Source organism: Eretmochelys imbricata, chromosome 5 (assembly GCF_965152235.1).
Source record: "Eretmochelys imbricata isolate rEreImb1 chromosome 5, rEreImb1.hap1, whole genome shotgun sequence".
Classification (NCBI taxonomy): Eukaryota; Metazoa; Chordata; order Testudines; family Cheloniidae; genus Eretmochelys; species Eretmochelys imbricata.
The window spans coordinates 35,687,408-35,759,496 of record NC_135576.1 but is presented as its reverse complement, the minus strand read 5'-3'; the positions used below and the strand labels follow the sequence as shown (position 1 = coordinate 35,759,496).

The following is a 72,089-nucleotide window of genomic DNA, read 5'->3' as shown; positions in this document are numbered from 1 at the left end:
CAGGAACAAAACAGCGATTTAGAGGGTGAGGTGACTAATCGTAAAAATGGAACTTTATCCCGAAAGCTCCTATATGCCAACCAGTCTCGCCATGCACAATGCCCACAGAGCAAGGACCATCCCAGGGCTTCAGGGGATGAGCAGGAGTTTCCTTGCAATTGCTCGTCTCAGCTGCTGGGACAGCTGTGGTACCAGAATTGAAAGGAGGCAGGTCAGTCTCTCCTGCACTCTCTGTGCCTCCCAGCATTGTGCCTAGGAAGCATAGAAGAGAAAGAGGAAGCAGCTTTACTGGAATGCAGAGGGGACAAGGGCCAGGTTAAGGTCACAGGAGACAGGGTCCCCAGGCTAGGGTTAAGGCTACAAAGATTAGATCTCCCAGGGATAGGAACGCACAGGGTAGAGCTGCTGGGGCTAGGGTTCGGTTTCTAGAGGGTAGGGCTCCCCAGACTAGGTTGAGGGATACAGAGGGATAGGGCTTCCTGGCCTAGGGTTAGGGTTACAGAGGGTTACAGAGGATCAGACTCTTCTGGTTTGGGTTACAGAGAGTAGGGCTCTCCGAGTTATTCTTAGGGTTACAGAGGGTGAAGCTCCCCAGGCTACAGTTATGGTTAGAAAAGATGGGGCCCACCGGGTTAGTGATAGGATAGTAGAAGTTAAGGCTCTCAAAGTTAGGGTTCTAGAGGACAGGGCTCCCTGGATAATGTTTGGGTTACAGAGGGTAGCGCTTGCTCATATAGGGTTAGGGTTACAGAAGGTAGGGCTCTCCAGTTTAGGGTTAGGGTTACAGTGGGTAAGGCTCCCTGGCCTAGAGTTAAGGATACAGAGGGTAAGCCTCTCCAGATTAGAGTTATGTTTAAAAAAAGTTGGGGTCTCCGAGCTATGGCTGGGGAGACAGAATGTCGGGGTTCCTGGTCTAGGATTAGTGTTACAGAGACGGTAGGGCTGCCCAGCCCAGGGTTAGGGTTACAGAAAGCAGGGCTCCCCAGTGGAATGTTAGGGTTACAGAGGGTAGGGATCCTGGTTAAAGAGGATATGGTTCCCTGGAGTATAGTTAAGGTTACGGAGGATAGGGCTCACCCAAGTAGGATTAAGGTTACAGAGGGTAGGACTAGCCAGGCTATGGTTAGGGTTACAGAGTGTAGGCTCCCTGTGCAGGGCTATCTGGCCTTGGGTTAGAAATACAGAGGATAGGGCTCCCCAGCCTATTATACAGAGGGTGGGGCTCCCTGGGCTAGGGTTCGGGTTACAGAGGGTAGGGTAACCTGGGCTATGATTATGGATACAAAGAGTAGGGCTGCCTGGGCTAGGGTTAGAGTTACGGCACATAGGGCTCCCTGGGCTAGGGTTAAAGTTACACAGGATAAGGCCTCCCAGCCTAAGGATAGTGTTATAGTGGTAGGCTAGCTGGGCTTGTGTTAGGGATACCGAGGCTAGGACTCCCCGACCTAGAGTTAGGGTTAAACAAGGGTCGAGCACTCCAGTTTAGAGTTAGGTTTACAGAGAGTTGGGCTCAGCATGCTTGGGTTAGGATTACGGACGATAGGCCTCCCTGGGCTAGGGTTAGAATTACAATGGTAGGACTGTCTAAGATAGTGTTAGGGTTACAGAGTGTAGTGATCCCAGGCCTAGGTTTAGAGTTAGTTAGAGCCCCAGAGGGTAGGGCTCCCTGGACTATAGTTAGTTATACAGGGGGCAGGGCTCCCCAGGCTGGGGTTAGGGTTATACAGACTGCAGCTCCCCGGGTTATGGATACAGAGAGTATGATTCCCTGGGCTAGGGTTAGGGTTAGAGAAGGTAGGGCTCTCTCTTCTACGGTTAGTTATACAGGGGGTAGGGCTCGTGGGCTACGGGTATAATTAAAGAGGGTAGGGCTGCCTGGGCTAGGGTTAGAGTTAAAAGAAGTAGAGTTCTGTGTGTTAGGGTTAAGATTACAGAGGCAGGGCGCCCCACATTAAGGTTAGGGTTCCAGTGACTAGGGCTCCCAGGGCTAGGGTTAGGGTTACAGAGGATAAGTTCTTGAGCTATGGTAGGGTTAGAAAGGGTAGGGCTTGCCCAGCTACGGTTAGACAGAGCTAAGGGGAGGGGGAATTGAGATCTGAAGAGGTGCCCAGGATGGGTTGGTGGAGATTGGGACTAGATGTGGAGAGCCCAGGACTGCCAAAGTGTGAAATCTAGTATGTCTTAACTTTTGAGTGCTTGAATTTGCAACTCTATCATTCTGTTAATTTTGTTTCTCATTATTGTTAAGGTTTAGTTTTGTTCACGACACTTGTATGTATTAATTGCCTCACTTATTCCAAGAAGTTCTTTAATTATTATTATTAAATCGAGGGAAGCAGTGCAAGGTAATCACCCAGTCATATTAAAGAAGGGGAGCTTGCAAGATATCAGCAGTTAAGTGGAAACTTTGTCTAAAGAGATACCTGAACTTACCTAACCAAATCTAACCCATATCTAAACCAAACACTGTATTTTTAATTGCATGATGATGCAAAGAGCAGCTGTACCGTAGCTATGTGCCAAATGCGTTTGTAAGGCACCAGGGTAAGGTTGTATGAATTACAGCACTTCCTTACACTTCCTTGGCACTTCCGTAGTGTTCCTTTCATTACTCCACCCACAGCCTCCCGAATTCTGACAACGACCCGGTCAGGAGGGAGGATTGCGATGATTACAGGCTGCCCGGTGAAATTAATGAATCAGAAAGAGAATTTGCTTTGCACAGTGAGAAACAGTGCTCGTTTCCGAAAGCCTGTGGAGAAGCTATTTACAACTGTGTCTTCTCAGTAAGCGTTAGTTGTATGGATCTGAAATTTGATAAGGGTGGATCCAAGTTCCGTGTCACCTTCTCTGGCAATTTGTATTACAAAAGGCTTCTATAATTCAGTGAAAAGCAGAGAATGGATAGTGATGGGCACTAAAACACTATTATATAGGAATGGGCACAACGACAAAATGTTCTCCGTGCCAAATTGCAGAAAGACTGTCTGGGACAGCAGGATAGGAGTTCATTTTTAGCCATTCAATGCTGCTCTAACATTCACAGATAATCTACACCATCTATTCTTTTTTCCAGCGCCCTCTTCACACTAAACTCTCTTACCTGGAGGGGTTGGAGAGAAGGATCACCTTAGATGTGATTAAATGCATGTATTCGTGGTCTTTTAGCTCTATCACTTACAAGGACAGAGAAGATAACCACCTTGTCATATTGTCAGTTGTATGTACATATGTCATATTGTATGTACAATGATGCAAGGCTAGAAACTACCAGATCCCCAGCAGGCATAAATTGATGTTGCTCCAATAAAGCCAATGGAGCTTCACCAATTTACAGCAGTTGAGTGTCTACCCCTAATTTATTTTTCTCTAGATCTTTCCAAACAATGAAGTTAAATCAAATATAAAACAGTTATGAGGATATTTGTGTTATCAGTCAAAATGGACAACATTTTTTTTTTGCAATCTTTTTAAACTGTAGCGTTATTGTGACATTTTAGTTTACCGCCAAGTTTGGAGTTATTCACAATATCAGCTAAGAAACTGAATCTATTTTTAAATGGTTTTGTTTCAAACTCTGTGCTGTTTTTAAATCAATGAGAGGATCTAGTCTATTTCTAGACATTTCTCTCATTAGTTTCTCAGCAACAACATCTAACTGTATTAATACAGCTGTCAGAAGGAGACTGCTCTGTAAAATGTAGCCTTTGTCAAGAGGGAAGAAAAGAAAATTTTATTAGTGTGCTGACCAGGACATTCCCACAAGTCGTGTGCTTCTCTGGTTTATGTCATTGCTCAGATCTGAGTCCTGTCGCTATTAATATGTATTTCTTTTTGTTTAGTAGTTTTTAATTTCTCTAATATAACAATCTGAAATAATTATGGAAACATATGAAACTAGAAGAGCATACTAAAGATCTTATTAAATTGTGTTCCTTCATTATCCAAAACAGATGTAGTATTGCGGGGGTCGGAGGAGCACTGATTAAGAATCCAAAGTTCCTTTCATCCATCTGCACAAATTGGCACGTTGTATGAAGAACTTTTTTGTTAGTTATAGATGGAGATGGGCTCAAAATAAAACTCCAAATCCAAGCATCCTCTAATTTTGGAAAGGTTAAAATCTGGATCCAGTTACAAATTTTGCAGCTAACGCCTATAACTGTTATCCCTGTTTTAATGTTTGCTTGCTCTGTTTTTATACTAGTCAGTCTGCAGCTAACCATGTCTCTGGTGTTCATCTAATCTGCATATAGCATTTACTACATGAGAAATGTGTAGCCAGCCCTATCCAGACAACAGGATACATATGCTTATATATCCTAGAAGACATCATTGTCAGCCAGTTGAACATTGGGCCAACCTCATCAGGGGAAGGTTGCTCCTTTGCACAAAGTGGGAAACAAAACTCACTCACTGTTCAGTGAGAATAGTAGAGATGTTCTGGGATGGACATACCCATAGGATACAGCTAACCATTGCCCTACAATCATCTGTCATGATAAGGGGGTTCACTGGATGGAAGGTGGGCTCAGATTCATTTGGCTAAGCTAGTGGTAAGCATACTTGGAAACTCTGGATGCTTATCTGAATTGACTGTATTAATAATATACTTCACATTTTATGGCAATAACTTTAAAAAGTGGGGGTGCGAAGTTAGATTCTTATGTTAATATTTAGGCCCCTCGTGCTGCCCCCGCGCACCTCACTGAGTGTCCCCGGCAGCTCCGCGCTGCGCTCCCTCACCGGCTACTGCCGCAGCTGGCTACAAGGGAGCGGCACCAGGGGCAGGCTGAGGCAGCTGCTGCACCTGTGGAGGGAGGAGGGGAGGAGGCACATGGCAGCCCTCCCTGGCAGGCAACTCCGTGGGGGAGCTTATCCTGGCTGGACCTCGGGGTGGGGGTGCTTGGGTGAGGTCATGCCAGGGGGGCTGGGGAGAGTCCTCCTCTCTCATCCCCTGCCCCAGCCCTGGGGAAGCCTGCCTGCTGCACCCCAAACTGCTCATCCCTGCACCCAACCCACCCCCCCCCCCGAGCCAGCATCCAAACCCCCTCCCACACCCAACACCCCAACCCCCCCCACCCCTCCTGCATCCGAATCTCCGTCCCAGTCCAGAGCCTGCACCCAGCACCCAAACTCCCTCCCAGAGCCCGCACCCCTCCTGCACCCAAACTCTTTCCCAGACCCTGCACCCCAAACCTCCTCCTGCACACAAACTCCGTCCCAGAGCCCACATTCCTCCTGCACCCAAACTTCCTCCCAGAGCCTGCACCCCAAACCTCCTCCCGCACCCGCACACCCTCCCGGAGCCTTAGGCAGGTGTGTGTGGGGGGGGGCAGGACTTGGACCCATTCTGGGCACCACCAAAAATTATACAAACCTGCCGCCCCTCATCTTCACATTAGCCTTATTGCAAATAAGAGTAAATATTAAATTTTCCCATTATACAAGGCCTGGTGAACACATAATTTTTGTACCAATATAATTGTGACAGTTAGGGGTATGGTTTTTTTTACCAACACAGTTATATTGGTACAACCCCAAGTGTGATCCCCCTAAAATGGTATAAAGTTGTCTTAAACTGCTATAGCTTGTTCCTCTTCCCCTACAGAAATAAGGTATGCTGAGGCTAGTCTACGCTACGGAGCATATGTCAGCATAGCTATGGCAGCATAGCACCCTAGTGTAGACACAGTGTACACTAAGAAAAGGAGTCTTTCTGTCTGTGTAGGAACACCACCTCCTCAAACAATGTAGACACACAACTACTAAACAGTGGCATGTAACCTATCACATAAATCAGCCTCGGTACCAGATGACTGCGTGATAGCTAATGTAATACCTATTTTAAAAAGGGTTCCAGAGACATCCTGGCAACTGCAGTCTGTTAAGCCTAACTTCAGTACCAGGCAAATTGGTTCCAAATATAGCAAAGAACAAAATTATCAGACACATAGATAAGCACAATATGTTGGGGAAGAGTCAACAAAACTTTTGGAAAAGAAAAATCATGCCTCACCAATCTATTAGAATTTTTTGAAGGAATCAACAAGCATTCACTCAGGGTGAGCCAATCAATTTAGTGTATTTGGACTTTCAGGAACCCTTTGACAAGGCCCCTCAGCAAAGGCTCTTAAACAAAGTAAGTCACCCTGGGATAAAAGGGAAGGTCCTCTCGTGGATTAGTAACTGGTTAAAAGATAGGAAACAAAGGAAAGGAATAAATGGTCAGTTTTAACAATGGAGACAGGTAAATAGTGGGGTCCCCCAAGGATCTGTACTTGGACCTGTGTTGTTCAACATACTCATAAATTAGCTGGAAATGGGAGTGAACCAAGTGGTGGCAAAATTAGCAGATGATAAAAAATTACTCAAGATAGTTAAGTGCAAAGTAGATTTTGAGGAGTTACAAAGGTATCTCACAAAACTGAGTGACTGGGCAACAAAATAGCAGATGAAATTCAATGCTGATAAGTGGAAAGCAATGCACATTGGAAAAACATAATCCCAACTAAATTTACAAAATGATGGGGATCTAAATTAGCTGTTACCGTTCAAGAAAGAGATTATGGAGTCATCGTGGACAGTTCTCTGAAATTATCCGCTCGGTGTGCAGCAACAGTAGTCAAAAAAATCTAACAGAATTTTAGGAACCATTAGGAAAGGGATAGATAATAAAACAGAAAATATCATAATGCCACTGTATAAATCCATGGTATGTCCACACCTTGAATACTGTGCGCAGGTCTGGTTGCCCCTTCTAAAAAAAAAAATAAAATTATAATATTAGAATTGGAAAACAGAGCAGAGAAGAGCAACAAACATGTTTAGAGATATGGAGAGATATGGAGAGGTTAAAAAGACTGGGACTATTCTGCTTAATAAAGAGACGCCTAAGGGGGGATATGATAGAGGTCTATAAAATCATGACTGGTGTGGAGAAAGTGAATAGGAAGTGTTATTTACTTCTTCACATAACACAAGAACTAGCGGTCACTCAATGAAATTAATAGTCAGCGAGTTTAAAACAAATGAAAGGAAGTACTTCTTCACACAGTGCACAGTTAACCTGTATAATTCATTGCCGTGGGATGCTGTGAAAGCCAAAAATATAATTGGGTTCAAAAAAGAATTAGAAAAGTTCATGGAAGATAGGTCCATCAATGGCTATTAGCGAAGGCGGTCAGGGACACAACCCCATGCTCTGGGTGTCCCTGAAGCTCCAACTCCCAGAAGCTGGGAATGGGTGATGGGATGGATCACTTGGTGATTACCTGTTCTGTTCATTTCCTCTGAAGCACCTGGCATTGGCCGCTGTCGGAAGACAGGATATTGGGCTAGATGGACCATTGATCTGACCCAGTTGGCCGTTCTTATGTTCTTATGATGTTAGCTATGTTGACAGAAGCACTCTTCCATCGGCATGGGAGTTGCATCTACACTGGGGTGAGGTGAGGGGAGGGGTTGTTGTCATAGCTGTGTCGGTCAGGGTTGTAGTTTTTCACACCCCTGACCAAAGGAGCTATGCTGATATAACTTTTAAGTGTACACCAGGAATTTTTATACTTTTATAACTGTGTCCACACTAGGGAGGTGTACAACTTTTTTGTGTAGAAGACCTAAGACTAAGTTGCAAAGAGGTTAAGCCACTTGGTCAAAGCCACACAGCAAGTCCAGAGCAGAGAGGGTTTAGAACTCAAATTCATGGTTCCTATCCCAGAGCTTAGGCTGTAAGGGTGAGATTTTCAGTAGTACTCAATGTTGGCTTAACTGCTCTCATTGAATTTAATGAGCATTTTACCATGGACTTCAGTGGGAACAGAGTTAGGGTAATGCTGAGCATTTTTGAAAATTTCACTGTAAATCTATAAAGGTGAAAAGGGTGTGATTTAGTTCATACAAAATGTCACAAAATTATTGCACAGTGATTTTTTGTTGTGTGTATTGTTTCATCAATAAATACTAGCAAAACACTTCCTACATTTTGGTTATAAATTTCTGTGTAAGTAGGGGAGTTACTAAGATTATATTTTTATTTGTGGTATTATAAGTAAATAAGGCTGTACAAAAACACAGACAGAAACAAAGTTCCAATGCTTATTATTCTCAAGACAATAGCCCAGATTCTCCATCAAGTTTGGTCCTTTAAAGATAGTAAATAGCCATGCTCTGATTCTGTCTTGGTTTAAGGCACTAGCGTGACTCTCAATGCTATCAACTGTGTTCATCGATATTTTAATTACTTGGGCATCTTTTAGTTATAGTGCAGTGGCTTCTGCATGTGGAGGTATTGTCACTATGTATTCAGCAACAGGAGCTAAGGAGATTTGTGGTTGTGATTACAATGACAACAACTGAATATGGCACTCAAGATGGATGAAACTGAGGCTCAATTTGATTTAGAATGACTCAATTTGATTTAGAACAGCGGTTCTCAAACTGTGGGTCGGGGAACCCCAAAGTGCATTGTGACCATATTTTAATGGGGTCACCAGGGCTGGCTTAGACTTGCTGGGGCCTGGCGCCGAAGCCCGAGGTCTTCAACCCTGGGCAGCAGGGCTGAGGTTACACCCTGCCTGCCTGGGACTGAGGCCCTTGGCCTCTGCTTTGGCCCCCTCACCCAGGGTGGTGGGACTTGGGCTTTGGGTCCCCCACCCAGGGCAATGGGGCTCAGATGGGTTTGGGCTGTGGTCCACCCTCCTGGGTTATGTAGTAATTTTTATTGTCAGAAGGGGGTCGCAGTGCAATGAAGTTTGAGAACCCCTGATTTAGAAAGTACACGAGTCCTTATGTGACAGACCAATAAGGAGAAGAGTAGTTAATGTTTTATGGAAGGGTTTTTTCATTAATGTTTGATTCACGTTATTTCTTTTTTGATGTGTGTGTGTTTACAAACATTAAGCACAGACTTTTCCTTTTTTCTTACTCTTTTGTAAAACATATTAGGAAATGAAATGCAAAAATCTATGCAAATGCACTATTAAGGCCACACAGTTAAAAATAGTGTGAAGAATTGTGAACATCAGGGTTCACATGGCAAGGTCTCTAGTGACCTCTTCCTAACCAAATGTCCCAGGTGTCTACTCCATCCCCCTCTTCCTTCACCTCTCTGCCATTTTTGCCACTGTCAATCATACTCTACAAAATCTCATCCTGTCTTGTCTTTCGGAAAGCTGTCCTCTCCATCTGTTCCTACAGCATCTACTCTCTGTGAGGAACCCATAGGGCTAGTCCTTGGTCCCCTCATCTTCTACTTCTACACCCTTTCTTTGAATGATTTTATCCACTCCTGGCTGCAACTGCTATCTAAGCTAACGATTCACAAACCTGCCTTTCTGCTTGTGATTTGTCTCTCTCCATCCACCACTGTATTTCATTTAACTGCTCTCGCTGACATCTCCTGTTGCATACCTCCCTGGTCACTTCCATTTAATATGCCCAAAATGGAGTTCCTTCTCTTTACTCCCAAACCATAGTCTCGTACCACATTTTTTCCTCCCGTTGACAGTGCTACCATCCTCCTGATCACTTAGGCCCAAGGCCTTTACTGAAGAATCGAGCCCTTCAGGATTACATGAGAGAGACTCTTACACCTTGTCTAGAAGAATTCAAAAAATAAAGGCGAATATGTTTGTAGAGCAGACCTTTCTCATGAACAGAGTTAGGTTTTCCCAAGGTTACCTCGAGGCTACCATTATGTTTGTAGCCCATAAAACTGATTAAAAATTCATTGTCCATTTTGATCCTCATTATTATAAGTGCAAAACAAAACAAACCCAACTGACCATGATTCCCCCACCCCCCACCCCCCTCCGCACCACACATTATTCATAAGTGAGACTGCCTAAGGGGAAGTATTAGTCACTGTCTGTTACAGATTCCTTTCCTATCTGACTAGTACTTCCGAACTCTGCTGCTGCTCCTAGAATGTTACCTTTCTTTTATTTTCATTTAAACAATTGTCAGTTCTAATGATTGTACTTGTAGACAAGGATTTAATTAACCTAATCAGCCTGCCACAGAGCTGACAGGTAGGCTTTTTTGTCACAGTTCATTCATAACATGTAATCTGCCATGAATAGGAGCTCTCAGCTGCTCTGGCAGCTACGCCTCTCCTCAGGCCACTGAATCAGGGTGACCTTGCAATTCAAAATGAAGAGTGATGATGCGAGAGTGAGTGTCAAAAAGTCAGTCTTCTCTGACCTAGTTTTCAGATACAATATGATGGATGAATGCCAAAGAAGAAGCAGCTTGTGTTTTCAAATATTCTTGGTTAACAGGGTCACTGCAGAGAGTAGCACTATTTTAGTACCTTTTAAGAGCTGGTTTTGTTAGTGCAAAATAATGTGCAGTGCCTTGCATCTAAATGCTTTCTAGCGTATCCACTCTGGGATTGGGAGAAAGCAGTGCAAAGTCTTCCCCAGAGCCATGGTTGTTGCCCACTCTCAGGAGCAAGTTTTCTACCATTTACCTGGTAGCCCCAGTTTCCATGCAATCATTATGATATCAATGAGGAAGAGAGGCCCTAAAGAAAACTGTGACCCTGAACTTTTGTCCCTTGCACTCCTCAGGCTTCTCAGCACTTGGGGTTGCTGCATTGTAGATTGGGAAGTGCTGAGCAATTCCTGGTAACTAACTGGCTCAGTCTGAACTCCATAGAATATAGACTAAAAACAATTTAGCTGATTATCAACTACGTGTTCTGATGAATCCTTATGAATAATACAACAGATCTAAAATTACCTATAAACCAAAATAATAAATGCAGATGCTATAAAAGAGTTCTTTTAATGCTTACTATTTTTGTATTTATTGGCTTTATTTGTAGAGCCCTGCGTGGATACAAAAATGTGGATCCACATCTGATCTGCATCCACTAGGATCAACCCACAATCCGACCCGCGATCTGCTAGCCATCTTTTACCAGTATCTGCACCCGCAGCAGCAAGCTGTCTCATAAGGGCTAGCGACAGTGTGTGTGTGTGTGTCTTGAAGGGAAGAGGCAGAGCGCAAGGGCAGGGACATGGGGGTAAGGGGCCGTGTGGGGACGGGGATGGGGGCTGGGGAGAAGGAGTGTCGCATTGCGTGCTGCTCCCAGGGGCTCACGAGCAATGGCACACGGCAGCAGCAGTGCGTGTTGCATCACAGTGGGGCGGAGGGATGGGGTGCCAGGGTCCCCCCTGCTCTAAGCCCCATGGCCAGGGGGCAGGCCTACTGCCCAGGAGCTGGAGGGCTGGGCCCAGGACTAGGAGCATGGCCAGTGCTGCTGGGCCAGGCCATGGTGGAGACACTGGCGCTGCCCAAAAGGCCCAAGCTGCTGGACAGGAAGCAGCGCTGCAAGTGGCTGCAGGACCTCCCCGACTCTGACCTGCCGCCCAGCCCCAACTACTGGCTGCTGCTGCCGGCCTCAACCGTGCTGCGTCTCCCGGGCTGCCTGAGCTGGACGCCATTGACCAGGCAACACCACCAGTGAGTAGAGTTCTGCGCAGTTGTATTCGCATCCAATCCACAAAAATGGTCCGTGGATATCTGCAGATATAAAGCAGATATCCGCAGATTTGCAGGACTCTATTTATTTGAGGTTATCTCTGCAGTAATTTTTTTTAAAAGAATATCAATGAAGTGAGCATGTTCAGTTGGCAGATTTTCCCCAGCACTTGCTCGTCTTTAACAAAAGTTGAATTTATTCCTGAAATGGTTATAAGCAACAAAATCCTTTGTCATCTAATTGATACTTTTCTCTAAAGATCAGTTGAAATGCTACAGATCTGTGTTACTGAGTTATATGTAAGAACTAGATTAGTATATATGCGCGGTGTTGTAATAGACTGGTCTTGTGTGCCCCACTTTGTTCTAATGGTTGCAATGTCAGATATTCACAGTGTATGTTAACATGCCACCCTCTAGTGGCTGCAATCCCCAGAGGATATAACCTACTAATGCTGCAGCTATTGGAGATGCTTCTTTACCTCATGTGAGAAGGGGCATGCATTTTACAGCTGAAGGCCCTAGATTCTGTTCCTGCAGAAGACCTTTTTGTCCAAACAACCACAGAGTCTATGTGGTCTAGGAAGTGATGCTGGGGGCTCACCCTCCAAGCTGTCTGCCTCTCCTTTTTTCAAGCATCAATTTTTATAGTTTGTTTAAATTTTGTAACCTTTGCAAACTGCAGTTCAGGTTACGGTATGGTAGGTTTTGTATGCTGTTAGTGAAAAGCACCAGAGACGAAGAACGAGGGTCAGCCTGGCTGTGTACTATAACTCTTTAAATCTGGAACTCTCCCTCTTCATCCCTGAGCAAACATGCCAAGTTGAGGCTATCAAAAGAGCTCAAAGTCCATATTCGTATAAAATTTGCATAAATGCAGATAAAAATTCCATACATTTATGAACAGCCTTCAGAAAATGAAGCCTTTTTAACTCTCACAAACCTTCAGTAGGTGGTGCTCTCAGTGAACAGACAGCAAGCTCATTCCCCACCACAGTGATCTCAAGGGCAGCACCTCTCTTCTCCCAGGGGGCTGGAGACCTTTTTTCCTCAGAAGTTCCCCACCCCACCTCTCTTCTCCCCATAGTGTTCTAACCTTCTTGCTCTATCTCCCTCACTAAGTCTCCCTATTCCCTCTTTACCAAGGTCACTCCTCCCCAGTTTTCCCTCAGTTTCTCTCGCCCATACAGGATTTTGCCCCTCCAGGTCTTGCTCCACTGCTTAAGGTTTTTCCCTCAGCCGTTCTTCTCATCCCTATCCCTCTCCCTATCCCTCCTCCCCAAGATCTTAACTCTGCAAGGGATGGAGAAGACTTGGCAGGAGTGCTGGAACTAGGGGTATTGGGGGTGTTGCAGCACCCCCTGGCTTGAAATGGTTTCCATCGTATACAAGGTTTATAGTTTTGTTCAATGGCTCTTGGCACCCCCACTATGAAAACTATTCCAACACCACTGAGACCTGGTGCTGCTGGTGGACTAGCAGGAATTCCCTCTCCTCCTTTCCTAGCTGATCCCTCAACATGCTCACTTCCCTCAACAATTCTCTGCCTCAGCACACTACTTTCCCACTGAGAAGTCAACAGGGCAGAGAAAAATAGCATCTCTCAACTGGTGGCTTCCAGCCTGCAAGCAGGGAAGGCAGCTGCTGCCAGGGATGGGTCAAAGGCAGGTTTACAACAAACGCCCTATGATGGCCAGCCAAGAAAAACCCCAGGCTCAGCAGAGAGGTGAAGGAGCTGAAGAATGGGACAGAAAGCAGAGTCTACCGCCAAAGAATGGAAGTTAGGCAGGTCTGTTCCTGGACCGCAGAGAGGAGAGCGTGAGTGGGACTGGGAGTGCGAGGAAGCAGGGCATGCAGTTACTGGAAATAGGGAATGATCTGTATCCTGCCACCCCTTCACTGTCCCATTGCAGGATTTACTCAGTCTGCTATTACACTCTTGCTGTCTGTCCCCAGAGCTCTGGGGGTGGATTGTCAGTCATCTACTTTTAAGTGTTGGGCTTTCCTATACCAGTTTCATGATAAAAATGAATGAAAGCAGATTGAGACAGAGGGCCAGGTCAGAAGATTATTATCCTTTCTTATTTTAAGGACTGTACCTCAGCATTTCAACTGTTTATGTCTTTTCCACTCTACTCATGTAGAACTTTCAAACTTAAACAGCTCAAAGGTGGAGGGAAATCCTGGATTTTATACCCGCCTGTGTGTTATCACTTAAGTGTTTCCAATTGCGTGGAGCACCAGGTCAAAGAAAAACACATTCTTGAAAACTGTCTGCTGAAGTTAAGCACCTGGGTCACATACAAAAAAGTACAAATGATTGACAATAACAGCATTTAAGGGTCAAAGAGAAAACATGCTGAATAGAGACAGCAATGCTTAACACAACTGGGGAAGTTCCCAGGGTACATACAAGACATTGATCTTCAGAATAATGAATCAGAAATCTTAATGTGGCTCCTCAGGAAAGGAAAAATACCCCGTGGGCTAAACCAGATTTAATATAAAGTCATAGCTACGAGAATAGCTTGCAAAGTTTTATAGGGGAACCAATAAAATGTGAAATACAGGAAGCCATCATGCTAGGATACACCTATGGTTCATTAAATGGTGCCTCGTTTATCTTGTGACTGAAAACACAACAAAGAAGACATCTGTCAGTGATGCTACCATTTATGATGATGATCTCTGAAGTCAGTACTTCAGTAAAGTTAGGCAGGTCCAGGAACAGACCTGCCTAACTTCTATTCTTTGGCTGTAGACTCCGCTTTCTGTCCCATTCTCCAGCTCCTTCACCTCTCTGCTGAGCCTGGGGTTTTTCTTGGCTGGCCATCAGAGGGGGTTTGTTGTAAACCTGTCTTTGACCCACCCCTGGCAACAGCTGCCTTCCCTACTTGCAGGCTGGAAGCCACCAGTTGAGAGATGCTGTTTTTCTCTGCCCTGTTGACTTCTAAGTGGGAAAGTCGTGTTTCCAAAATCTGTACTGCTGGAGAAAAAATGATTTACACATCTCCTCCTATTTACAAGAGAAGGTGGAAAGTTGACCAAAAGGAAACCAGCCATCACCTTCTGGATTCACCTAAACGCTCAGTGTGAGTACCTCTTCTTCCAAAGGCCAGCCATTGAATTGCAGAGGAACTTGAGAGATGATTTTTGAATCCATTCACATGTTCGCTATAATGTCAATCACAGTGATGTTAAAAGAAAAGGAGTACTTGTGGCACCTTAGAGACTAACAAAATAAATTTCCTTTTCTTTTTGCGGATACAGACTAACACAGCTGCTACTCTGAAACGAGTGATGTTAAAAAGTGACTTTCACATGGGCACCACTGAGTTGGCATTATGTGGCAACAGAAGACATGGCAGAAGAGAAACCAAAATATCAGAGCTATTAAACTTGGATTTTTACAGCAGCTATAAATAAATTCAATTGAGACCTCAGCTTTTTTAGCAACCTTATTCTAAGGAAATATAGCACAGCTCCATTTGGGAACAAAGCTTATAAGATATATTCTCATTTTTAAAAAAATCTAAGTTCTTGCTTAGAAAAGACTTGCTAGGTAACCAGACATCTGCAAAGGATGTCTGCCATGAGGAGTAATCCATTAACAAAGCCAGAACACTACTCTACATATTTTGTGTAGGTTTCTCCCCCTGTTTTTAACTTGTCTCAAAAGGCAAAGATTTACTATCTGGAACAGTGGCTGATGGTCATTCATCCAACAAAAATTCATCTCTGGTACAGGTTTAAGGCAACTGCCAACACATGCCTTAACTCACTGAACCTGGAAAGGCCTACACCTCCCACACCACTGGCTTTCAAATTGGAAATTCCTCGGCACAAAAGGCTCAGCCCACGGGACTTCTCCAGACAAACAATCAGCCTGCAGTGCTTCACTGGGCATAAGAGCCTTGGCAAGGAGCCATTCACTATCATTAAAAGTGTTTATAAAAAAATGTTCATTTTTGGCCAGCTTTTTCCCAAGGCCTGCCCTCCACCCCCACATCTTCAATGGAATGTGTTAATAATTTGCTTTGTGGAGATGAAAGGCTCTTTGATAGGAGCAGCATAAACACATCTCACTCTGCTCAAAGGTCTTTGTCCCACAATAGAGGCACAGTTTCTGTACAGTGGCTTGAATGGAAAGAACAGACACATTTCTGAATCACTCTTCACTTTCTACTACCCTTTTTCTCTCTCTCCTTCTCTCTTCCTGATAGTCACAAACCCTAGGGAGGAATACAAACAAGCAAATGGATCCAGACATATATCCTTTGTAGCAGTGAGCAGAGTGCTTTAATAAAAAAATCTTATCTACAAAAGTTTCCACAAGTCAAGGTGACAAAGGTCAGAAGTCACATGGAAGCATGCCCCTCTACCACAATGGAAAGACTGAGTGGTAAATGGACCAGTATTTATTCTGGAACAAACAATAGAAATGGGCTGTTGCTGTTGCTAGAACTTTTTTTCAACAGCAGAATACTATGACATACAGTACAGTACATCACTAATGCTTTGGGTGAGCATAACTGTCTATTGTAACAGGAGAAACTGCACATTATAACTGCCTTTAAAATACAATAACAGCAAGTGCTGGGTAACTACTGACTCTTAGTGCAAGTCTTTTGTTGACCATTCTGATTTGCTTTATACCTTTCTTTTACATCTGCAATGTTTCTTTAAATTGCCACCCCAATAGTGTTTTACATTATGCTATCCTCGGTCATCATCTAGATTTCATTCAAGATAAAGACCTACCCATGACACTGCCAGTTGTCTCTTCTTTGGGCTAAATGTGACCAAATAAGTTATGCAAAAGCAACTGGTTTCTTGTGACATTAGCACTTTAGCTTTGTCCTCTTTTTCAAAATGTGCTTCGGCTGGGTTTGCTCACTTTCCTTGTTGTCTGATTCCTTGTATCTGCATGTGATGAAAATGCTACATCTTCCCACACTATGCTGTCCAGTCTTTAGAACTTTATCCATATTCTGGAAAGTGTTCATGTTCTTGCTGAGCATTTTAGTGCACGGTTGTCAAAAATAAACCATTTTTCCCAGCCACTATAGCCCTGTCTAGACTATGGCCAGGTGAACTCTAGAAAAGCTTTGCCAGTATAGCTGTAGCAGCAAACCCTCTTAGTGTGAGTTTATACCTGCAAAAAAGTATTTTTTTGCCAGTATAAGTGCATCTACACTAGATGTTTCTAGTGTAGATCTGGCCTAGGAAAATGAAGTGTGTTTAGCAAACATGATGCCTAATGTGTTAATTAACACTTATCACTTAGGGAAACTTTTTCAGAAATGCCTAAGGGTATGTCTACTCTGTGATAAAAGACCTGGGACTCAGCCATGGCAGGCTTGAGTCAGCTGACTCAGGCTTGTGAGGCTCAGGCTGCAGGGATATAAAATTGCACTGTAGACATTTGGGCTTGGGCTAGAGCGTGGGTCTTAGACCTTCTCCCATCATAGCTACACCCCAAATCCAATTGTCTACACTGCAATTTTGCAAGTACATAAAATTTTGTTACAAGGAGGAGGGTGAAATATTGTTCTTGTTAACCTCTGAGGTAGGACAAGAAGCAATGGGCTTAAATTGCAGCAAGGGAGGTTAGGTTGGACATTAGGAAAAAAAATCCTGTCAGGGTTGTTAAGCACTGGAACAAATTGCCTAGGGAGGTTGTGGAATCTCCATCATTGGAGGTTTTTAAGAGCAGGTTAGACAAACACCTGTCAGAGATGATCTAGTTATTACATAGTCCTGCCTTGAGTGCAGGGGACTGGAGTAGATGACCTCTCAAGGACCCTTCCAGTCCCATACTTCTATGATTCTATGGCCCCCACAGCCTGGGCCCCTAGACCACAAGTCAGCTGACCTGGGCCAGCCACAGGGTTTTTTTATTGTAGTGTAGACATACCTTAAGTGACATAGGAGTCTAAAGTGACCTAAAGCATCACTGAGCTTTGCAGCAGCTAACTTTTAGGTGCCCTGCCCACCAGTGGAATTCACAGCCCTGAGTTAGGTGCCCAGGCTCCTTTTACAATGTGTGGGGAGAGTTAGGCACCTAAGAATGGGATCCAAAAAAGCCAGCATGCTGAGCAGGGAGCTGCCTAAGTTAGCCAGTAGGAAATGCCCAGGAGAGGGATGCGGGAGTTGGAAATCTAAGCCATTTCTTGCAGGGCTCTCTCAGTCACTCCTGTTGAAGCTATTCCACTGTGCGTGAATAATTAAATATCTATTGGGCCAGAAAGAGAGTGCGAATGACTCTGTAGCCCAGTGGTTAGGTCACTCTGCTGGGAGGTGGGAGACAGAGGTGCCAGTTCCCCGGCTCCAATGCATATTTAAGTATTTTATACATAGTGGAATAGCTTTGACAGCAGAGACTGAGAGACACCTGCTCCAGATAACCCTATAGCTTAGTGGTAGGGCCCTTCCTGTGAGTGGGGACACCCAAGTTCAACTCCCTTCTCGACATCAGGCAGAGGAGGTAGTTGAACCTGGGTTTCCTGAGGGAGTGCTCTAACCACTGGGTTAAAAGTTATCAAGTGTGGCCTCACTGCCTGCTCCAGCTGTTTTGTGTGGATTCTGCAGTGCTCAGAGCATGCCTACCGGTTTGGGCCCTGCAGTCGCAATAGGTGGGAAATAGCTTGTTTGAGGATTCCACCAGTGTTTAGCTAGGAGCATGGGGGTCAGGACTAAGCAACTGTGCACATGCTCAGTAACAGATTTTTAGCTGCCTACGCGATTTTATCAGTGGGAATTTAGGCACCTAGGGATTTTATGCACCTGCAGGGTTAGGCAGCAGCTGAGCAGGGGTTCTGTGAATGCCAGTGGTCCATAAATGTTGGACTTAAGTGCCTAAAGCAGCAGCCTAAGTCCATTTGTGAATCTAGCCCTTAGGAGCATAAGTCCCATTGACTTTCACTAACACGTAGGCTTCTAAGTGCCTAAGGCCTGGTGTACACTACAGGGTTAGATCAACCTAAGATGCCTTGTGCCGACCTAGCTGTGAAAATGTTTTCACTTAAATTTGGCTCCCACTCAAAAACCAGTCGGAGAACTGGTCACTCGATTACAGACCTAAAAGTTGCAATTCTTCAACAAAAAAACTTCAAAAACAGACTCCAATGAGAGACTGCTGAATTGGAATTAATTTGCAAACTGGATACAATTAACTTAGGCTTGAATAGAGACTGGGAGTGGATGGATCATTACACAAAGTAAAACTATTTACCCATGTTTATTCCCCTCCCTCCCTGCCACTGTTCCTCAGATGTTCTTGTCAACTGCTGGAAATGGCCCACCTTGATTATCACTACAAAAGATTCCCGCCCCCCCCACACACACTCTCCTGCTGGTAATAGCTCACCTTATCTGATCACTCTCGTTACAGTGTGTATGGTAACACCCATTGTTTCATGTTCTCTATGTATATAAATCTCCCCACTGTATTTTCCACTGAATGCAACCAATGAAGTGAGCTGTAGCTCACGAAAGCTTATGCTCAAATAAATTTGTTTGTCGCTAAGGTGCCACAAGTCCTCCTTTTCTTTTTGCGAATACAGACTAACACGGCTGCTACTCTGAAACTGATATAAGTGCCTCTTTGTGTCAATTAGTAACACCACCTCCCCAAGCGGTGTAGAGTCACAGTCAATGTAATTAGGTTGACAGTGTCAGTGTAGACACTGCATTGCTTACGTCAACTGTTACTGGCCTTCAGGAGCCAGCCCACAATTCCCCATACTGACAATACAATCAGTACAAGTGCTCCTGTTGAGGACATGCACCACCAACACAAGAAGCCGACCGTCCACATACACAAGCGATTTAATGACTGCAGTGGCTGCATGCTGACGTAAGTTAGGGTGACGTAAGTTTGTAGTGTAGACATGGCCCAAATCGCTTTTCGCAAATGGAGACTTATGTTCCTAAGGCATTTTTGAAAATATTATCCCTAGCACAGACAAAAACAGTGGTATTCAAAATCTTGTCAGCTGATTGTGGTCAACTTAGGGAGTATCCTGTGTTCCAAGTGGTGTTTAAAAATTTGTTACTTAATATGTTAGAGAGATCTTGTCTCTCTATTTTTCTGGGACCGACATGGCTACACCTACACTGCATACTTATTTAACACCTGTCAGATAACATGTTTACTAGTCTAGACAAGGCCCTGATCTTTTCTTCTTTCATATGTGCATGTTCAGCCTGAGCTCACATTCCTTCCTCAGGTATTCCTTTCTATTATCATTGCTTCAGGTCTTAGAGTTTCAGCAAAAACTGCAGAAGCTCTTCCCATTTAATATTTATTTGTTAAATTTATTTATGTTAAATTTAATATTTATTTGTTAAATATCAAGCTTAGCGCTTCAACTGTGGTCTGTTTGACTCCCCTCCTGGTCTTAGCACCACTGCACCTTGTTACCCCAAAATCTTTGTTGTAGAATAATGAGGTGACATATAATAACAGGTTCAATGCCCACCAGCATTTATCAATTGGGAGAGTTAAAAATCTGTGTGCCTCCTGCCCGTGTTGCATTTAAATAAAGGATAGAGAGAATATAACCTTAAACAGAAAGTTATAACGGGGGAGGTGGTGTGTGTGAAGGATCCACTAAGGGGATCACTTACAAATACCCAAGAATAGATTCCAGCAAGGGGCATAGAGTCCAGACCCTTAAACCGTCCCTTGGTTAAACTGTTAAGTGCCTAAAAAGCAATCACTGTCTACTGGTGTCCTGCTGAAGTTGCTTTCAATCCTGATGTTGCAGGGTTTTGGTGGGATGAACAGCATTCACAACATCCGTTGGTACGTTCCATTCAGCTTCCATGCTCAATAAGGCAGCCTGTTTTGCCAGTTTATCCACAGCTCTATTCAAGGTGGATATCTCTGACTGATTTTTCCTATGGGTTTTGACCTTGAATAGGAAAGTTTTTCCTTGTCTTTCTTTTGCCAGCTTCCAAGTATACAGTAAATACGAAGCATGAGCTATTGGCATTGATCCACCGAACACATGTTCCTCTCCAACCAAACTGCCATCTAATCGATGAACGCCCCCAGGACCTAGTCTGAATCTGTACACATCATGATATTCTTCTGTGGATCTGCTGATCTTAAAGCAGCTATCACTGCTGCGATTTCAGCTGCTTGCACTGAGTGATGACAGATGGTGTCTTGCACTGCCTTCCCTGAAAAAGGCTGCATACTGCAAAACCAGTGAAAGGGGATCCATTATGGTGATAACTGGATCCATCCACCACCCAGATTTCCCAAGAGTGTTCTTTAGCATCCTCATCTTTAACTTCAAGGAAAAAGGGAGTCTTAAATGCTGGTGCATGCATTTCAGGTAATAGGCATTCATGAGCTTCTCCCGCAGTCATCAAAGCATAAGGTACAGCAGCCAAGTGTGGAACCTTTTGCAGTTCTATATCCATATTTAAAAGGGTTAAAGTCCACATTACCAGCCTTGGATTGCTGACCTTCCCTGAATTCGCTTTTCCGGACTAGATGTACTGTACAGGAGTGTGTGCTGTTTTTAGTATTATATGAGACATACCTATAATATAAGCCCAGTGTTGTAAGGCCCATACCAATGTTAAGACTTCTTTTTCACAACTAGAAAACCTGGACTCTATTTCTGATAAAGTTCTTGAGCCATAAGCCACTAGTTGTAGAGTGGTGCCTTAATGTTGGAGTAACACTGCACTAATGGCTCTCTGAGTAAGTAAAAAGATTTGTCGGGCTGTGGGTATGCCAAGGCAGATGCTTCAGTTAATGCCTGCTTCAATTGGTATATAGCTTCTGCCTCCTTGCCACCCCACTTCCAGTGCTTTGGTGTTACCTTATTCAATGCTCGATAATCTATTGTGAGATGCCACGTTTTGCTGTCGGCTTTAAAACCAGCCACACTGGTGCATTGCGTGGGCTTTCGCATTCAACTAGCACAGCCTGATCTAGTAATTCTACTATAGTTTCTTTTTTTATACCCTTTTTGGCCTCAGCTGAATAGGCTTAGGGTCAGGTCCTATGACTTTAACCACTGCTACCACCTTTCCACAGCTGAGTTTGTTTTTAGCAAAAACCAGTAGATAACTCTTTATAGCCATCTGTATGTCACTCTCCCATGTGGGAAGAACAAAATCTGCAGGTGCCTTTAAAGCACATAGTCTGTGAACAGATATTACTGTACCGTGGTTTTGTTCCAAGGATTCGCTAAGGGATTGGTTAGGAATGTCCACAATAGTTCTCAGCTGTTTCAGTAAATCAATTCCTAATATTCCACAGCCCCCTAAGGATTGTAATCCCCAAGAAACTAATACTGATAAATGTCCTAAAGCACTTTTTATGTCCTAAGAAAAGGGTACAATACTGGTCTTACAATTGTAACTTTCAAGAGTCTTTACACACTGAATAGGCAGCAATTTAGCATGTGATGAACCATCAGTGCACAAGATGCTGGCTGACACCCCCATATCCATCAACACCTTTTGATGACAGAATGATCCAAACTTTCCTTCCAACATGATGTTAACCGTTGGTCTCCCCCACTCATCATTTATGATGGGAGCCAGAAAATCTGGGGGAGTGAAAGCTGGGCCTCTTCACTGGGGCTCCAGGCAGGGAGAACACCATTGTGTATTTCCCTCTGCCTGCTGCTTCTCTCCCTCATATTTAAGCAGTCTTTTAAAGAGTTCAGTGGTAGGAACTCGATCTAATTACTTTCTGGTTTCATATTTTAAAAGTCTTTTCCACAATACATTCCTGAAAGCCTTTAGCTCTTCAGTGGTACCTTGCAACCAAGTTGCTGTTTCTTCCTTAAACCCGTTGCTCTGCTTATTATTATTGTTACCAGGCTTATGGCCAAATTTCCATTTTGTGAACTCAGAGACCCCTTTACCGCTGATACCTTCTGTTTACGGATTGTACCAGTTAATTTGGTTTCATCCTTAGTTAGCTCGTAGGCCTCTCTCACTCTTGATTCCAATTGCTGGAGCCCTATGGTTGCTGGATTTACTGGTCCTATAGCTAACCTCAGGGCAGATGTAAGCCCTTGTAGTATGAATTCACAAAATGCTGGCACATTATACTGCACATTACCATTACGGTCTATTGGTGCTATACCAGCTAACCAATACAAGAACCTTTTCCTTGCTATATAGGTTTCTGGACACTTTGTAGCTTCCTGTTTCTCTGAATACACTTTCCCAATAAGGTTATCGTATGGAAAAAACATTTTATTCACACTCATATATATATATATCTACAAATTCAGTGACATGTCCCATAGACAATCCATCTGGTAAGGCATTGAAATCCTCTATACTCAGACATTCCCTGACTAGCATAAGGGAATCTTCTTTGCTAAAGTTAGGTAAGCAGCTTAAGCATGCTAGCAAATTCAAAGCATTGTTCCGATCAAGCTGGCCCAGCTGCTTTCCTAAAGCTTTTGCTTGTTCTGCCAATAACACCTTTGTTTCATAGCGCATCTCAGTAGGCCGTTCAGCCCCATACTGTGTGACTATAGTAGTGATCGGGGCAATCGGTGGATTACTTTGTCCTGTCACCCTTGGGCCTTCATCCAAATTAAATGGCGCTTATGAAATAAGGCCTTTCTCTGCGGTAGAGTAACATGGTGGATCGTTCCTGTGTTCCTCAGACTCTACGTCTGAACCTTCCCCAAAAGTGAACTCGCCTAGCAGGTTAGTTTCCACCATGCTAATCATACCCCTAGACATCTTTAGCTGCTGCTGCAGCCTCTGAATCTTGTTCAAGCAGTCTGAATGATTTATTACTTCTGACCCTTGAGCCTACTTGGCCTCCCTCAGGAGCTGCCTGATAGTAGCTGGGGCCTCTTCTAATTTTGTGGACAGGATTTGATTTTCCCTTTCTGCCTCTGCCCTGCATGAATTGGCCTCCTGCAGCTGTTCTTCTAGCTGCATGGTTTGCCTAGCTTTTTTCATTTGGGCAGTATCCATCTGATGTTGTGCCACTGCCTTCTCCAGTTCCAACCCATTTGTTTTTTCCTGATCTTTTGCCTGGTTGGCTAGGGCTTTTAGGTGTCTGACCCTACCATCCAGTTCCCTGCACACCAGGGCGAGACCATAAATCAATGCTCGCTTCTGTAATTTTTTTCTTGGGAACCGGCTTGCTTGCCAAATATCGTCCCCACAATATTTGTAATTTTTGTAGTGCCTCATCTCCCTGGAAAGCCCCTTCCTTCCAAGGGTTTTGAGATTTCCCCGAAACAGACACTGCATAGGCCAAACTATTTTTATTAGACTGCCGGGACCATCCTTCTAGGCTGAAGACCTTCTCTATCTTACCACAGGTAAAATAGACTGTAGTTATGTCAAAGCTGAATAGCCCACCTCCTGGACTTGTGGTGGCTATTTGCTTATGGTCAGTAACTCACGAGACCCCACAGCTGCCTCCTTCCCAACCCAGCAGTGCTCAGTCATGATCACAGACAATTGTCCTCGAGATGGACGGTTAAGGCCTTACCCTCCACCTCTGCCTTAGATTAAGAGACTGGCCAGGTCTACTTAACGCAGGACTTAACAGTCTGCCTTGCTGCAGGCTGCTTGGGTCCACTTCCCAGGCTACTGGTATAAGCAGAATCCTACACTGCAGTGAGCCTCGGCCTGTGGGCCTCTAGCTCACTCTACATAAACTACAACCAAGTGGGGAGACAACATATGTCTGAACAGGCAGTGACCTGGGGAACCTGTCCAACCAACCGGTCGACGCCGTCACCAACACTGTTTCAAACCCTTCCCTCCCCGAGTCTATGGACTGTAAGCTGGAATCTATTCAACCTAAGGACCACAATCAGAGAGCTAAATCTCTGAGGAGTCCTTCTGCAGTTGCCAGTAAATGTTACCCCAAAATCTCTGTTGTAGAATAATAAAGAGGTGACATATAATAACAGGTCCGACTCCTATCAGCATCTATCAACTGGGAGAGTTAGAAATCTGTGTGCCTCCCACCCGTGTTGCATTGAAATAAAGGATAGAGAGAATATAACCTTAAATAGAAAGAAGATTTATTAGGGATAGTTACAACTGGGGGGGGGGGGGGAGGAGAGGAGGCTCCACTAAGGGGATCACTACAAATACCCAAGAATAGATTCCAGCAAGGGGCATAGAGCCCAGACCCTTAAACCGTCCCTTGGTTAAACTATTAAGTACCCGAAAAACAATTACTGTCTCTCATTCACTGCAGATGGAGGTCACCAGCAACTGATGGACCATCTCAGAGTCTCAGAAACATCAGAGGATCTGGCTCTCTACCACCAAAGCAGTAGATCAACAGATCTAGGCTGATAGCAAAGTCTTCACTGGATCCTTTGATGGAATACAGGAATCAGATATCAGGTAAGTATCAACGGCTTTGTCAGGTATTAGTGGCCAAAGTCTTGATCCAATGCCCGCGCAAAGAAACTGGACGAGGCTGCCTCGATGGTGGATAGCCTCTGCGTCATTGCTGACAGTTCCTTATATACTTGCTGTGGCATGAATTCCTGAGGCACACTCTGGCAGTCACTGCCCCCAGCTGGTTCCAGCCAGCTCTCAAGTTCTGGCAGGAAACAGAGTTTTGGCGGGAAAATGCCATGAAGAAAGGATACCAAGATGGAGTTCAAACCTCTCCTACCACATAAGCCATCTTGAACTTTTAGACTCCATGTTGAATTGCAGGAACATTTATTATAATACATAACAAGAGTATAACCATACACCAATAACACCTTATATCTTATACAGCTGAGTTGTTAACAGGCATCTGGAATAACAGGGACCACAATCAGTCCTGATTTCATCTGTCATGATGGTTTATGGCCATACACATTTGAATGTGACTGGGCAAGTTGGAAGGGAATATATCTTTATTAACAATATTATTAAGGATGACATGGTCTTGACAACTTGTTGCTCCGTTAGGGTATAGTGTGTATTTTCTCCCAACCTACCACCTAAAAGTTCTAGATCTGTTGTAACAGTGTGCAATGAGCCTTAATACTACAGCTTATCAAAATGTAAGCACTCTTTTTTAAAATAACTTGTTTCATAGCCTTCCATGAAGGATTGTCTGGAATAAAAACCAAAAGAAAAAACTAAATACAAAATAGTTTTGCAGCGTTTTACTGCAATACCAGGTGAAAGCTGACAATTCCAACTGAGTTTTGCTTTGGGTGTTTTGGGTTCATTCATAACCTGAAACTCAATGAATGCCATGTGACTATAAACTGAAGAAAATATTTGCACAAACCCTTGAGAACTAGAACCATGGAGTTCTGTTGTGTGGTCTATAGCAAGCATTTGTGTATTTGCTATTGCTGTGGCAGGTGTCATCACGGGGCCCTGTTACACAAAGTCTTCCACATTCTTTTTCTTAGTGTGTGAGCAAACGTTCAGTCCTAAGAAGACATATCCTGTGTTGTTGTTGATTTACGTCATGCAACATTCTGGGAAGAGGCAATGGTCCATGAAGAAGAAGCTGTGTGAGCAACAGGAGAGTTTGCTCTCTGTCTTGGTCATTGGTTGTAGTCAATTCTTGAGACAGAATTGCTCCCTGGGAAAAGTGTGTTCAGCTGAGATTCCTGAAAGAAGGGATTACCCGGCTGTTTGAACTCACGTGTGCCAGGGCTGGTATATATGTGTGAATATGACAAGCTACACTTACAATATACCCAGAATGTTTCACATCACTGATTTCTTCTCTACTAGGAAGCCGATCTGCAGGGCTCTGTATATCTTCTACTATTCAGCAGCAGGGCAACTCTGGTGTAAGAACGGGACACTGGGAGATTGTATATCTGATAGATTATTATTATCATTACTGAATTCCTAAAAGGGCACAGATAATGTGCAAGATATGCCCTGGAATGTGTGGGTCACCACGTGTGTATAGGTAGTGGATTTTGGTTTGGTTAACAAAATTCAGGTTCAGCAAGGAAGGGGGAAAGGATACCAGGAACTGTATCCCAAGAAACAGAGATCCTGTTTTGCTTTAGGTTTCCCACCTTACAATTCTGGGTCTTGTGTAGAATGAGTTATAGGAGCTGAGCTTTTAGAGAAGCCTGACTGGACTAGCAGTAGTGATAGTGCAGAACTGACTTTGCAGTACACTGGCTTACTAGGCCAGCAGAAGCAGAGCTTACATTACAGACCTGAACAAAGTAGCTGTATGTCAGAGCAAAAACTGGTAGAGTAGTTCTTCATGGAGTAGAGCTGACTAGCAGAAGAGAGGTACCTCCTGACTACCACTGAGTCTTGCTGGACCTGTGAGTGTGGTTCAGTTCTGTGGGGTTTCTGGTAGGACTAAAGATTCTCAAAAAGTTGGATGCTTATTGTTGGAAACTGCGGGGGTGAGCATACTCCTGATGTACTGGTTTGAGTGACTTGTTTTCCTATATGTAAATACAGAAAGAGTTGTCATATTTCTTTTAATTGTTTCCCTTTCCCCCAAATACAAAGATACTTGTCGTTCCATTTTCCAAAGGACCCTGTATGCTTGTGAGTGGGAATGAACCATCTGCGAAGGTGACCAGACAGGTTATAATTTAATTTCACAGAGCTAGTAGCAGGAAGGGGGATTAAGAAAAAGGACCCCTAGCCGGATTGAATCCAGATGTTGTTGCTGCCATTGCACGCAATGGAAGGCGTAGTTGCATTGACTTATGAACAAGCACTCCTTTTTCATGTGTGCCCATTCATGTTTGTGTTCTTCTAACTAGTACGATTCCAGGAATGGCCAATAATGATCCATCACAGAAAACAAATATAGAACAAATTCTGCCTCCCTTCCAGGTGAAAGATATTAATTTGAAGCCCAGTCCTGCATCCCTAACACCGATGAGAAATGTTCACTCACACAATCAGTCCCATTGAAGTAAGAGGAATAAAGATTAAATGCTTGAGAGTTCTGGTAAGTTATTAATTTACTTGAATAAAAACCATTGAGATCTTTGATATTTTAAAAGTTTGGATTTAATAAAAAAGCATTTTTGAAAAACTTTTAAAAAATGTAAGGAAACTAATATTTTCTGCAGAGGAGAACAATTGAGGGCCCTTCCTGTCTTGTTCTGGGTGTTACCTTTTGAGTTTGGAAATTTGCTTATGTTCCAAAATTCCTGCTGTGCTCTGAGAATAGTAACACTCAACAGTTATTTCTAGTGTGGACTATAATAGAGAATAATTCAAGGCACCCACAAACTATTTCATGATGCGAGCATTTCTCTTTCAAACTTATTTAGTTCCCAGGCTGTGGTGCCATTCTGTTCACCATTCTTAAATACCTTGGAGATTTCCTAAATAGTTCTAAGTTGTGTCTGGGGAAACATTAGAAACACATACTGAAATCATGAATATGCTGTAGATGAAACTACTTTGAATGTCCATTTTTGTCCAAATACTGGCCTGGAAGCTCATGTAAAGCAAAAGCGTTTAAGATAAACTTGTCAGTAATGATACTGTAATAGCAAAGCTTCCTAAATATTTATTCCTGATAAGCTTTTCACAAGCCCTCCTTGTCATGTGAGTTCATTAATTTTTAACATAAGAATAATTTGAGAAGGAATAATTAATTACCATGAATTTTGCAATCTGCTTAGTAGACCTGATTGAATGGAATATAATTTACTATTTATTTTTCACCATTCATGTTTATTGTACTGCTTATTTTATTTGTTATAAGGGGTATATATAGGTCCCATAGATTTCAGAGCCTAATGTAAAATGATCACCATTTAAAAAGTCAACATTTTGAGAACAGATGCCAAAGAGTTATTCCTTATTCTAAGTACAGGAAGAAAGTATGGAAACTCAGATGGGATCGTGTGGCAGTCATTGGCAAATGCAGATTTGTTAATGGCAATTGCAGTCTTCAGAGCATTGTAAATCAGTTATTATGGATGCCCTGGAACATTTGGATAATACTTTGCCAGAGAGTTTGAATTTTTCCTTTAGTTTTCAAGATTTGCAGGAAAAGCAGCAAAAATAATGAAGTGAGAAGTTTCCTTGGCAGGTGATGCTTCTTGATTTTATCTGATTTTTATTCTTCTCTGGGGAAAGATTTGGGAAACTTATTGTGTGTGAATGTGTTATTTTTCCCTTAACCACCCATTTCTAGTTCAGGGGGAGGTCAGAGCTCACAATAAAATAGCCTCCTCCTTCTCAGTGCATTCCAACTATGGGTTAAATCTTGCCTCGTTTAGGTGGAAGAAAGTACAGGGAGCCTCTAAACCACCCTGCCCCTGAACATTCACCTCAGGCAGGGCAGGATTCTCACCCTGAAGGGGGAGTAACTAAGGCAGCCACTGGCCCCTGGCTATGAAGTGTTATGATCTCTTGGGTAGCCCCCATGCAGCAAAGAGGGGATGAAGTTTTCTGCTTGTCAAAGTAATAGTAAAGTGCACTGCAAAACATGTTCCCTCTTCACACACCCCTGCCCACTAGCAGGGTACCTGTAGGAGGCTGGCACCTTCTGCCCCTCCTCACAATGCAGCCCATGTGGGCGAGGGCATGGCAGAATTTTGTTCTATACCAGGGATCGGCAACCTTTGGCACGCAGCCCGTCAGTGAAATCTGCTGGCGGGTCGGGACGGTTTGTTTACCTGCACCGTCTGCGGGTTCGGCTGATCACAGCTGCCACTGGCCGCGATTCACCATTGCAGGCCAATGGGGGCTGTGGGAAGGTTGCCGATCCCTGTTCTATACACACAGAGGATTTCAGGGAGTTCAAGCTTACTTTCTGAAATAGCAACTCAAAGGCATGTTAGCCTGAAAATGATTCTGGTGTGTTCTGAGTGACCCCTGGCTTTGAACCACAGAAACATTTACTCGAACAGAAAACTTAGACAATCCAGAGGAGTGCCCAGGCAGTAAAGCATTTGTAGAGGCATATGTTATCATTACACAGTGAGTGTGACTAAGGTAGACAGGAGCACTTACACCTGCTGGTAGCTCGATGAGCTGATGAGGTAATTAGCTCACCAGCTGGAGAAGCCAGAAAGGAAAGCAGGTAGTATAAATTGCAAACCCAGGGACCAGGTGATGGTCCCTCATAACTGCTGCTATAAAGTTATATTGTGTCTGGAGTTTTAGGAGACAAACTATAAACACAAGTGGTCAATGTACCTTGGTGGACCTATGTGCTGCTTAATTCACCAAGAGGGCTAACTAGCCAAGAGTTTCCAGGAACTGAATGGGGGCTTCTCTGGGTTTCACTTGGCAGCCAGGAAGGTTGAGAGGTAGCCTGTGTGAGGACAGGCTGAACTGGAAAAACATGGGGAGCTGATGTGGTGGCCAGAATAACAACAGAAGGAGATAAAAAGGACATGGCAGGCGTTCTAGCTGACCCAGCAGATAGAGCGACAATCCCTGCTGGGCGGAGCAACAGTGAGTGTTTCAGGAATTCATGATAGAACAAACCCAGGTACAGCAGCATATAATACAAAATGTGAGAAGTCCTGCCATGGGGGAGGGGAGGCTGGGACTCTGTGAAATGGGCCCTGGGGATCATCCTGATGCATTCTTCCTGACTTTTGAAAGAATTGCTACTAATGCAGGCTGGGATAAAGGGTTATGGGCTATACAGTTAGTCCCTTATCTGGTGGGAGAAGCCCAAGGGGCTTACAGAGCATTGTATGAGGAACACGCTAAGAACTTTGATATGTTAAAGGCTGCTATGTTAGACCATGTAGGTTTGTCAGCCAAAAGATACTGGCAGAAATGTAGGCAGCCACGTGGTAAGGCACAGAGCATTTGAGCAGAAGTTGACTGATTGGACCAAACAACAGCTGAGACAAAGGGGGCAAGATGTTGAAGTACTGTCATCTTAAACAGTTTATGCCGAGCCTCCCAGATACCACTAAGGTCTGCGTGAGGAGACACCAACCAGAGACACTGGATGCAGCAGTAAAATTGGCCAAAAAGTGTATAGAAGCTCTTTTTTTTTTCCTAAAGAAAGTGGCTTGTCCTATGCTAGTGGGTGAAGGGGAGGAAAAAAGGCAAGATTCCTTAAGCAGTAAGGCCCGTGAGTGTGAGACGGTGTGAAAGCCACTTCAGCCAGCCAGAATAAAACCATTTGTCCCTCTCACAGGTAGCAGGTCACTTTAAGTGGGACTGCCCATATATGGAATGCAGACTGCAGCTGCATAGTGCTCATTAGTGCAGAGCATGCTAGCTGGTTTCAGGAGTGGAATGCTCTAGGCAGAGAATGCATACATGAGGGGTGGGTGAGAACCAGTCCCATTGGAAGTACATGGGAGGTGTTGGTGGGAAAGGGCTGGGGTAATAAGAACCTTGCTCCATCCTGTGGTCATGGGGACTGATTGGAACCCATTCCTTTTAAGGAGAAGAATGGACCTTGAGGGAAGGAACCTCAATGGAGGAAAAGAGGGCTTGGGGTTAAGCATGGGACTCCGAGCCTCCTGGGGGAGATATGAGAGAACCCTAAATGGAAGTCAACAAGCCAAGAAAGTGGGGACCAGGGAGGAAAGGTGCAGGCAAAGGAGAAGTGGGAAAATGAGAACTCTAGACAAATACCAAGAAATTGAGGCCCAGATAGAGAGTACCAGAGCAGAAGAGAAGCTGGAAAAGGGGGCAAAGGAGCAGGGGTGACCCACACAAGGACAGCCTGAAGAAAGGATGGCAGGCCATGCCGTAGCTGAGGGGCCTGGAGGACGGAGTGACCTCCAAAAGCCTAACTCCTAAACGGGATCAGAGACCCTTGGACTGTGAGAGGTTAGCTGAGGAAGAAACCACAGTGTGCTTACACAGGATGGGGGTAGATCCCAAGAAACAGTCTGTAGGTTGTCCCTGGTGTGGTGACCTGTGGGACTAAACTGCATTGCGGGGTAAACCCCTGCCTAAAAATTCTTTGTTCTGTGGATGGAGGATGGGAAACCCACACAGGTGGCCCACGGAAAGGCAGACTAAGGGAACTTCAGGGGCAGTGAGGGATTGCTGCCTCCTCAAGGAAGGTAGAGCTTGCTCAGAGAGAAAACTGAGCTATAGCAGAAAGAGTGGGGCCTACCTGAGCAGGGAACATAAAGAAGGCAGGTATGTGACAGGATGTTGTTAATGGCTTTAAATTGGGTTCTGCTAGCCTGCTCACTTAACTGGGTGTTCTAAGGTAGAAAGAGAGCACTTACACCAGGAAGGAAAGTATGCAATACAAAAGCCTAACCAAAGGAGCAGGAGAGGATTCCTCATAACTGCTGCGATATGGCTGTATTGTACCTGCTGCTTAAGAAGGAGATGAACAATAAACACATGTGGTGTAGGTACTTTGGTGGATCTGTGTGCTGCTTAATTCACCAAGAAGGCTTACCAGCCAAGGGCTTCCAGGAGCTGAAGGGGAAACCCATTCACCATGTGGTAAAACTTCCATTAACTTCCAGGAGACCAGAATTTGAACCTAAAAGTATTTTGCATGTCAGAGAACATTTTGCAAGGGGTTGCCCCCTAATAGTCCCATGAAAGATTTACTACTTGCCAGGGTGATGCAGGTGTATATTTTGGAAGATGGAATGTAAACAGAAAACTGTTCAAGTAGAAATGCTTTAACCTTATAATATAAAAACAACTAACATTCAACAATCTGATACAAGGAAATGACCAGAATCCTTCAATATCATAAGCACTTCATTATATACTATACTCCCCTTTCATAATTGGTTTGCATGATATAAATTTGTTTAAGAGATATGCACTGAAGATTGTTTCTGATTGTTTCAGACATTTATGATGTCACATTAGCAACTGTATTTGCTATACTCCCAATCTGATGGTTTTTATTTGCTGTTGTACATAATGCATGTACTAATTAATAGTATGTAAGTAAAATAGATTGAAATAACACTTTCTGCCCAGTTACAAGAGTCTCATGTCAGGTAGAAAATTCTAAACTATGCTAATAAGGTATTATAGCAAAGTAAGTGTAGAGAGGAAGGTGGCCCAGAAGCTAGGGTATTAACCTGAGACTTGTGTAGTCCTGGGTTTGATTCCCTGCTCTATCAGACTTGCTGTGTGACTGGACATTCCCCATCTCTAAAATTAGGATAATGGCACTCCCCTATCTCACAGGATGTTGTGAGAGTAAATACATTATGAGTTTCTGAGATACTATGGTACTGGATGGCACAAGTATCTATTTCATACAAGTATATGCAGTGTTGTTATAACTGTATTGGTCCCAGGATCTTAGAGACAAGGTGGATGAGGTAATATTTTTTTTATTGGACCAACTTCTGTTGGTGAGTGTCTCATCTACCTTGTCCCTCTATTCTATATAGGCTCTTTTTTAGCATACTCATCATTGTCATGTCTGAGCATTTTTCAGTAGTGCATTAAGCAACATGGCTAACATCTATCCCGCATTCTTTATTCTCTCATCCTCTCCCCCCTTTCCTCCCTCTCCCCCACCCCCAGTGGGAGAGTGTGTTTAGTGGAGTCTCTTGTTTTGGTAGGGATCTTTGTTTTTTGTTTTGGGGGAAGGTGGTTAATATGCGTGTTGCAATGTATGCATGTTGGAGAAGGCAAGGTCCAAGAAATATGCCTTACACTTAGAGCAGAAGTTGGTGAACTTTGTGATGCTCCTCAGTTCTTGTGGGAGTTCATTTCTCCATCTCAGATCACCTCTGAGATAGTTCTGTCTCTCGCACAGAAGAGCTTTGTCCTTACAATAGAGAGTTGTCACCCTCCATCTTCATCCTGCAACTTTAGGAGATCTCTTACAGAGCCTTGGAGTGCCTTGAACATAATTACCAAGATACCTTAGAGATCTCACCATGCTTGAGCCAGACAAGTGGAATTGGCCATTCATAACAGACCAGAAAGCTCCTAGGGCCTCATTTTCCTCTGTGTTCTACCTGTAAAAAGGCCCATAGTCTCCCCTGGCATATTTTTATTAAGAAGCTTTATGGACTTGTTTGTCACTAAAACCTACAAGAAATAGGGCGGGACAAAAGGGTTGAGAAATAAGGAATACAAGGGAACTTTCATCCAAAAATCTAATGAAACAGAACTCTTGAGGTTACAGCAAGTTCAAGTTTCCCAGCTTTCCACCTTCTTGCAAGAATGAAAAGTGGCTTCAGCAATATATTGTGAGAGGGGGCCTACTGTTACCAGCACTGCTAACACCAGACAGTCGTGGAAACCTCACAGGAAGGCATGCTGTGACATTTATAAACCAAGGAGCTGCAGAGAGGATTGAATAAAGTCTGGTTATCTTGGAAACTCAGCACCTGAATCTTTAGAAGTGACCCTGCTGAGTTTTGCACTGCTCAGGTGCAATGTACATATACAGTGCAGTATGCTCCTGTGCAAACTGTATATGAAAGCTTGGGGCAAGGACTGTCTCTGTGTGGAAAGCATTTAGCACAATCTGGGCCATGCTGCAGTCTAATAACTAACTCTATTAATGCTATATAGATGCATTGAATTCTATGCCTTTTGTGAGTAGGATGGGAGTGAGCCAGGGATCCCCAACTACCTGGGTCCATCCGCTGACCTTCCACCAGGTCTGCCAGCTGTGGGCGCACCATTTAATGGAAGGAAGAGGATCCTTGGTCAAGCAGAAGTTGAGTTAGGGAGTATGAGGGGGGTTTTTCCCCCCAGAAGGGAAGAAGGGAGTAGAGCAGGTGGAATCTTTCTTGGGGGCCCGGGGGGAGAGGGGAGAAAAAGCAGCAAGGCAGGATTCCACCACATAGGTTGGGCAACAGTCCTCACTGACTCTGCACATAGGGGACACTGCAGCTTCCCTAGAACATCTCCAGTACCACTACATGGCTAGGGGAAAGGGCTGGGGTCAGGGTCGAAGTCCATCATAGAACACCCTCGTCCCCCACCCACGCCACACGTTGGCCCTTAATGTCTCCAAGTGGCATTGTGCTAAGAGAAAGCAACAGGGACTGCAGCATTGTGTAGTGCATTGTAGATGTGGCAGTGAATTGAAAGAAATAGGATGCATCCGGTATGTGTTGAGGCTGGACCTCTTCTCAGATATTGAATAAACAATGACAATGATGTAAAGATCCCTAAAAAAACCTGACCGGATATGGCCCACTTTTCTCATCACTGCTGTCTGGAAATTCAAAATGTGATGCCAATTGAACATACACATGTGTTTCTAAGTTCATTCATGCCAAGCGGGGCTTCTAATCTTTTGAAACTTCAGCCGGTCTGAACAAAAGGAATACGGTTTCCCTTTAAAGTCCGGTGGCTCTTTGTATTGCTTTTGTCTTCTCACTGGTTGCCCCTATGCCTTAAAGATCAAATAGCATTATTACTCATTATAACATCCTGTGTTGGCTAATTTTTTCCCATGAAAAATTTCAGTGAAAATGAACTTTTCATTTTAATCTAATATTTTTGCAAAAAACTTCAGCTTTGCATCAAAAAGCCAAGAACCCAAAAGACCAAACATTTTTTGGACTGCCAACAAAAACCGTAATTTTTTTTATAAAAATTTTTTGTGAAAACTCCACCTTTCAACAAAACAATTTTTTGAATGGTTCTGCTAATAACTATAACTATCCCTGCCCTTCCCCAGAAAAATTGCTCAGGGCTGTGCATAAACACGTCAAAAATCAGAAAGTTCCGAACAATACAAAAGAGCACTCACAAATATCAAAGAGAAGCAATGTATGATGAGTCTCTAGTGAATATCTAAGCTTCCACTAAAAGGTGCCACTAGGGCAATTCAGTGCAACACTTTCTTTCCTAAACAACCAAAAAATCATTCATAGCCCTGCTTTTGAGATGGGGTTGTGATCTAAATGAATGCAGAAAGGAATACTCAGTGGAAGTTATTGTCTCTCTAGCGTATAATGCAAACGCCATTGTGATACTAAGGGTATGTCTACACTATGGAATAAGGTTGAATTTATAGAAGTCGGTTTTTTAGAAATCGGTTTTATATATTCGAGTGTGTCTGTCCCCACAGAAAATGCTCTAAGTGCATTAAGTGCATTAACTCGGCGGAGTGCTTCCACAGTACCGAGGCTAGAGTCGACTTCCGGAGCGTTGCACTGTGGGTAGCTATCCCACAGTTCCCGCAGTCTCCGCTGCCCATTGGAATTCTGGGTTGAGATCCCAATGCCTGATGGGGCTAAAACGTTGTCGCGGGTGGTTCTGGGTACATATCGTCAGGCCCCCTTTCCCTCCCTCCCTCCGTGAAAGCAAGGGCAGACAATCGTTTCACGCCTTTTTTCCTGAGTTACCTGTGCAGACGCCATACCATGGCAAGCATGGAGCCCACTCAGGTAACCGTCACCGTATGTCTCCTGGGTGCTGGCAGACGCGGTACAGCATTGCTACACAGTAGCAGCAACCCATTGCCTTCTGGCAGCAGACAGTGCAATACGACTGGTAGCCGTCATCGTCGTGTCCGAGGTGCTCCTGGCCACGTCGGCTAGGAGCGCCTGGGCAGACATGGGCTCAGGGACTAAATTTGGAGTGACTTGACCAGGTCATTCTCTTTAGTCCTGCAGTCAGTCCTATTGAACCGTCTTATGGTGAGCAGGCAGGCAATACGGATGGCTAGCAGTCATACTGTACCATCTTCTGCCGAGCAGCCATGAGATGTGGATGGCATGCAGTCCTTCTGCACCGTCTGCTGCCAGCCAAAGATGTAAAAGATAGATGGAGTGGATCAAAACAAGAAATAGACCAGATTTGTTTTGTACTCATTTGCTTCCCCCCCCTCCCCTGTCTAGGGGACTCATTCCTCTAGGTCACACTGCAGTCACTCACGGAGAAGGTGCAGCGAGGTAAATCTAGCCATGTATCAATCAGAGGCCAGGCTAACCTCCTTGTTCCAATAAGAACAATAACTTAGGTGCACCATTTCTTATTGGAACCCTCCGTGAAGTCCTGCCTGAAATACTCCTTGATGTAAAGCCACCCCCTTTGTTGATTTTAGCTCCCTGAAGCCAACCCTGTAAGCAGTGTCGTCAGTCGCTCCTCCCTCTGTCAGAGCAATGGCAGACAATTGTTCCGCGCCTTTTTTCTGTGCGGACGCCATACCAAGGCAAGCATGGAGGCCGCTCAGCTCATTTTGGCAATTAGGAGCACATTAAACACCACACGCATTATCCAGCAGTATATGCAGCACCAGATTTGGCAAAGCGATACCGGGCGAGGAGGCGATGTCAGAGCGGTCACATGAGTGATCAGGACATTTCTGAATTCTCTCTGAAAAGCATGGGCCCTGCCAATGCATGCATCATGGTGCTAATGGGGCAGGTTCATGCTGTGGAACGCCGATTCTGGGCTCGGGAAACAAGCACAGACTGGCGGGACCGCATAGTGTTGCAGGTCTGGGACGATTCCCAGTGGCTGCAAAACTTTCGCATGCGTAAGGGCACTTTCATGGAACTTTGTGACTTGCTTTCCCCTGCCCTGAAGCGCATGAATACCAAGATGAGAGCAGCCCCCACAGTTGAGAAGCGAGTGGTGATAGCCCTGTGGAAGCTTGCAACGCCAGACAGCTACCAGTCAGTTGGGAATCAATTTGGAGTGGGCAAATCTACTGTTGGGGCTGCTGTGATGCAAGTAGCCCACGCAATCAAAGATCTGCTGATATCAAGGGTGGATGGCTTTGCTGCAATGGCATTCCCTAACTGTGGTGGGACCATAGACGGAACCCATATCCCTATCTTGGCACTGAAGCACCAAGCCGCCGAGTACATAAACCGCAAGGGGTACTTTTCAATAGTGCTGCAAGCTCTGGTGGATCTCAAGGGACGTTTCACCAACATCAACGTGGGATGGCCGGGAAAGGTACATGACGCTCGCATCTTCAGGAACTCTGGTCTGTTTCAAAAGCTGCAGGAAGGGACTTTATTCCCAGACCAGAAAATAACGGTTGGGCATGTTGAAATGCCTAAAGTTATCCTTGGGGACCCACCCTACCCCTTAATGCCATGGCTCATGAAGCCATACACAGGCAGCCTGGACAGTAGTCAGGAGCTGTTCAACTACAGGCTGAGCAAGTGCAGAATGGTGGTAGAATGTGCATTTGGACGTTTAAAGGTGCGCTGGCGCAGTTTACTGACTCACTTAGACCTCAGCGAAACCAATATTCCCACTGTTATTACTGCTTGCTGTGTGCTTCACAATATCTGTGAGAGTAAGGGGGGGACGTTTATGGCGGGATGGGAGGTGAGGCAAATCGCCTGGCTGCTGGTTACGCGCAGCCAGACACCAGGGCGGTTAGAAGAGCACAGGAGGGCGCGGTACGCATCAGAGAAGCTTTGAAAACGAGTTTCATGACTGGTCAGGCTACGGTGTGAAAGTTCTGTTTGTTTCTCCTTGATGAAACCCCCGCCTTTTGGTTCACTCTACTTCCCTGTAAGCTAACCACCCTCCCCTCCTCCCTTCGATCACCGCTTGCAGAGGCAATAAAGTCATTGTTGCTTCACATTCATGCATTCTTTATTCATTCATCACACAAATAGGGGGATGACTACCAAGGTAGCCCAGGAGGGGTGGTGGAGGAGGGAAGGAAAATGCCATACAGCACTTTAAAAGTTTACAACTTTAAAATTTATTGAATGCCAGCCTTCTTTTTTTTGGGCAATCCTCTGTGGCGGAGTGGCTGGTTGGCCGGTGGCCCCGCCACCGCGTTCTTGGGCGTCTGGGTGTGGAGGCTATGGAACTTGGGGAGGAGGGCGGTTGGTTACACAGGGGCTGTAGTGGCAGTCTGTGCTCCAGCTGCCTTTGCTGCAGCTCAACCATACACTGGAGCATACTGGTTTGGTCCTCCAGCAGCCTCAGCATTGAATCCTGCCTCTTCTCATCATGCTGCCGCCACATTTGAGCTTCAGCCCTCTCTTCAGCCCGCCAATTACTCTCTTCAGCCCGCCACCTCTCCTCCTGGTCATTTTGTGCTTTCCTGCACTCTGACATTATTTGCCTCCACGCATTTGTCTGTGCTCTGTCAGTGTGGGAGAACAGCATGAGCTTGGAGAACATTTCATCTCGAGTGCGGTTTTTTTTTCTTTCTAATCTTCACTAGCCTCTGGGAAGGAGAAGATCCTGTGATCATTGAAACACATGCAGCTGGTGGAGAAAAAAAAAAGGGACAGCGGTATTTAAAAAGACACATTTTATAAAACAGTGGCTACACTCTTTCAGGGTAAACCTTGCTGTTAACATTACATACATAGCACATGTGCTTTCATTACAAGGTCACATTTTGCCTCCCCCCACTGCATGGCTACCCCCTCAACCTTCCCCCCTCCCCGTGGCTAACAGTGGGGAACATTTCTGTTTAGCCACAGGCAAACAGCCCAGCAGGAACGGGCTCCTCTGAGTATCCCCTGAAGAAAAGCACTCTATTTCAACCAGGTGACCATGAATTATATCTCACTCTCCTGAGGATAACACAGAGAGATAAAGAACGGAGGTTGTTTGAACGCCAGCAAACATACAATGCAATGCTTTGTTGTACAATGATTCCTGAGTACGTGTTACTGACCTGGAGTGGTAAAGTGTCCTACCATGAAGGACGCAATAAGGCTGCCCTCCCCAGAAACCTTTTGCAAAGGCTTTGGGAGTACATCCAGGAGAGCCGCGAATGCCAGGGCAAAGTAATCCTTTCACATGCTTGATATTAAACCATGTATAGTATTTTAAAAGGTACACTCACCGGAGGTCCCTTCTCCGCCTGCCGGGTCCAGGAGGCAGCCTTGGGTGGGTTCGGGGGGTACTGGCTCCAGGTCCAGGGTGAAAAACAGTTCCTGGCTGTCAGGAAAACCTGACTATAACCACAGCTATCTACAACCTCATCATCATCATCTTCTTCGTCCCCAAAACCTGCTTCCGTGTTGCCTCCATCTCCATTGAAGGAGTCAAACAACACGGCTGGGGTAGTCGTGGCTGAACCCCCTAAAATGGCATGCAGCTCATCATAGAAGCGGCATGTTTGGGGCTCTGACCCGGAGCGGCCGTTCGCCTCTCTGGTTTTCTGGTAGGCTTGCCTCAGCTCCTTAAATTTCACGCGGCACTGGTTCGGGTCCCTGTTATGGCCTCTGTCCTTCATGCCCTGGGAGATTTTGACAAAGGTTTTGGTATTTCTAAAACTGGAACGGAGTTCTGATAGCACGGATTCCTCTCCCCATACCGCGATCAGATCCCATACCTCCCGTTCAGTCCATGCTGGAGCTCTTTTGCGATTCTGGGACTCCATCATGGTCACCTCTGCTGATGAGCTCTGCATGGTCACCTGCAGCTTGCCACGCTGGCCAAACTGGAAATGAGATTCAAAAGTTTGCGGTTCTTTTCCTGTCTACCTGGCCAGTGCATCTGAGTTGAGAGTGCTGTCCAGAGTGGTCACAGTGGAGCACTCTGGGATAGCTCCTGGAGGCCAATACCGTCGAATTGTGTCCACAGTACCCCAAATTCGAGCTGGCAAGGCCGATTTAAGCGCTAATCAACTCGTCAGGGGTGGAGTAAGGAAATCGATTTTAAGAGCCCTTTAAGTCGAAATAAAGGGCTTCATCGTGTGGACGGGTGCAGGTTTACATCGATTTAACGCTGCTAAATTCGACCTAAAGTCCTAGTGTAGACCAGGGCTAAGAGTGCTAATTTCTCTGTTTTGTAAATACTTTGAAAATTGATAAAGGAGTAAAAGCATTTTTAGACCCACTTACCACAAGCAAGTAAGCTTTAGATCATAAAACAAATTATGACCAGCCTAAAAAATTAAACATTCCTTTCTTGTGTGATGATGTTGGAATCCTTCATTGCAAAGCAACTGCATAATCATCAGTAAACACCATGTATGTGCCTAGGCATTTGCCAAGTGCAATAAATAACCCTTGTTCTTTGAGAATCTTTTGTAGGCTTCCTCAATAATGGTTAAAGATTATAAATAAAAACACAGCATTTTAAATGGCTATTATTTTCTTCTTTGGAAGCTCACAGGGTTTTTTCCAGTGGGGGAGGGGGAGCATCTTCAACCCTAGAAGATGGCAGTTGACGAAGTGCTTCTATAAAACTCAGGGTTTTACTGCCAGGACAAGTGCTCTTTCTGGGCTGTCTGCACAAAGCAGAAGTAATTCTTGATGATGGGTTAAGTTAATTAGATGTCTGCATTCCATAGGTCTATTCCTAGGATTTATACTGTATCAGGTTATTTCTCATAGTTACAGTTGCTCTAGAATCTTGCCACAAAAGGCAAATTGTTTTCTGATTAGTGTCCAGCAAATTCTGGTGGCACCAGTTGCACCTATTTAGGTGAATTGCATCTAATCGATCACTTGCACACAGACATTCACCCCTCCATATTTTCAATGAACTTTGAACACCACCATGCAAATAGACTTGTTTGTAAGTTCTTTGACACAAGCAATTTATTTGCCATTTATGCTTAAAATCAGTTCAACCAATATTTAGTGCAACAGTTCCTTTCTGAAGCAAGAATCTATCATACATTTAATCCTTTAGTGAGGCCAAATCTTGCTATCTACTCATTAGAGCCACAACACTTGAACATATCCAGGCTATGTCAAAGTACAATGGTGTACAGATCCAGGGTTTGTCTTTTGGTCTATCCCTAGTTTTATCATTCTGCAATCCTTAAGTGTGTGTTTGCAGAACATTTTTGGAGCATACTGATGAAGACACAAATTTTCAAGAACACTTGCAATCTTTCACCTGTGTTTCATTGTGAGTGCTACTAGTGCATGCAATATATAGGTAGGGTTGAGGGTAGCTAAAGATCAGGAGCCAATATATACTGCTTTGAATATATAGATTCTTCAACTGCCAATGTGTGGAAAGAATCGAGCACTCTCTGGGTTGCATTACAGCCTCAGTAATAACTAACTTAGTGGTGGAGAAATGTGAGACACCTAGTGCGAGTCAGAAGGAAAGCTTTCTTCTCTACTATCGGCTGTTGGAAAGCCTGATGTTCAGGCTGCAAGGATCGCATCATGGACATAATTCTTAAAAATGATGAAACCTCTTCAAAATCCTAAGGTGTATGTGAAACTCCTTACTTTCAGCATATTTCATCTGAGTAGCAAATAGCACAACTGTTGCTGTTCTAGAACAAGTGTTGTCTTCTCTGGGTTGGTGCAAAGGCTGGGGAAGCTGCAAGGAGCTTTCCACAGATGTTTATGCACCACCACATACACCCTGTGCAGGGGTGAAGCATCATCCTCATGAAGAATGCAGACACCATGGATATAACATGTAGTTCTCCTATATCACTTTTCATTAGCACATCTTGGAGCAGTTTAGAAAGGAGATCAGAATCACTATTGCCATTTCACAGATGGGGAAACTGAGGGACAGAGTGTGAAGTGACTTGTCTGAGGTCAAGCTGGCAAAGCTAGGAATAGAACCCATGTCCCTTGAGACTTACTCTGGTGCTCTATCCACTAAGCCACACTACTATGAAGAGAAACCAGAATATTGGCTACTCTGTGATGGGTTTTTAACCCACACAAACATGCTGTGAGAGGGTTAATATGGGCCTGAGAAGCCAAGTAACCTGCCTACTCACACCTTGAGGGTGGGCCAGGCCTAATTAGAAACAAAGCCCAGTTGCGGGAGAGCCAGCCTTCTTTCCATAAATAGTTGCGTGAGTGCTGTTGGAGGTAGGAGACCTAGAAGAGAGGAGATAGGAAGCAGGCTGAGAAGGTACAAGGGAAGAGGATTAGATGGAGTTTGGCAGGGGATGAGCTGGAAGCCTGACTGAGATGGGGGGACTTGATGAACTGGAGCCTACCTGAACCTGAGTAAAGGAAGGAGGGTCCCAGACCCTTGATCATGGGGTGGATTGAGGCACAGTTTATAGCAGCAGAGGTCAGCCTATGATGAGGTGGCTGCTGGCTGAGGAGGCTGAAGGTCTGTTTTGTGTATTTTTTTGTTGTCCTTTTGGTAAAGGACTCTGTGGCCCCAGAATGGGCAGGACTCTGTAAATTGGTCTGGCTGGAGGGCCAGGACAACCTATGGTGAAGTAGGCCAGAGGAAAGCTGGGGGTTGAGGGGAAAACTGAGGCACCGCTGCTGCCATGCCACATCTGGCCACAAAGGAGGGTAGCAACTTGTCACATATCCAAAAAGTAGTGCACAGAGGGCACAGCCCTGGTCCCATATCAATAAGTCCAGCTCATGGGGCACTCTGTACTCATTGAAAGTGTGGCAGAACTTCCATTGCAATATGTGCTTCTGGGGGACTCCAGGAGGAATCCTGAGTAAGTCCCACTGCATCAGAGAAGTTCTTCTGCATCACAGCCCCTCTACATTGCCTCCAGCAGAGAGAGTGGTTTAGAGCCTTAGTTTCATAATTTCTCCCCCTTGTCCTGTGCAAATCTGGTGCCCTTAAAAGATGCCAGTGTTTGATTTTTAAACATAAAGAACAAGGGAAGGTCTAACTGGTTATGAAGGGCAGTTGCCCTGTTCCTTGGCCAGTGGCCTAGAGGGACAGCACCTAGACTATTTGAAAGGATTAGCTGTATTAGTAGGAGAATGACACAAAATTCATTTTTCTTTTAAATTATTTTTAGTAAAGTCACACCACAATGTGATACAGAAAATGATGTGGCAAGTTTATAACCAAACTTCTCTAGCATAGCTGATACCTGATACAGCTTTAATATCCAATTGAAATAATCGCAAATGTGGAGCTCCCAAGGAAATCTAAATTCAGAAGTGAAGGGGTTAAAACCAAGTTGATGTTTTTTGAACTTACAGGCCCCACCAAGCAGTGAACAAGACTTCATTTTATAGCTTAATGTAGGTCTCTTTCCTTTTGAAAAATGATCTGACAAGAAATATAAACAGTCCTTTGTAGAACACTTTAAAATCACCCCTTTATCTTTCTTCTTCATCATCATCATCATCGTTTATCGCAGCTATGTTTTATAACAAACAGTATAGGCAGAGTTGGGGAAGCAATATAGAAGGAAGAGCACAGACTCTCATGAGAAGTTGAAACAAAGTGCACTTAGAAATTCTTATGGGGGCTTTTGACCATTTTTCTTTACATTTACTTGTTTTCCTTTGAGAGATGTGCATTTCCCTCTAACTCTGCAGGGATAAATAAAGATCACATTCCACAAAAATTTCTCCACTTGGAAAAACACTTGGCCTCCATATTTTCTGTGCAAGTCTCTAGTGGTATTTTTACAGGCTAAGAATAATACCTCACACACAGACAAAGATGTTAAGAGAACACAATTAAATTGGAAAGTCAAGCATGCAAAAGTTAAGAAATGCCAGAATTAAGGTTGCCTGTGCAACGTGAATTCAACTCCCTTGTGTGTATGGATTAGGATAGTCTTTAATTACATGACAACGGGCTATTATTTCCACAGGACCCTGCCTCATTTTTTGTGCACAGGATGGTTGGGGCTCAGTTAAGGAGAAGCTATTCAATATTCTGCTTTCTCCTCATTGTTCAATGTGTGGCCCTATGCCTTAATTACTGCCTGCTGTTCAGACCCTGCTCTGAGGATGGAATTATTAATTTCTTCACAGGCTTTTCTATGAAACTCATTATAGTACCTGAGTACTTCCCACATACTAATGAATTGATTTTTTTCACAACAGCCCTATAAGGTGAGGGGCTTCTGTTATCCCTAGTTTGCATATGGGGAACTGAGGCACCGAAATTAAGGTCAAATGTATCCACTAATTTTGGATGCTCTATTTGAGACACCTAGGACCGGATTTTTTTTTTCAGAGCACTTCATATTTTATAACACTTTATACGTTCAAAGCACAGCTCCCATTGACTTCAGTTGCAGCTGTGGGTACTCAGCACTTCTGCAAATCACATCCCACGGTCTCAAGTCCGGCACCAAGAAAATGGCAGAAACACACTATATCCACACTATAAGCTAAGGATGTGATTTTGTTTTTCCCCTTGCTTGTGTGCACCCAGCCACGCTAGCTCTCATCAAGCTAGTGCAAGTATAAATAACAGTACGGGATGGCCATCGGCAGCAGAAGCACGGCTGAGCCATGCCGAGGACAAACCCACCTACGCCAGTGGGTACATACTCGGCATAGCTCAACCCCATGACTCTGCTACCCATGCTACTGGAACCACACTGCTATTTACCCTCCCACTAGCTTGATGAGAGCTAATGCAAGTATGTGTGCATGAGTAGGGAATCGCATCCCTAGCTCATAGCGTAGACATAGCCTTAGTGACCACCTGTGAATACTTGAATGCAGAATCGTTCTAGCACAGGGGTGGACAAACTTTTTGGCCCAAGGGCCACATCAAGGTTGCAAAACAGTATAGAGGGCCAGGTAGGGAAGGCTGTGCCTCCCCAAACAGCCTGGCCCCCACCCCCTGACTGCCCCCCTCAGAACCCCTGACCCATCCAACCCCCACTGTTCCTTGTCCCCTAACTGCCCCCCAGGGACCCCACCCCCTATCCAGCCCCCCTGCTCCCTGTCCCCTGACTGCCCCGACCCCTATCCATGCTTTTTGTCTCCTGACTGCCCTGACCCCTATCCACACCCCCGCCCCCTGACAGGCCCCCCGGAACCTCCGACCCATCCAACCCCCCACCCATTCCTTGTCCCCTGACTTCCCCCTCCCAAGACCCCCATCCCTAACTGCCCCCCCAGGACCCCACCCCCTATCCAATCCCCCCTGCTCCCTGTCTCCTGACTGCCCCCGGGACCTCCTGCCCCTTATCCAACCCCCTTACCAGGCCACTCAGAACGGCAGGACAGGCTTATTGGAAAGCCTGGGAGATGGGCGGGCGCAAGCTGCAGTCCTGCGCGGCGGTGTGACTGCAGGGGAGGAGGAACAGCGGGGGAGGGGCCGGGGGCTAACCTCCCCAGGCAGGACGGTCCTGCGGGCCATAGTTTGCCCGCCTCTGTTCTAGCAGATAAACACTGGCTTCAGGCCCTCTTCTGGCTATCCATCCAACACTTGTCACCCATGCTAGTATCTCTTGAACTTTTAAAGGTGTGAGTTTAACTGCATGTTTACAGTCAACTTTTCTTCATCCCAATGATCTACATTCAGCTGGGAGTTTCCTTCCCATTTTTTTTTTCCATGTCCACTGCCCTGTAAACTGAAGATTTCTAAGGTAAATGCGTTTTCTTTCACTTTTACCAGTGCCCTTCTTGGACTCAGGCCTTGTCTATGCTACCCAGGTAAGTTGACCTAAATTATGCTACTCCAGCTCCGTGAATAATGTAGCTGGAGTCGATTTAGCTCAGGTTGACTTACCACGGTGTCTTCACTGCACTGCATCGATGGGAGACACTCTGCGGTCAACTTGTCTTACTCTTCTCAGGGAGCTGGAGTACCAGGGTCGACCAGAGAGCGCTCTGCCATCAATTTAGCGCAGGGTTAGTCAATAGGCGGACCACTGGCCAAATCCAGACTGCCAGACACTTTTTTTGAATGGACCGTGAAATCTTTTTTTTTACTTATCACTGTTATTGCGGTGTGAAAAGATGTTACTCTGGAGTCTGGACCTTAACTATACCTTGACCAAGAAATTTGGATCTTGACAAAAAATAATTGACTACCCCTGATTTAGCGGGTCTTCACTAGACCCGCTAAATCGACACCCGCTGCATCTATTGCAGCAACTTTGATCTCCCCGGTAGTGAAGACAAGCCCTCAGATAAGAGAGATGTACTTCATCTTACTGTAAATCATGGTCGTTTTCACTGATGTTGTTTTAGGTGTCTGTATTTTCCACTGAAGCATGTGAATATTTTTGAAGTGTTGTGCTGATCTACTCTTCTGCATACATTCAAGTACAGGCATCTTGGGAGCCCTGTTGGGCATCCTGGAGAAAGGAGGAGGATATGTTATTTAATGTAGACTGAGATAAGGGCACTGTGGGAAGATTTAATTCATGTTTTTAGGACTCAACCCCATCCTTTTTAATTAAAAAAAAATTGGGGGGGGGGAGCATATACTGTTTGCGAATTGGAATTTCTCTTCCACTGACATCAAACTATTCTCACAGTGTAGCAGCTATCATCAAAGTATTATGTGATTCAGCCAGTGAAAATGTACAGACACACAATACAGATACAACAGTGTATGTGTTAAGAAAGAGCAAAAACACCACACAGACAGCAAATGAAAGATACAGGGTCTGATCCAAAGTTCACTTAAGCCAATGGATATGAGGAAAGTGGAGGTGTTCCTAATCTATTTTTTATTTTATACCGCAAAATTCATATGTATTCCACGCTGTGATCTTAACCACCTCTGAAGCAATTTTTCTGGTAAGGCTTAATCACCAAACCAATGTTGGCACAATCAGGGCAATCTGACACGGAGACAAAAAGGCCTTATTCAAGAGCTGGCAACCTCTTTCTGTGGATGTCCCACAGAGTAAGGATTTCCCAGTACTGCTTTGTTTCAGGTAGATTGGGTGTGCTATGAAAGACCAGACCAGAGCTACCCTGTATGGATAGAGACCTTTTTAATATTTTGAATGAAACAGATACTACTGGGAATTGTGAGATTATGGGAAACTTTAATTTCCCAGCTATAGATTGGAGGACATGTGTTACTAAGAATGGTAGGACCTAGACCTTCCTTGGATTTGATAGCTGAGAGATTTCTTCACCAAATAGTTACCAACCCAACAAGAGGTGATGCCATTTTTGATTTAGTATTGATGACCTCAGAAGAATTGGTTGTAGGGGACAACCTTGGTTCAAGTTATCATGAGCTAATTCAGTTTAAACTAAATGGAAGGATAAACAAAAATAGATCTGCAGCTAGGGCCCTTGATTTCAAAAGGGCAAACCTTAAAAAATTAAGGGAATTAGTGAGGGAAGTGGGCTGGACTGAGGAATCAAGGATTTGAAGGTGGAGGAGGCTTTAAATTAATTAAAGTCAAAGTTGCAGAAGCTATCTGAAGCTTCCACCCAAAAAGGGGCAGAACATGTGTAGGGTTGTAAACCAAACTGGATGAGCAAGCATCTCAAACAGGTTATTAAGAGAAAGAAAGCCTACAAGGAATGGAAGATGAGAAGGATCAGAAAGTGTAGGGGGGAAAAATGACAGCCTCCCAAAGCAAAGTGGAGTTGGACCTTACAAAGGAAATTAAAACCAGAAGTAAAAGGTTCTATAGCCATATAAATAAAAACAAAACCAAGGAAAGAAAAAAAAATGGGACTGCTAAACACTGAGAATGGAGAGGAGATTCAAGATAATCTAGGTCTGGCCCTACACCTACATGAATGTTTTGCCTCAGTTTTTAATAAGAGTAGTGAAGAACTTAGGTGTAGTGGCAGAATGGTTATTGGAAAATTAAAGTACCACATCTGAGGTGGAAGTCAAACTCAAACAGCTTAATGGGACTAAATCAGGGGTCTAGATAATCTCTATCCAAGCATATTAAAAGAACTGGCACATGAAATTGCAAGCCGCATAGCAAGGATTTTTAATGAATACATAAACCCTGGGGTCATACCCTATGACTGGAGAATTGCTAACATAGTACCTATTTTTAAGAAAAGGAGGAGGAAAGGTGATCTGGGAAACTACTGGCCTATTAGTTTGAACTCAATTTTATGCAAGGTCTTGGAACAAATTTTGAAAAAGAAAGTAGTTAAGGAGTGAAGTTCTGGAATGACCTTTCAAGGAGAGCAGTGGGGGCAAAAAAAACCTAACTGACTTCAAGACTGAGCTTGATAAGTTTATAGAGGGAATGGTCTGTTGAAGCTGCCTGGGGCTCATCTGCAACTGCTAGTAGCAAATATCCCCAATGGCTAGAGGCTGGACACTAGATAGGGAGGGCTCTGAATTGCTACAGAGAATTCTTTCCCAGGTGTCTGGCTAGTGGGTCTTGCCAACATGCTTAGGGTCCAACTGATTGCCATATTTGGTGTTGGAAAGAAATTCTCCATCTGGTCAGATTGACTGAGACAATGAGGAGGGTTTGCTTTCATCTACAGCCTGCGGCACAGGTCACTTGCAGGTTTAAACTAGAGTAAATGGTGGATTCTCTGTGACTTGAAGACTTTAAATCATGATTTGAGGAATTCAGTAATTCAGCCAGAGGTTCAGGGGACTATTACAGGGGTGAGTAGGTGAGGTTCTGTGGCCACAGTCTGGGGCGATATGCAGGAGATCAGGCTAGGTGATCATGATGGTCCCGTCTGGCCTTGAAGTCTATGAACTAATAACTGTCTCTCTAAGAAAATTATGAACAACACAGTCTTTGATCCATAGCAGAGCTCTTGTCAGTGTCAAGAAATTATGTTCACACAGACTGAAGGCAGTTGGCCTTTTTAAAAAGTAGTATTTAACAGGGACAAACTTGCAAGGAGGTTTCACCCCTGGCCCTGCTTATATTCTAAATAGTCGTAAATTACTGAATCTGAAATATATTGCATAGTTTCAAATGTTTTAAAAATAAGCAAAGCATTTTATGAGACCATAAATATATGGAGCATTCATTATTTTGCCACATGGGACAGTTGTGGAAGAGCTACAAAACATCATATGTAAGGAATCTGTCAAAAACTGCTTAAATCAGGCCTGAATCCAAATTGAAGAGATCCAAACAAAAGATAGAGAGCAAAAAGGAGTTGGCCAGTAGCAAGTGGAGGAGAATTGGTGAGTCTCTCTGACATCCTTGTTGTGAAGACCTTGGATTATCTTACTTGTAGATTAGTCTTTGTTGCAAATCATCATAGCCCATGGGAGTGTGCCTGCCAGGAAGCCTCACTTCAGGGGTTTACATATGCCTGACACACTGTGGATGAGGTTGAGAAGAGGTTTCAGAGTAACAGCCGTAAAATTCTAACAACTTGCAGGTAAGAGACATTCTTCTGTGGCACCAAAACAGCACATTAAAATCAGACACATGGGAATCCCAAGAAAGTGAATGAAGATCAGTATATCTTCTTTACTGTATTTCTTCCAGTTTCCCTGTCAAGATCCAATTTTATTAATTGATACTGCCCTATAAAGGCCGATATGTAACTTTTTAATAGGATCTGCAGGTGCTTGGTCTCCTTCTGTATCATGCCTTTTGCTGAAATAATTTATTTTCAACCCCATCATACTATAGCAGTATGGTTCATGCTGTTAATGTGCAGAACCTGATATGTTTGCAATGGAAATCATAATGGTTTTAAATCATAGAGGGCAGATTGTGATTCTAGGCAAAGCACTGAGCAAGGGTGGCACATAAAGTGCATCTCCCCATAAACAGCATTGTGAAGCACTGTGTCTGACAAAACACATCCTGGGTCTCATTTCCTCCCCTACTTCCTCCGTGCTCACAGAAAGTATTCATTTACTGCAATGGTAGTCAATTATTTTTTTGTCAAGGTCCAAATTTCTTGGTCAAGGTATAGTCAAGGTCCAGACTCCAAAGATAATGATGATAAGTAAAAAGATTTCAGGGTCTGTTCAAAAGAGTCTGGTGGTCTGGATTTGGCCCACAGTCCACCTATTGACAACCCTGATTACAGCTTGCCGATACTAACAGTAACTTACAACCCACCTCCTTTGTGCTGCCTTAGCTACTCTGGCGAGTGAATATGAGGGAAATGGAGCCAGGCTCTACCCATTCCCCATCTACTTGCTCCTGGCAGAGTTATCAGTCAAGTAGCCCCATTTACTCCTGTGCACCTGGATGCAAGATCTGGTAGCTCATAAAGTATACAAGAGGGTGTCTACATGTGGGGGGAATTCTCACTCCCTCTTGTTCCTTTGCACAGGCATGTAATCAAGTGTCTGGCTAGCCCAAAGTTAGACTTGGTGAAATTCCATTTTTATTTTATAATTTCAACAGATATCAGTTTATTTTCAACCTTTAAAAATTTTTCTGTTTTTTTTTTTTAACTTTCACAGTTGAGGGAAATTATGGGTGTCAGACAATAATTGTTTAATGACAGTAAATGTTGAGGTTCAGAAATTTAAAGGTCTATAACTGTTAAAACACAAATTTATCAACATCACCAGACAAAATATACAAAGTAAATATCCTTAAATCAAAGTTCTCAAGCAAAATTTTTGTACTCTCCCTATCTGGAAATATTTTTTTCATAGGTTTGTGTATGTGTGCAGTGAAGTCACCATATGCACACATTGTGTACTGACACTTGCCAATAAAGATCGAATCTGTCCAAGCATGCCCATAGTGATGCAGAACAAAAGCAACCTTTCAGCGTGGTTTTTACCATATCTCTACTGCTCACAGCAGAATGAGTTTTGGCTTCTAGGAGGTACATTATGTACAGTACTACATGAGGGCCTGAACTAATACCCCAGAGTCAAACACTGGTTCTGGATTTAGGATATCTTTTAAGACTAACAGTGTTAAGAGCAGGGGTGTCTGTTTGCCTTATCACAGAATTCAGAGGCAGCTGCAATATTTGGATACAGATGTCAACCCATTCCCCTCCCCCTTCCCCATTAATGCTTGGATCCTCTTTAGGGTCTGTCCCATCTCAAATTAAATATATATTCTTTCTGAAATGCATATTTAGAACATATTTCATATATATGAAGGGTCTCATCTGTTGCATTTTCTTCAGGCAGGTGGAACAGGATAAAATAACATAACCCCTGTGATGCACAGGGTGGCCACCTGAACACAAACTCAGATTAATATAGTATATACCTCAGGGCCTGCGGGTGCTGCTTGTCTACATTGTTGGCTAAACTCTACCCTTGACCTTTGCATAAGGTCAAAGGGAGTTAGACATAGATCTAGGGCAATGTATGACCCACAGGCACATGGAGAACATTAAAAGAGTTAATCTTTCGGTTCCGTTCCTACCCCTGTAGTTTAGGCATGCCAAAAGCAGGTTCAGTACTGTAGATTTAAAAAAAAAAAAAAAAGTCAGATGAATAAAGAAATGCTGATAGTAGACATGCTGGTAAACTGGTTTCTTTTGAATTTTTAAAAGCATGAGTGTTGATGAAAGCGGTTGGAGGGACAGCCTGAAGCCTTTGTTTATCCATGGAATGGATACACTATTCAAACAGAGATGCAAGCTTTCTCACACAGCCCAACGCAAGCTTTCTCACACAGCCCAACCAACAGGCCTCAATCATAAAATATCAGGGTTGGAAGGGACTTCAGGAAGTCATCTAGTCCAAACCCCCTAATCCTGTCCTGTAAGCTCCCATTTCCCTAGGGGTCCTGACCCAAAAGGGAGTCACAAGACTATTGTGGGGGGGCAGTATTTTTACCCTTACTTCTGCACTGCTGCTGGAGGCGGTGCTGTCTTCAGAGCTGGGTGCCTGGCCAGCAGCCACTGCTCTCCAGCCACCCAGCTCTGAGGGCAGTGCAGAAGTAAGGGTGACATGATATGGGAGGGTCATCACTTTTTAGGGGGTCGGGGGTGATCGCAGCCTGAAATATTTTCAAAGGGAGGCCCAGTGAAAAAAGTTTGAGAACCCCTGCCCCAGGCCTCATTCACACCCACCATGAAGGGGCAGCTTTAGCCCAACATGCACACACCCCCTAGCACTTTCTCTGTACTACTAGCTAGTGCAAAGCAGACAAATGGCCCACTGAAATGAGCCCATTGTTGAGCTTCCTGAATGAAATGTGTTTTTAAGTAGGTATTTGAAGGGGAGGGGAAGGAGAATGTTTGGCACACAGAGGTGGGAGGCTGTCTCCATGTGTAGTGGTGGCAGAAAGGAAGTTACAAACCACTGTCATAAGTGATATGCTTATATTTAATCCACTGTAATTGACAGAAGATGAAGAGCAGTCTAATAGCCAGCTGGGAACCACAGTGTTTCTTCCTGTGTCTCTACTGCTGTTTTCTTGTTGTAACAAACCAGAGCAGAGTACTGCTTGAACAAAAATCACAGCCTTTTGATTTTTCTCTTATCTGCTGCATTCTGTATTTTTATCAGTGTAGCTATGTCGACTGAAAAAAAAAAACTATATCAAATGGACCTTTGGCTAAAATGTGGCAGCTGGTTTATGTCAAACGTGAATAATTTTACATCTTTGATCTTGCAGCTAGGGCAACTAGGCCAGCACTTTTAATGACTCACACTAGACAGAATGAAGTGTGTCTGTGAGAAAACAGGAGGGGTACCATTACTCTATTTTTTTAAATAAACAGAGTTGTAATAGCTTTTTAAGCTGAAGAGGATAGATCCTGAGCTGGAAAGAAGCACCTAAGTATCAGCCAAGTTCTGTGAATAGTGTGCATATAATAATGTAACCCTTCTGCCAGGTCAAGTTGATAGCAGCAAGTGCTGGGTTCAGTATACAGGGGTTCCCTCTCATCAAAGCAAATGCAAAACTGGCTCAAGCCCCCACCCAGTGACCTGGGAAAATCTTACACACACCCCTGGGCGCCTAAAAGAGGCAATACTTCCCCTCTCGCAAGCACAGAGTCTCTTTAAAAACATGAGGTAAACAACATCAGCATTAAATTGGGAAAACGCCACAACTAGGGTTCATCAACCAAACCATGAGCAAAGACCCACCCCAGCAAATTGGGCCATGTCCTTTCCCTTGGGTTCTTGAGTCCAACAACCCAAACGTCTCTTGAGTCCAGCAACCCAAAAATCACCCAAAGTCCAACAACCCAAAAGTCCAGCCCCAGAGTTCAAAAGTTAATTTGCAGAGTGTTACTCCCCAGTCTGGGTGAAAATGTGTGTGTGTGTGGCGGGGGGAAGAGGTAAGGGGCACCTTACATAATCTGAAGCTGACTGCCCTGCAGCTCCATAGGGTTTCACTCCGATCCACCCCACGAGCTACTCTTCTCCACCAGCCGTCCCACAAACCGCTCCACAAGCAGCTCCCGCCGTCCCACGAACTGCTCTGTCAGCCAGTCCACAAGCCAGTCCAGCCATCCCGCGAACTGCTCCGCTTTGCAATAGATCTTCAGGCTCCCCACTACTTAACATTGTGTTCAGTGATTTCAGCTTGTAGTAGTAGGAGCCTTAGTGCTTATGGCCTTGTGGTAGTGCTTTTTTGTGATCTACAAGAACACATTCATGGTGTTACCAATTTAGCAACTGCATGAGAGAGAGAAATATTTGTAATCACTATGCGCACTGGCTACACATTTCCCTCGCCGCCCACCCCCCCGCAAAAAACATTTTAGTGCCTTTTTTTCTTTATCTATTCAGCTACCAGACTATGTATGTTGTATTGTCCTTTCACCTAAAGGACCTCAACTTAAACTAATTAAAACCAGACATTTCTGATGCATGTTAGTACTATAGTGAGTGACTAGAACACATCAGGCTACATTAAGAATCCGCTGTTAACTAACTCTGCCCCTCTTTGTATGTACTGCATACAAGTTCCACGAAGCAGAAGCCCAAGATAATGATTATGGCAAACTGTTTCTTTCTCTCTTTCTAATCTAATCTGGGGTGCCTAGCCCAATGGCAGCTAAATGTCATTTTCTTCTGAACCTTAAGAAACAGTTGGCTTTCAGGGTGGGTCAGGCACAAGTCAGGCTACAGGGTCTGTCCGGAGGTTTCACCGCAAACAGAAAACCACCCCCACAAGAGGCGTACAGTGCTAACTGGTGATAGTTTTGTGGTGAGTGAAGACACGTTCTTCCTGTTTACACAGCTTTTAGCATCCGGACGATATCCCACAGTGCCTAGGTGACCACTCTGGCCAGCAGCTCTGCTGCTCTGACGCCAGGTAGACAGACATCCGCCTCCCCCTGTAAAGCCCTGGGAACTTTGAAACTCCCCTTCCTGTTTTCTTGGCAAGTGCAAAAACTCTGCAAGTGTAGACAAGCTTGTGTGTTGGTGGTTAGAAAAAACAATCCTCCATACAGTCTGGGCTGGCTTAGTTTTGACCATGTGGTCGGGACCTTGCTAAATGCGAAGTAACTCTTTACAAGCTGTTCTGGAAAGTCACCAGTACCCTTCCAGTGGACTGTCACCACCCTATACCGGAAACCTACTGACCGCTATGCCTACCTACATACCTCCAGCTTTCATCCAGACCACACCACGTGATCCATTGTCTACAGCCAAGCTCTTCAGTACAACCGCATTTGCTCCAACCGCTCAGACAGAGACAAACACCTACAAGATCTCTATCAAGCATTCTTACAACTACAATACCCACCTGCTGAAGTGAAGAAACTGATTAACAGAGCCAGAAGAGAACCCAGAAGTTACCTACTACAGGACAGGCCCAACAAAGAAAATAACAGAAGGCCACTAGCCATCATCTTCAGCCCCCAACTAAAACCTCTCCAACGGATCGTCAAAGATCTACAGCCTATCCTGAAGGATGACCCACCACTCTCACAGATCTTGGGAGACAGGCCAGTCCTTGCTTACAGACAGCCCCCCAACCTGAAGCAAATACTCACCAGCAACCACACAACAAAAACACTAACCCAGGAACCTCTCTTTGCAACAAAGCCCGTTGCCAACTGTGTCCACATATCTATTCAGGGGACACCATCATAGGGCCTAATCACAACAGCCACACTATCAGAGGCTCGTTCACCTGCACATCTACCAATGTGATATATGCCATCATGTGCCAGCAATGTCCCTCTGCCATGTATATTGGTCAAACTGGACAGTCTCGTAATATAATTAATGTCAATCAACATAGGTTTATGATGAAAAAGAATAAATGGACACAAATCAGACGTCAAGAAGTATAACATTCAAAAACCAGTCAGAGAACACTTCAATCTCTTTGGTCACTCGATTACAGACCTAAAAGTGGCAATTCTTCCACAAAAAAACTTCAGAAACAGACTCCAATGAGAGACTGCTGAATTGGAATTAATTTGCAAACTGGATACAATTAATTTAGTCTTGAATAGAGACTGGGAGTGGATGGGTCATTACACAAAGTAAAACTATTCCCCTCCCTCCCCGCCATTGTTCCTCAGATGTTCTTGTCAACCGCTGGAACTGACCCATCTTGATTATCACTACAAAAGTCCCCACCCCCCTAGCCCCCCAGCTCTCCTGTTGGTAATAGCTCACCTTACCTGATCGCTCTCGTTACAGTGTGTATGGTAACACCCATTGTTTCATGTTCTCTATGTATATAAATCTCCCCACTGTATTTTCCACTGAATGCATCCAATGAAGTGAGCTGTAGCTCATGAAAGCTTATGCTCAAATAAATTTGTTAGTCTCTAAGGTGCCACAAGTACTCCTTTTCTTTTTGCAGATACAGACTAACACAGCTGCTACTCTGAAACCTGTCTTACTATGGTGCACTAACAAGCTTCAAAGCTGTCAGCCTGCAACAATTCACTGGGTTTTCAGTTGTTAAGCCATAAATTCATTCAGCTAACATGATTTAGCCCATCAAGACAAGTCCTCATGGAGCCTTTCGTCAGACTGAAACAATAGCACCAATAGATTAAAATGCATGTAAGCAGAAGTGCCTGAAAATGGCAACCGGTCACGAGAGGAAAGTCACTAGCATGATGCAATGTGGAGAGAATTCTCTAGTGTCACTAGAGCATTTAACAATCACTAGAATGAGCTTAGGGTTCAGTTCCAAGGTTGTTGCTTTTTCAATTTTTTTATTGATCACTTTGAGTTAATGAGTTGAATCTGTGTATGGGGGTCTTTCCATTGACTTCACTGGAGCTGGATCATGCCTTTAGAGCTGGACTGCACCTTTAGAGTGGTAAAAATTTAATATCCACAATGAGTATGTATTCAGTCTTTACTAGGTCCTGGCTCAAGCAAACTCCCATTGAAGTCCACAGTAACTTTGGCTCACTCCCACAGTAAGTAAGCATTCTCCGACATCATAACTGGCATTAGTAATGAATGGACCCTTTCTGGAATCCTTGTAATGAGGCAGAGTGGCCTCCGTGCAGACCTGAGAGGGAGGGACCATTACACCTCCCCAGTCGACAGAGCCGAACATGCCCTGCCCCACTTACCGGACATATCAAGGTGGGACAGCAGGTAAAGGGAAGGCTCTGTAATTCAGTTGGGGCTGGACCAGGGAAGGAGGTGGACATTTCCTTTAGGGAGCCAACCCCTCTGGCTCATCCCAAACCAGCGCCTTACTGACTGGGAAGCCGCAAGGCTCCAAGGAGTTGCTGGAGAGGATGCTGCCCAACTGCAAAGTGGCGAGACAGAGCCTGGGGCCAAAAGAGCAGTGCAGGTACATTTGAGTAGGAAGTAGACCCTAGGAGCCAGACTTTGGTCCAGTTGCGTTGCCAGGAAGCAAGGCAGTGCCTTTGTATTTACCCGCTGACCCAGTGGTGGGACCACCCACCACTAACAGGACCCTGGTCTGGGACCCAGTGCAGTAGAGTGGGCACCAGGTCCCCCTACCCTCTGCTGCCACCCCCACACCTGGGATTTGCTGCACACTCACCCTAGGCCAGAAGGGCAGGACTTGCTTGATTGTTGTCTGCCCCAGCCAGCAGGCTGTGGGCTATAGACTGTTGCTCTGCCCTGCCCAGAGGAGCCCAAGCCCAGTTATTGGTACCAGCCATAGTGCGGCAGAGTGACCTCCCTCCTAGTGTTGCCACCTTTCTAATTGCTGGTAATGACCACTGAGGCCCTTCCCCTGAGGCCCTGCCACTGCTCTGTCTCTCCCCTACCCCCCAAAGCTCAGCCCCTGTCACTCCCCCTCTCTCCCTTTTCCTCCTGTTGCTTGCTGGATTGTCTCAAGAAGCCTGCCTGCAGGTAGGAGGTGGCCCTGGATGAGCAGGGGGATGACCCAGCGCTTCCCCCACCCTGCAGTAACCAGACTTTTGGTTAGGGTGCCATTTAAGGTTGGTAGGTCCCTAAAAATCAGGCACCACTGGAAACCCTAAATGGCACCTGGACACAGAAGCCAAAAACCAGACTGTCTGGCTAAAAAGTGGACAGGTGGCAATCCTACTCCCTCCAGACCCGAGAGGGAGGGACCATTACAGTCCTGTATGTATTTTAATGGTAAAATTGCAGTAGGATCCGGTTTGATTTCACATAGGACTCATGTAAAATAAATATGTGCCTGTTTGTCACGCTATATTTCTATCTAAAGTATTGCTCCAGCACCCTTAACTAAACTAACTTAAAATATAGCACACTGTATCACATCAAAATATCAGCAAAATGGGCAGTGCTGTAGCATGGTTTCCCACTTGCTTATACCAGTGTCACTCATCTAATAAGCACTAGCAGATGTTCGAGGCTTTGCTGGTTGGCTTCTAAATGGAGGAGAAATCAGGGATGTACATTCTGAGTATAACATGTTTTATTTACACACACACACAAACACACACACCCATCCTGGAGCAGAGAGCACGCAGGGCAATTGGGAATTTCAGGCTAACTGGTGTCCAGTTTTCAGAAAGCAGAACTGCTTTAAGAACGTTCTCCAGTCACAGACCACCACAGGCAGCATACTGTCCTGCTGCTTGCACAGCTCCCTCTTCAAGGGCAACACCACTGTCTCAACACAGACATTTCCACAACGAAAAAGAACAACACAGCATGTCTGAATATTTGCTTGCACACTGAGAACTGGGAAGACTATATTTAACAGTGCCACCTACATGGCACCTGCGATAGCATCGCACTATTTATAAATATACACTCAGGTTAATATTCTGTTATATGTAATAGATGTTATCAAAAGTACAATAGAGAGAGAGAATACATTTTTCCCAGAAAAGATTTGTAACCTTATCAAAAATCATAAATTCATGGTCAATAACTTACCTCCAGCTTATTTTGGTGTTTCTTAGTCAATGTATCATCATCACTCCAAATGTACAAGGTTTTCCACCATTTCACACAGTATTTTATGTGGTGGGAAGCACAATCTAGACAATAACTATCTTCTGATGGAATTGGAGTTCTGTCTGTGCCAAAGGTCATGTGAATGCTTTCCTGTATTTATTGATTAAAAACTTGTTTGTGCTGTCTCCAGCAATTAGACATTTGGATCAGCTAGCCAGGGATCAGATAGTGTGTACTGAAAATGTAACAGATGCCCTGAAAGCACGTCCTGCTCTCCTAACCTTGTGCCCCTTTCTTTTGCTAGTTAGTAACGTGAATTTGTTTCTAAATTAGCAGAAGGCCAGCAATCGGCAAATGTATAGAGAATGAAGTTGAAATGGATGGGAGACAGCCTGTTCCTTTTGGGCTAGTTATTCAGTCCAGATGTGTCTTGCACAATTATTTTGCATAAAACTTTAGGTGTCTAGACATGCTGGGCCAGATTTTCGTTTGGTGTAAATTGTTTTACTGCACAATTGACTTCAGTGGAGCTATGCTGATTTACACCAGCTGAGGATCTGACCTGCTCAATATATATTTTTGGTAAGAAGGAATCTTATCTATGTCCTTGAAACAGAATCATTCCAGCAAACTCCAAGTGCCACCAAACCCGCTGTGTCTGGGGACCTTGGGCAAAGCAGACATTTTGAGTTCTATTTGTTTTGACGATAAGTCTGTATCAGCCCTGGAGGAGCTGGCATACTTAGCTGATCTGTGTCTGACATCCCAGCATGGCCGCCTGGCAGACATTTCAGTTCACCTCTGTCTGAGACATAGCAGAATCGATTGTGTTCATGGCAGCTAGTGGAAAAGAACAGTTCAGGCCAAACTGAGCCCTAAGAACCAAAAACTGTTCTAGGAAGGATGTCAGGGAAGTATTTTTTATTATTTAAGCTAATTTACCTGAGTGGTGGTATTTTATTTTAGAAAACTGAGGGATAACTATTCACATGAGCTCTACTAGTCTTAGCAATGGAGGAAGAAAGGAAAAATAACTCATCTAAATAAATTTTAGACTTTGGAAGATAAGGAGCTGAGTGTAATATTTCTGGTGGGACCAGGGGCACGACTCTGATCTTGCTTACACGAGTATATAAAAGTAGTAACTCAGTGGGAGTCAATGGAGGTACAACAGGCCTATGGTTTCCAGTCAGGTCTGATTTACTGAGCTGAATATAGTGTCTGTGAAGCACAGGAAAAATAGCCCAACCTTGTATTCACTTGGAGCTGGGCAGGGAATCTTCCTCTCTTTCCATCCTCCACTGAATAAACTGCTAAAAGACATACATAAAGCTGTTGCAGAGATAATAAGAACTAAAGGATTTGCAGCAGGTGTTGCGCATTATAGTACCATCTGGGCCTGTCTAATTCCAGCCAAAACAATCTCCTCTGCAATTGCACAGAAGGGTAGAGATCTGATAGTAACTAGTAGTAAATCAAAGTCAGGACAGGAGGAAAGGAGAGCAGAAGCCCTGGCTCAAGCATGGAGACTGTTACAGAGGCTAGTAAGGTGGTGGTGGTTCCATTAATTATAAGGAAATTTTAATGCTAGTGGCCAGCTTGCATTCTTTGTGCAATAACTTTTATTTATGTATCATGAAATTTTAAATTTGCCCTGGCTCAGAACTGTTAGGGCATGTGCCAGGTTACAAAAGCAATGCAAAACACACCAACAAATAAATGAACAAAGGGTCCCTGAGTTCAGTTAACATATTTTCCCTTCACTTAAGTCAGACATAAGGCTGAGAAAATAGATGGGCCATACACCATGCCCTGAAACTCAACCATCACTCAAAATTCACTATCGCAATCAGTGTCCTGAATTGCAGCCAGAAAATTACTAGAACCAGTAGAGACTTCAGATCGAAAAACTTCAACAATAGGGAACTCATGACAACTGGTCCAGGACTGATGGGGTGGGGACAGCTGGGGAGGAGAAACAATTGTAATAAGACCCTGAGCTCAGGGGCCTCCCCAAAACATACACCATCTATGTAAATAAAGATGGGTACTGTCCCAGCAAACATGATGTATCAGGACCCCATACTTCTCTTGACAAGCCTGTGGGAGTGGCATCACTAAATAACCTTCATTCTGCAGCTTTTGCGTGAACGTAAGGACTCTCCCTCTCACTCTAAAATGTGTCAGCTGCTGGATGTCTGTGCAGCAATTACACAAGCACACACACACACCTCAACTTTGAGCCCCTCCTGCACCCCAAATCACTCATCCCCAGCCCAGAGCGCCCTCCCACACCTGAACCCCTCATTCCTGGCCCCACCTTGCAGCCCTCACCCCAATCCTCTGCCTCAACCCTGAACCCCTCCCAAATCCCTTATCCCCAGCTTCGTTGGGTTGTGGGCATCAACAATTTTCTTCAATTGGGTCCCCAGGGAAAAAGAAGTTTGAAAACCACTGCTGTAGGCTACATCGCAATAGCAAAGTTGGGAAAAATACTCAAATCTCATTACTACAGGAATGCATTTGATTCTGCAACTGTTCTTACTTGAAAAATAAGAACTAGACAATGGATAGTCATTAAGAAACCTAAAATTCACTGTTATTGAAATATAAATGTAGAGGTAGGATCATACTTCAAACACTTATCAGAAGCCAGGGCCCTCTGTACTCCTTCATGGATTATTTGTAGTAATGTATGTTAGGTAAATGGATATGAGCAGGAAGTGAAATACTCTTGTGGTTCACAAAATGTGTAATAGGGCACAATGACCCAAATTAAATACCCAGAAAGGATTAAGAACTGAACGCCTGTTTCAATAACTAACTTGTGACTCCTGATGCTGAATCTTGAAGCAGAAGATCTAACAAGAAGACAGGTACAATGACACCCAATGAACGTCATGCCAGTTGAGACTCTTAGGCCTGGTCTACACTACGGGGTTAGGTCGAATTTAGTCGCGTTAGGACGATTTAAAAATGACTGCATCCACACAACCAATCCCATTCCGTCGACTTAAAGGGCTCTTAAAATCGACTTCTGTACTCCTCCCTGATGAGTGGAGTAGCGCTAAAAGCGACCTTGTTGGGTTGAATTTGGGGTAGTGTGGACACAAATCGGCGGTATTGGCCTCCAGGAGCTATCCCAGAGTGATCCATTGTGCACTAACCAGGTACACAGGAAAAGCCCCAGGAACTTTTGAATTTCATTTCCTGTTTGGTCAGCATGGCGAACTCAGCATCACAGGTGACCATGCAGTCCCCCCAGAATCTTAGAGTGTAGAATGTTTCTACGCTCCCCCTATCATCTCCTTCCCTGAGGTTATTGCAGATTAGAAGGTGAAAAAAAACGCACTCGCGATGACATGTTTTCCGAGTTCATGCAGTCCTCCCACACTGATAGGGCACAGCTTAATACAAGGAGGCATTCAGTGGCAGAGGCCAGGAAAGAATTAAGTGAGCATGAAGAATGGAGGCAGGACGCTAACTGGGGAGAAAACGGACATGTTGAAATGTCCGTTGGGGGAGCAAATGGACATGAAGCGTCTGTTGGGACAGCAGAAAAGCCAATAAGAGCACAGACCCCCTGCTGCATCCACTGTATAACCACCTACCCTTCTCCCCATGTTCCATAGCCTCCTCACCCAGACGCCCAAGAATGAGGGGGGAGGGCTCTGGGCACCCAGCCATTCCACTCCAGAGGATGGCCCAAGCAACAGACAGCTGTCATTCAGTTTGATTTTTAGTGTGGCTACAATAAGCAATGTGGCCTTGTCCTTCCCTCCTCCCCCACTCCACCCGGGCTACCTTGTCCATTATCTCATTTTTTTTTTAATTAAGAAAGAAAGAATGCATGGTTTCAAAACAATAGTTACATTATTTCGAAGGGAGGAGGGTGGTTGGCTTACAGGGAATTAAAATCAACAAAGGGGGTGGGTTTGCATCAAGAAGAAACACACACAACTGTCAAACTGAAGCCTGGCCAGTCACGAAACTGGTTTTCAAAGCCTCTCTGATGTGCAGCATGCCTAGCTGTGCTCTTCTAATCGCCATGGTGTCTGGCTGCTCAAAATCAGCAGCCAGGCGATTTGCCTCAACCTCCCACCCCGCCATAAACATCTCCCCCTTACTCTCACAGATATTATGGAGCACACAGCAAGCAGCAATAACAATGGGAACATTGGTTGCGCTGAGGTCTGACCTAGTCAGTAAACTGCTCCAGCGAGCTTTTAAACATCCAAAGGCACATTCTGCCACCATTCCACACTTGCTCAGCCTATAGATGAACTGTTCCTTTCTACTGTCTAGGCTTCAGGAGCCATCGGAGCAAGGGGTAGGCTGGGGGAGGTGCGACTGCATGGTGCTGCCGGCTGGGAGAGCAGCCTGAGGCAGAAGCCTCCAGCTCACATGATATTTCAGGCAGGACTGAATCTCCATGAGATGAAACTTAAAGAAGAAAATGACCTGGAGTCTCTGGCTCCCATTTGGTGCTCTAAGCTTTGGTCTACACTAGGAGTTTAGGTTGAATTTAGCAGTGTTAAATCATGTAAACCTGCACCCGTCCACATGATGAAGCCCTTTTTTTCAACTTAAAGGGCTCTTAAAATCTATTTCCTTACTCCACCCCTGACAAGTGGATTAGTGCTTAAATCGGCCTTGCCAGGTCGAATATGGGGTACTGTGGATTCAATTAGATGGTATTGGCCTCCGGGAGCTATCCCAGAGTGCTCTATTGTGGCCGCTCTGGACAGCACTCTCAACTTAGATGCACTGGCCAGGTAGACGGGAAAAGGCCCACGAACTTTTGAATTTCAATTTCCTGTTTGCGTGGTCACCTGCAGCTTGCCACACTGGCCAGAGCTCATCAGCAGAGGTGACCATGATGGAGCCCCAGAATCGCAAAAGAGCTCCAGCATGGACCGAACGGGAGGTACGGGATCTGATCGCTGTATGGGGAGAGGAATCCGTGCTATCAGAACTCCGTTCCAGTTTTCAAAATGCCAAAACATTTGTCAAAATCTCCCAGGGCATGAAGGACAGAGGCCATAACAGGGACCCGAAGCAATGCCGCATGAAACTTAAGGAGCTGAGGCAAGCCTACCAGAAAACCAGAGCGGCAAACGGCCGCGCTGGGTCAGAGCCCAAAACATGCTGCTTCTATGATGAGCTGCATGCCATTTTAGGGGTTCAGCCACCACTACCCCAGCCATGTTGTTTGACTCCTTCAATGGAGATGGAGGCAACACGGAAGCAGGTTTTGGGGGATGAGAAAGATGATGATGATGAAGTTGTAGCTAGCTCACAGCAAGCAAGTGGAGAAACCGGTTTTCCTGACAGCCAGGAACTGTTTCTCACCCTGGACCTGGAGGCAGTACCCCCCGAACCCACCCAAGGCTGCCTTCCGGACCCGCCAGGCGGAGAAGGGACCTCTGGTGAGTGTACCTTTTAAAATACTATACATGGTTTAAAACCAAGCATGTTTAATGATTAATTTGCCCTGGCATTTGCGGCTCTCCTGGATGTACTCCTGTCATAAATATAAAGGGAAGGGTAAAACCCTTTGAAATCCCTCCTGGCCAGGGGAAAGCTCCTCTCACCTGTAAAGGGTTAAGAAGCTAAAGGTAACCTCGCTGGCACCTGACCAAAATGACCAATGAGGGGACAAGATACTTTCAAAAGCTGGGAGGAGGGAGAGAAACAAAGGGTCTGTGTCTGTCTGTATGCTGTGCTTGGCCAGGGATAGACCAGGAATGGAGTCTTAGAACTTTTAGTAAGTAATCTAGCTAGGTATGTGTTAGATTATGATTTCTTTAAATGGCTGAGAAAAGAATTGTGCTGAATAGAATAACTATTTCTGTCTGTGTATCTTTTTTGTAACTTAAGGTTTTGCCTAGAGGGGTTCTCTATGTTTTTTAATCTAATTACCCTGTAAGATATCTACCATCCTGATTTTACAGGGGGGATTTCTTTATTTCTATTTACTTCTATTTTCTATTAAAAGTTTTCTTGTAAAAAACTGAATGCTTTTTCATTGTTCTCAGATCCAAGGGTTTGGGTCTGTGGTCACCTATGCAAATTGGTGAGGCTTTTTATCCAACATTTCCCAGGAAAGGGGGGGTGCAAGTGTTGGGAGGATTGTTCATTGTTCTTAAGATCCAAGGGTCTGGGTCTGTAGTCACCTAGGCAAATTGGTGAAGCTTTTTACCAAACCTTGTCCAGGAAGTGGGGTGCAGGGTTTTGGGAAGTATTTTGGGGGGAAAGACGCGTCCAAACAGCTCTTCCCCAGTAACCAGTATTAGTTTGGTGGTGGTAGCGGCCATTCCAAGGACCACGGGTGGAATACTTTGTACCTTGGGGAAGTTTTGACCTAAGCTGGTAAAGATAAGCTTAGGAGGTTTTTCATGCAGGTCCCCACATCTGTACCCTAGAGTTCAGAGTGGGGGAGGAACCTTGACATGGTGGCATAGTGGTGGGATTAACCTGAAATCATTTTGAGATCCAGTTGAGATTTTTTGAACTAGAAATACAGATTTTAAAAAGGAATTTTTTTTTTTCCTTTGGAAAGCAGTTGAAACTGAAAGCAGATTGTTTTTCTCTGCTTTGTGGCCAAGCAGAGACAAAAGGGGATTATCTTGTGAATTGCAGGTTTTCTTTGCCTGGAGGCAGGGTACTTAACTCCTGCAGGGAAATTCACAGTCTTCCAACCCAGAGGTTTTTTTTTTTTTTCCTTCCTAAAAGTAAATAGGGGGTCTGTGCTCTACCCATTTGCCTGGAGACAAAAGTGGCAGGGGTTTTTTTTTTGGATTTTGATTTTTTTGTTTTACAAGGAGCACAGGTTTGAAAGGGAATTTTTTTTTTCTTTGGGCTGGGTAAGCAGGTTTCCAAGTAGCTGGAGGTTTTTTGCTTTAAGTTGGGCCCAGAGCAGAGACAAGGGAATTGTCTTTTTCTGTAGGCTGACAATCACTATCAGAGAATAGGTATTCTATTCCAGCACAGCAAAATTTTACAGCCAAGTTTTGTTTGTTTATTTCTAAACCTCGGGTGTAAAGTTAGTTAAAAACAGAGAGGTTAGAATGACCAAATCCTCAGCTCGACTACAGCTGGAATTAGCCAAATTTCAGGCTGAGGAAAGACAAAGGGAACATGAAAGACAGATAGAACTCATGCAGCTGAAGAAGGAACAAGAAAGGGAGGCAGCGAGAGAAGCAGAACAACACCAAGCGGCTGCTCACAGGAGAGCTATGGAAGCGAGGGACAAAGAACTGGAGGAGAAGGAAAAAGAGAGGAAGTATGTGGAGGAGATGGAGAAGATAAAGGCTCAGCAGAATATCCCAACAAACCCTAGTAATCCTTCTCCAAGTACCACTTCCCATCCCAGAAAGTTCCCCACCTACAAGGCAGGCGATGATACTGAGGCCTTCCTAGAAAACTTCGAAAGGGCCTGCCTTGGGTACAACATCTCTACTGACCAATACATGGTAGAGCTGAGGCCGCAGCTCAGTGGACCCTTAGCTGAGGTGGCAGCTGAAATGCCTAAAGAACACATGAACAAGTATGAACTGTTTAAATCCAAGGCGAGAGTCAGAATGGGGATAACACCCGAGCAGTCTCGTCGGAGGTTCAGAGCCCTAAGGTGGAAACCAGACATGTCATTTACCCGACATGCCTACCACATTGTGAAACATTGGGATGCCTGGATATCAGGAGCAAGTGTTGAATCTCCAGTAAAATTGCCCTTCCTAATGCAAATGGAACAATTCTTAGAGGGTGTTCCTGAGGAAATAGAAAGATACATCCTAGATGGGAAACCCAAAACTGTAATCGAGGCAGGAGAGATTGGAGCCAGATGGGTGGAGGTGGCAGAGAAGAAGAAAACTGGTCGCAGTTGGAGCGGAGACCAGAAGGGACCACCCCAGACCACACCCTATTACCGGGGGCCGCCCAAGGCCCCACCTACCTCCCAAAGAACCCTCCAGACCCCTTATCGTCCCGCCACCCCGTTCTCCAGCAACCCTCCTTGCCCCAGTGACCCGTCAGCTGGACGATGTTTTAAATGTAACGAGCTGGGGCATGTAAAGGCCAACTGCCCCAAGAACCCCAACAGATTACAGTTCATTGCACCGGAATCACACCAGAGGTCCACAGGCCCAGATACCTCCCAGATACCCTTGGAGCGGAGGGAAACTGTGAGTGTGGGCGGGAAGAAGGTCACCGCGTGGAGGGACACCGGAGCACAAGTGTCAGCTATCCATGCTTCCTTAGTGGACCCCAATTTAATCAACCCAGAGATCCAAGTGACGATTCAACCCTTCAAGTCCAACTCTTTCAATTTGCCTACAGCCAAGTTGCCTGTCCAGTACAAGGGCTGGTCAGGAATGTGGACTTTTGCAGTCTATGATGATTATCCCATCCCCATGCTGTTGGGGGAAGACTTGGCCAATCATGTGAAGCAGGCCAAGAGGGTGGGAATGGTCACCCGCAGCCAGGCTAAACAAGCCGTGAGGCCTAGCTCTGTTCCGGAAACTTCTATCAGGACCCAGTCAGAGGTGATGGACCCGGACCCCAGGCCAATGTCTGCAACAGCAGTAGTGGATCCAGTCCCAGAGACCCAGACGGAACCAGTCCCAGAACCGGAACCAGCCGAACAACCAACACCAGACCCCGTGCCAGCACTGAATCCAGTACTTGCAACCTCAACACCAGAGGGCCCCACCGAACCTGAACTGGCAGCAGCCGATAACCCTACACAAGAGGCTCAGCCGGAGCCTGAATCCCAACCTAGTGCACCAGCGGAGAGCGGTTCACAGTCAACAGAAACAGCTCCATCCCCTATATCGCTTCCAGAGGGACCAAGCCTAGGTCCACAATCCAATGAGGAACTGATGTCCCCAGCATCAAGGGAACAGTTCCAGACCGAACAGGAAGCAGATGAAAGCCTCCAGAGAGCTTGGACGGCGGCACGGAGCAACCCACCGCCTCTCAGCTCTTCTAATCGATCCAGGTTTGTTGTAGAAAGAGGACTTTTATACAAGGAAACTCTTTCTGGTGGACACCAGGAAGACTGGCATCCTCAGAGACAGTTGGTAGTTCCAACTAAATACCGGGCCAAGCTCTTGAGCTTAGCCCACGATCACCCTAGTGGCCATGCTGGGGTGAACAGGACCAAAGACCGTTTGGGGGGGTCATTCCACTGGGAGGGAATGGGCAAGGATGTTTCTACCTATGTCCAGTCTTGTGAGGTGTGCCAAAGAGTGGGAAAACCCCAAGACCAGGTCAAAGCCCCTCTACAACCACTCCCCATCATTGAAGTTCCATTTCAGCGAGTAGCTGTGGATATTCTGGGTCCTTTTCCGAAAAAGACAGCCAGAGGAAAGCAGTACATACTGACTTTCATGGATTTTGCCACCCGATGGCCGGAAGCAGTAGCTCTAAGCAACACCAGGGCTAAAAGTGTATGCCAGGCACTAGCAGACATTTTTGCCAGGGTAGGTTGGCCCTCCGACATCCTCACAGATGCAGGGACTAATTTCCTGGCAGGAACTATGAAAAACCTTTGGGAAGCTCATGGGGTAAATCACTTGGTTGCCACTCCTTACCACCATCAAACAAATGGCATGGTGGAGAAGTTTAATGGAACTTTGGGGGCCATGATACATAAATTCGTAAATGAGCACTCCAATGATTGGGACCTAGTGTTGCAGCAGTTGCTCTTTGCCTACAGAGCTGTACCACATCCCAGTTTAGGGTTTTCCCCATTTGAACTTGTATATGGCCGTGAGGTTAAGGGGCCATTGCAGTTGGTGAAGCAGCAATGGGAGGGATTTACACCTTCTCCAGGAACTAACATTCTGGACTTTGTAACCAACCTACAAAACACCCTCCGAACCTCTTTAGCCCTTGCTAAAGAAAACTTACAGGATGCTCAAAAAGAGCAAAAAGCCTGGTATGATAAACATGCCAGAGAGCGTTCCTTCAGAGTAGGAGACCAGGTCATGGTCTTAAGGGCGCTCCAGGCCCATAAAATGGAAGCATCGTGGGAAGGGCCATTCATGGTCCAGGAGCGCCTGGGAGCTGTTAATTATCTCATAGCATTCCCCACCTCCAACCGAAAGCCTAAGGTGTACCATATTAATTCTCTAAAGCCCTTTTATTCCAGAGAATTAAAGGTTTGTCAGTTTACAGCCCAGGGAGAAGATGATGCTGAGTGGCCTGAAGGTGTCTACTACGAAGGGAAATGTGCTGGTGGTGTGGAAGAGGTGAACCTCTCCATGACCCTTGGGCGTATGCAGCGACAGCAGATCCAGGAGCTGTGCACTAGCTACGCGCCAACGTTCTCAGCCACCCCAGGACTGACTGAACGGGCATACCACTCCATTGACACAGGTAATGCTCACCCAATTAGGGTCCAACCTTACCGGGTGTCTCCTCAAGCTAAAACTGCTATAGAACGGGAGATCCAGGATATGTTACAGATGGGTGTAATCCGCCCCTCTGAAAGTGCATGGGCATCTCCAGTGGTTCTAGTTCCCAAACCAGATGGGGAAATACGTTTTTGCGTGGACTACCGTAAGCTAAATGCTGTAACTCGCCCAGACAACTATCCAATGCCACGCACAGATGAACTGTTAGAGAAACTGGGACGGGCCCAGTTCATCTCTACCTTGGACTTAACAAAGGGGTACTGGCAGGTACCGCTAGATGAATCTGCCAAGGAAAGGTCAGCCTTCATCACACATCTCGGGCTGTATGAATTTAATGTACTCCCTTTCGGGCTGCGAAATGCACCCGCCACTTTCCAAAGACTTGTAGATGGTCTCCTAGCGGGATTAGGAGAATATGCAGTCGCCTACCTTGACGATGTGGCCATATTTTCGGATTCCTGGGCAGACCACCTGGAACATCTACAAAAAGTCCTTGAGCGCATAAGGGAGGCAGGACTAACTGTTAAGGCTAAGAAGTGTCAAATAGGCCTAAACAGAGTGACTTACCTTGGACACCAGGTGGGTCAAGGAACTATCAGCCCCCTACAGGCCAAAGTGGATGCTATCCAAAAGTGGCCTGTCCCAAAGTCAAAGAAACAGGTTCAATCCTTCTTAGGCTTGGCCGGTTATTACAGACGATTTGTACCGCACTACAGCCAAATCGCTGCCCCACTGACAGACCTAACCAAAAAGAAACAGCCAAATGCTGTTCAGTGGACCGGAAAGTGTCAGAAGGCCTTTAACAAGCTTAAAGCGACACTCATGTCTGACCCTGTACTAAGGGCCCCAGACTTTGACAAACCGTTCCTAGTAACCACAGATGCATCCGAGCGTGGTGTGGGAGCAGTTTTAATGCAGAAAGGACCTGATCAAGAATTCCACCCTGTAGTGTTTCTCAGCAAAAAACTGTCTGAGAGGGAAAGCAACTGGTCAGTCACTGAAAAAGAATGTTATGCCATTGTCTACGCTCTGGAAAAGCTACGCCCATATGTTTGGGGACGGCGTTTCCACCTGCAAACCGACCATGCTGCACTGAAGTGGCTTCACACCATCAAAGAAACTAACAAAAAACTTCTTCGGTGGAGTTTAGCTCTCCAAGATTTTGATTTCGACATCCAACACATCTCAGGAGCTTCTAACAAAGTGGCTGATGCACTATCCCGTGAAAGTTTCCCAGAATCAACTGGTTAAAATCGTCCTTGAGATGTGGAAAATATTGTTAGTCTTTATGTACTTGGTAGTATATTTAGAGATGCATGTGTCTTATTAACTCTGTTTTTCCTAGAGCTCCAGGAAGAAATCCCAGCCAGTGTTTCACCCTAGCTGAGATTTGGGGGGCGTGTCATAAATATAAAGGGAAGGGTAAAACCCTTTGAAATCCCTCCTGGCCAGGGGAAAGCTCCTCTCACCTGTAAAGGGTTAAGAAGCTAAAGGTAACCTCGCTGGCACCTGACCAAAATGACCAATGAGGGGACAAGATACTTTCAAAAGCTGGGAGGAGGGAGAGAAACAAAGGGTCTGTGTCTGTCTGTATGCTGTGCTTGGCCAGGGATAGACCAGGAATGGAGTCTTAGAACTTTTAGTAAGTAATCTAGCTAGGTATGTGTTAGATTATGATTTCTTTAAATGGCTGAGAAAAGAATTGTGCTGAATAGAATAACTATTTCTGTCTGTGTATCTTTTTTGTAACTTAAGGTTTTGCCTAGAGGGGTTCTCTATGTTTTTTAATCTAATTACCCTGTAAGATATCTACCATCCTGATTTTACAGGGGGGATTTCTTTATTTCTATTTACTTCTATTTTCTATTAAAAGTTTTCTTGTAAAAAACTGAATGCTTTTTCATTGTTCTCAGATCCAAGGGTTTGGGTCTGTGGTCACCTATGCAAATTGGTGAGGCTTTTTATCCAACATTTCCCAGGAAAGGGGGGGTGCAAGTGTTGGGAGGATTGTTCATTGTTCTTAAGATCCAAGGGTCTGGGTCTGTAGTCACCTAGGCAAATTGGTGAAGCTTTTTACCAAACCTTGTCCAGGAAGTGGGGTGCAGGGTTTTGGGAAGTATTTTGGGGGGAAAGACGCGTCCAAACAGCTCTTCCCCAGTAACCAGTATTAGTTTGGTGGTGGTAGCGGCCATTCCAAGGACCACGGGTGGAATACTTTGTACCTTGGGGAAGTTTTGACCTAAGCTGGTAAAGATAAGCTTAGGAGGTTTTTCATGCAGGTCCCCACATCTGTACCCTAGAGTTCAGAGTGGGGGAGGAACCTTGACAACTCCAAAGCCTTTGCAAAAGGTTTCTGGGGAGGGCAGCCTTATTCCGTCCACCATGGTAGGACACTTTACCACACCAGGTCAGTAGCACGTACTCGGGAATCATTGTAGAACAAAGCATTGCAGTGTATGTTTGCTGGCATTCAAACAACATCCGTTCTTTATCTCTCTGGTCACCTGGTTGAAATAGGGTGCTTTTCTTAAGGAGACATTCAGAGGTGCCCGTTCCTGCTGGGCTGTTTGCCTGTGTCTGAACAGAAATGTTCCCCACTGTTAGCTATGGGGAGGGGAGAGGGGCTAGCCAGATGCTGGGGAGAGGCAAAATGCGACCTTGGAACGAAAGCACATTTGCTGTGTATGTAATGTTAACAGCAAGGTTAAGCGTGAAAGAGTATACCCATTGTTGTATAAAATGTGTCTTTTTAAATACCACTACCTCTTTTTTTTTTCTCCACCAGCTGCATTTGTTTCAAGGATCTTCTCCTTCCCAGAGGCTAGTGAAGATTAGAAGGCGAAAAAAATGCACTCATGATGAAATGTTCTCTGAGCTCATGCTGTCCTCCCACACTGACACAGCACAGACGAATACGTGGAGGCAGACAATGTCAGAGTGCAGGAAAGCACAAAATGACCAGGAGGAGAGGTGGTGGGCTGAAGAGAGTAAGTGGCGGGCTGAAGAGAGGGCTGAAGCTGAAAGGTGGCGACAGCGTGATGAGAGGAGGCAGGATTCAATGCTGAGGCAGCTGGAGGATCAAACCAATATGCTCCAGCGTATGGTTGAGCTGCAGGAAACGCAGCAAGAGCACAGACTGCCGCTACAGCCCCTGTGTAACCAACCACCCTCCTCCCCAAGTTCCATATCCTCCTCACCAGACACCCAAGAACGCTGTGGGGGGCCTCCGGCCACTCCACCCCAGAGGATTGCCCAAGCAACAGAAGGCTGGCATTCAATAAGTTTTAAAGTTTTAAACTTTTAAAGTGCTGTGTGGCCTTGTCCTTCCCTCCTCCACCACCCCTCCCGGGCTACCTTGGCAGTTATCCCCCATTTGTGTGATGAATTAATAAAGAATGCATGAATGTGAAGCAACAATGACTTTATTGCCTCTGCAAACGGTGATCAAAGGGAGGAGAGGAGGGTAGTTAGCTTACAGGGAAGTAGAGTGAACTAAGGGGCGGGGGGTTTCATCAAGGAGAAACAAACAGAACTTCC

General features: G+C 44.9%; 1 long non-coding RNA gene across 1 annotated transcript; it reads left to right on the top strand.

Annotated features, from left to right (window-relative positions):
* Positions 1-24,681: 24,681 nt before the first annotated feature.
* Positions 24,682-71,391, top strand: LOC144264535 (uncharacterized). The gene is made up of 3 exons (XR_013346065.1): positions 24,682-24,861; positions 27,295-27,412; positions 71,338-71,391. It is a non-coding gene; the product is annotated as an uncharacterized LOC144264535 (long non-coding RNA).
* The last annotated feature ends 698 nt before the right edge of the window (positions 71,392-72,089 follow it).